This window comes from Chlorocebus sabaeus, chromosome 20, assembly GCF_047675955.1.
Source record: "Chlorocebus sabaeus isolate Y175 chromosome 20, mChlSab1.0.hap1, whole genome shotgun sequence".
In the NCBI taxonomy this organism is placed as follows: domain Eukaryota; kingdom Metazoa; phylum Chordata; class Mammalia; order Primates; family Cercopithecidae; genus Chlorocebus; species Chlorocebus sabaeus.
Window position 1 is genome coordinate 38,218,844 of NC_132923.1, and position 72,089 is coordinate 38,290,932.

Below are 72,089 nucleotides of genomic sequence, written 5' to 3' on the forward strand. Positions count from 1 at the left end.
ATATGACAACAGCAGTAACAACCTTAAAGAGATTCAGTAGTCTATAGGGATGAAATACAGTCAGCCCTCCATATCCATGGGTTCTGCATTCGTGGATTCAACCATCCCTGGATAAAGGCATTCAAAAATAAATTTTAAAAACAGCAATACAATAGTAAAGATAAGAAACACTACAGTGTAACAACTATTTACATGGCATTTACATTGTGTGAGGTATTATAAGTATGTAGAGATGATTTAAAGTATATGAGAGAATGTGTGTAAGTTATATGCAAATACTATGAGATTTCTTTATCAGGGACTTGAGCATTGGCAGATTTCAGTGTCTGGCGGGGGTCCTGGAAACAATTCCCTGCAGATACTGAGGCACAGTGGTAATACTCATAAAAAGTCCTTCCTCTTAAGTCATTGTATTCTTTTGATTGTGTTGTATTTGTTATATCTATTCTTCGGCATGTTTGAGTTCTTCTGCCACTGAATCTGTGAGGTAAAAATATATGATGTACTACAATTTTTATTCATAACAAAATAAGACACATCATGATATAAGCTATGAAACGTTGCTTTTATATTACTAAATTTGCTTTTTTATTTATGTACGTTTCTTATCAAATACAGTTTCTTACGTAAATGTTTCAATTTTCTTTGGGCACTGTTTTATAAACAATCCCCTTATCTTTTTCTTAATGTTTATTTTTATGAAAGAGGCTCTGGTTTTATTTATTTGTTGATATTGTGTGACATTTAAGCCAACTACATTTCTTAAGCCTTCTTTTTTGTAATTCACATTTTCTGGCTTAGTAGCTGTTCTAGATGAATGTTAGAAACCATGTTTTTTTCATTTTCCATTTTCCAGATAAACTCTCTTGGTTGATTACTATGTTTTCTTATTTTTTTTTTTTTTTGCTTTGTATTTTACATTCTTACATTTCCACTACAAATAAAAAGAGAAACAAAGATTACAACTTTGACTTAACTAGAATCTATACTTAATTGAAGTGATGAATTTGTTTTCAGTTCCCCCAAAATCCTCACTGTATCTCCAGTTTCTAGAACAGTGTCTGGCACACAGTAGGCAGCCAAACATATTTTTTAAGGAATTAATTATTTAAAACACTCCCGAGATCAGTTGATCCATGAATCTTCCCAAGGCCAGCCCAGGAATGGTGCCAGTCCAAATGGTTTGCACCAAAGTGAAGCGGGTGGGGATTTTGCTAAGCAGAGCTGAAAGCAGTCTAATGAATCCTATCCCCAAAGGGAAGCTAGAGGTCAAAGCCATTGTAAAATATCATTTTACCTAGAGTGTAGATAGAGTGCCAGTTCTTAGCCTCTGCCTCAATGTTCCATCCTGCTTTTATTAATTGGGCATGTCCCATTAATTTCTAAGGCATGGCAACATCTATGATTTCACTGATCATAATGTGGGTAAAATCAGTCTAAAGAGCAAGACGGTATCATATTTTTGAACCAAACAAGTGACTTTTAAAGTGTAACTGGGAGAGCAAAAAAAATACCAGTGAACGGAATTAGAAGTAAGCCGCTAACCCAGGTCATTACTTTAAGATTGCATAGTAAATTCTCAGTCCAGATGACTTGTATATTTATTTCACTGAAAAGAAAACAATGTATGTATTAATCAAACAGTATAACATCATTCTTAAAAATATATGTATAAGCCTCATGATGAGCATTTGAAATATTTGCCTTTTAAAGTTACATATTCTAAAATAATATCCAATTTACTCAGTACAAGTAAGGATATATATTATCGAAGTATTTGTATTTTATTTGAACTCTTTTATGCAAAATATGCGTGTTTATCAGAAACTAACCTCTAGAATGTCTGACCTAATAGATTTTGGATATATCTCTGTGAGACTGCATTAGTTTGTTATGGTAATACAAGCCAAAGTTTAAATGTGTAACATAGTTAAGAAAGATACCTTTAGTTATTCATTTAGTTAGTTATTTATTTAGAGAAAAAGACCATGTTCTAGTGCTTAAGGAAATTGATTTGCAAACAAGCATCCTACATCTTGCTTTAGTCTCTATTTTTGGCATTTTATGTAGTCTTAGGCAACCACCTTTGCAGTTTGTCCTTAGCGCCTGCATTTGGAGAAGCTTCCTGCCAAGGAGATTCCAGGAGTCAAATCAGGGAAGTTCTGACACAAGATTCTGGTGGGAATCGGCACAACTAATTCTTGCCGTAACACAAAAAGGTTTCTAAAATGTGAAGATGACTTCTACACTACCAGCTGTTCCAAATGTGTCAGATTATTTTCCATCTGCTTATGAGTGGGAGCAATGAGGAAAAAGGCCTCTCCTTTGTGCACAATTTGCAGCATTAAAATGTCTAGTCATAATGTTGACATTTCTGTGATTGTAGTATAGTCGTCTTCCACGTAATGACATTTTGGTCAACAATGGACTGCGTGTATAATGGTGATCCCATAAGATGATAACAGAGCTAAAATTGTCCCTATCGCCTGGGGACGTTGTAGCTGCCATAACATCATAGCCCAATGCATTACTCACCGGTTTGTGGTGATACTGGTGTAAACAAGCCTACCGTGCTGCCAGTTGCATAATAGTCTAGCATATATAACTATGCTTTCCTTTTTCTTTTTTCATGTTTAATGTATCCAACTGATTCATTTAGTTTTTCTTTTCATATTTAATGTAATAGCACATGCAATTATGTACAGTACATAATACTCAATAATAATAATGAATAATTATATTACTGGTTTATGTATTTACTATACTATACTGTTTAGCATTATTTAGAGTATATTCCTCCTAGTTATAAAAATTATTAAACTGTAAAACAGCCTTAAGTGGGTCCTTCAGGAGGTATTCAGAAGAAAGCATTGTTACCATAAGAGAGGACACTCCATGCTTGCTATTGTCCCTGAAGACCTTCCAACGGGACAAGATGCGGAGGTGGAAGATGGTGATATTAATGATTCTGACCCTGTATAGGCCTAGTCTAATGTGTGTGTGTGTGTCTTAATTTTTAACAAAAGATCTTAAAAGGTAAAATACATAAATAAAAAATTTTAAAACAGAAAAATGCTTATAAAATAAGGATATAAAGAAAGAAAATACTTTTGTACAGTTGTACAATGCATTTGTATTTTAAGCTAAAGATTATTACAAAAGAAACAAAAATTTTAAAAACTTAAACAATTTATAAGGTAAAAAGTAATAGTATGATGCTGTTAATTTAGTATTGAAGAAAAAATCTCATGTAAATTTATTGTAGAAAAAAAAACCTCATCTAAATTTATTGTAATTTAAGTGTACAGCATTTGTAAAGTCTACAGTAGTATAAGGTAATGTCCTAGGCCTCCACATTCACTGTGAAGACCACTAGGCCTTCACTCACTCACTGACTCAACAAGAGCAAATTCCAGTCCTGCAAGCTTCGTTCATGTAAAGTGCCCTATAGAGATGGACCACATTTGATCTTTTATGCTGTATTTTTACTCTATCTAGTCTACATTTAGATGTGTTAAATATACTTGCGTTATAATTCCTTGCAGTACACATTATTACATTGTGTTACCATTGCTTGCAGCATTCAGTATAGAAATATGCTGTACAGGCTTGTAGCCTAGGAGCAAGAAGCCCTGACATATAACCTAGTATATACCTAGGCTATACTGTCTCAGCTTGTATAAGTGCACTCTGTGATGTTCCCACAACAATGAAATCACCTAACAATGCATTTCTGAGCACCTGTCATCATTATAAGCTACACATGACTGTATGCAACATTTTTTTTTCCTTTATCACCCAGGCTGGCGTGTAGTAGTGCAAAAATAGCTCACTGCAGCCTTCGTCTCCCAGGCTCAAGTGATCCTACCCGCTCAGCCTTCCCGGTAGCTGGGACTATAGCCGCACACCACCATATCCAGCTAATTTTTGTAATTTTTTAGAGATGAGATTTTGCTGTGTTGCTTGGGCTGGGCTGGTCTTGAACTCCTTTTAATGGCAAAAGACGCAATTACTCTTGTGCCAACCTAATATATGTGTTTTAGAAATAGAATCGATGCTGTTTCACTTAGTTGACAACTCCTGCTTATTCTTTAAAGCCTATCTGTTGCAACAGACCTGTATTCTAAAGCAGAGGTCCTAAGCAGAGATACTTCCTTTTTTTGTGGTATCCCTGTAGTTTCTATATTCCTGGATTATGGCATTCATGCAACTACTTATATAATGGCTTTCCCCACTTCTACTTTCTTTTGCCCTTAGTTGAGATTTGGGATTATGTTATTCAGTGATATTCATCTCCTCATTTTGCCTATCACACAAGAGACACAAGGTAAATTTGTTTTACTTATTGAACATGCCACAATTTTATTTATATCCTCAGAATCAAATTCTGTTTTCTTATATGTAGGCAGATGTTGTAGTCTAAGGGTTAGCAACCTTTTTCTGTAAAAGGCCAAATAGTAAAGGTTAGCAATTGTGAGCCATAGGGTCTCTGTTGTAGTTACTCAGTTCTGCTATTATATTGCAAAAGCAGCCATAAACAATATCTAAATGAATGAACTTGGCTTTTTGCCAATAAAACTTTATTTACAAAAACAGGCAGTGGGCTGACTTTGGTCTATAAGCTATAATTTGTCAATTCTTACTTTAGTCTACTAAAGAGATTCCCTCTCTACTCCTTGCCCTCATTTTTCTTTCTTCCTACAATGTGTTTCCCTAATGCTACCATGAGTTCCTGTCCTCATTCTCTCTTCTTTTGTCATCTGGTAAATTCATTCTTAAATATTAAGACTCCATTCCCTCAGAACCTCCTTTATGAAATATGTCTTGGCCTCCTTAAAAAGCATTGACCATTCTCTCCTTTGGGCTTCCACCATGGCTCTCTGTTACATCTAATGACATTCACTTGTGTAAATTTCTGTCTCTTGTTTTTGACTGTGAATGCCTGGTGGTTAGAATTGGGTAATTAATCTGAGTGTCCCTATTACCTAGCATATGTCTGGCACACAGTAGGTATCCCATAAATGTCTGCCAAATTTTTAGAAATAATTGATTATTACCTGGGATTCAGAGTACTTCGAGATAGGATTATAAAGGATGAATATATAATTTCAAATAGGTGTTACACTTTTTCATTTATATTTGCTAGATTTGCAAAGTCAACAACTAGCCCGTAATGTAACCAATTATGTCATGAAGCAGCCAGCATTTCAATCTCTTCCATTAGGATAGAAATCACATCCTTTCATTGAAAAAATATGCAACTGGGATAAAAGTGAATTCCAAGTCTCAGGGATAGCAATTAGCAAAATCAGTGTCTGGGGCACTGCCTGTATGTAATTGGACTCATGGACTATTGCCTGTAACAATTGCAATAACAATATCTAGCACTTGCCTTGCTCAAGCTGCTTTGTACAAAATAATCCATTAGAGCAGGCTTATAGATCCAACAGCAACATACCACACCCCTAAGTAAACTCTGAGCTGTTGCCTGTGCTGAATTTTATTGCTCTTGATGGGCTGCACTTTTCAATATGCCGCTTCCCACATCTGTGGCCCTATTTCTAAGAACAGAAAGGATATGTGGAGCTTACTTTCCTAGTCAGAAATTTCACTTTTTTCGCATAGTCAGGCCTACAAATCCCAGGACACTTGTGTCTCTGAGAAAGAGTTGAGTGTCTCCTTTTTATTGTTTTTTTCTTAAGTATTGATGAGAAATTATTGTGCAATTCTGGTTGGGCTTTCACTATGGAAATGGAATGGATTTTGAAAGCTCTGCTGAATACTAGCAGGTTAGCACTGTCTAGAAGGATATTTTAGGTCTGATTTAAGTTAACACCTACCCTGAATTCCTCAGAATTGGCATTTATATCTAACTTTCATTGCCACTTGCATTCAGGTGATTCTTAATCTATGTCCCTAGTCTTAATTACTCTCTGAGCACTAGATCCTAAATTTAGACAATACCATACAGAAACCAATTCAGAGCTTATTTAATTTTCTCAGCTCAAAACCAAGCTAAATCTTCAAGGTGCCTCTAGGAAGAAAGCCAACTCTGTCACTCACTAGCCAGAAAACACTTCCTGTGTCCATCTCATTCCTCTGTGAGACTCCCCATTCCTATTCAAATCTCCCCATTATCCTACTAAGAGAGAGAAAATAGAGAATTTGTTAAGAGCAAACTCCGGAGTCTGTTGGATGCCCAGTTAATGCAAATACAGGATGTCCAGTTAAATTTGAATTTTAAATAAAGAATAAATAATTTTTAGTATAAGTATTACCCCAAATTGCAGAGAAATTAAACGTCCTCTCTTATTATTGTATTGCTCCACCAAATTGCAAGGAACATACTTATACTAAGAAATTACTCATTGTTTATTGAAATCCAAATTTAACTGAGTGTCCTGTATTTTTATTAGTTAATTTTCACAATCCTGAATTCTACCACTAATCACCTAAGCTTGCCAAATTTCTTTGCCCTTCTGCTGAATGGCTACAATAAGGGTACCTACCTTCCTAAGGTACTTAACCATGTAACATGTTAAAACAGTGCTTGGCACATAGTGAGTGATTAATAAGTGTTCGCTAATTTTATTATTCTGATAATCTAGAGAAGGGATGGACAAACTTTTTGTAAAGGGCAAGATAGTGAATATTTTACACTTTGCAGGCCATATGTTCTCTTTTGAAACTACTTGACTCTGAGACTGTAGTGTGGAAGCAGCCATAGACAATTTCTAAACAAATGGCCATGATCATGTTGCAATAACAATTTATTTATAAAAATTGGCAGTGGACTGAATTTAACTGGTGGACTAGAATTTGCCACAATCTAGATTAAAACTCTATCCACAATATATATTTTATGACATTTATCCGCTTCTATTAAAATATTATTGCCCCACCCTCTTTCATTACATCTATTCAAAAGAAACTTCTGATGGATCACTATTGCCTAATTATCTAATAATTCTAATACTACCTTATATTTAGATAGAGTGTGTCTCTTTTTTTTTTTTTTTTTTTTTTTTCCTGAGATGGAGTCTCACTCTGTTGCCAGGCTATAGTGCAATGGCATAATCTCAGCTCACTGCAACCTCCAACTCCCCAGTTCAAGCGATTCTTCTGCCTCAGCCTCCTGAGTAGCTGGGATTATAGGCACGCACCGTCACTCCCAGCTAAGTTTCGTATTTTTTTAATAGAGACAGGGTTTCACCATGTTGGCAAGGATGGTCTCGATGCCTTGACCTCATGATCCGCTCACCTCAGCCTCCCAAAGTGCTGGAATCACAAGCATGAGGCATCGCATCTGGCTGAATGTGTCTCATTTTTTAAAGTGCTTCAGATGAATATATCTAGTGAGAGTCTAATGATACCTGTATATGTATGTGCACGTGTACATGTGTATTGTGTATTTCATTCTTCACAGCAGTATCATGGAGTAGGTTAGTATAAACTTTTCCCTTATATTTCTTGATTTTTTTTCTTTTGTAGATTCTATTTTTTTTCTTCTATGCATTATCTTTCACTTTCTCCCACAGTCTCCTGTAAGTCTTCTATATTGCAGTCAACCTGGAAAATTTGCTATTTCCTGAAGATTTTCCTGCCTTTCATCTGTACAGCTTTCTGTATGTTCTTTCTGTATTGTGATATGTTTTCTATCCCTTCTCTCCATGTAATAGTCTGTATATTCATAGAACTAGTAGAAACCTAGAAAGACCATGTTTCTAAAATAGGAAACTAGAGGTTTTCTGTACCCTCCTCATTTTATAACTGTAGGTGAGTGTATGTATATTTACATATGCTTGTATATGTACATATATTCCAGCCAGTTTGCACCTTCCTGTTTATCCCCTTTGAAGTCATATCAGTTCTTTGTCCAGTGTTTGAGAAATAAGATACCAATGTGCCAAGATCCAATTTGGCATCATGTTTCTCGATACTACCCTGATTGCTGTTGTCACTGAGTGACTGTGGCTCAGCACACTAATAGCTTTGCAACAAAGAAGGCTTAAAACCAGAAGAGAAGTCAGTTCTTTAAAGAAAAATTTAAAACAGTTGAGAAATTAGAAGCCCGCTCTTATTATTGTATTGCTCTCCTTTCATCTTTAGCCTTCTGATGTTTTCTTTTCATTTCCTCCTTGATGCTCTGAATGTATTACCAGACATTTTAATGAGATGTGGCTAGGTCTAGCCCTGGCCAATAATTAACTCCTTCTTGTCTGTCAGACTGTAAGCATTTTCTGGCATTTCTAGCCTCCAGGAGTTTAAGTCTGGGACTTCAGTAAGAAAGTGTATATCACCTTCACAATTTCCAGGATAAGCTGCTTCTCAATCAGCAGTGAAGAATTCCACTTAAGAAGGCAACTTCAGATAGATTCCGGGAATGGGGAAACAGAAAAAGCAGGAAGATAGAGGCTCAAATACAAAGGCAATTTTTGACTGGCTTGGAAGAAGTATGATGTGACTTAAAGAGAAGATGAGGCTGAGGAGAAGATTGCCACAACAATCACCACAGAGAGCGAGAGACATATAGTCCCAAAGTCTCAAGTGAGACAGAGATTGAAAACATTAATCTACAATCCTCCTCATCAGAAATTAAATTTCACAAAAGGGAATGTGGAAGAGATAAAGTTTAAAGTTCCAATACAAGAATCCTATTTTTCCTCCAGAAATATAGGTTAAGAATTTGACGAGTTTTGCCAAATGTGTATGCATGTTCTGTATCTCTGCACAACTCAGAAATCATTGATTACGTGACATTTTGAAATGGTTCAATTAGGCAGCTCAAAATGCCTGCAACATGAATTATACAAACATTGCTGAGAGAGTCTCCGTTTTAGTTTTAAAGCTTTGCTGGTTATATTCCTTTTCCTTCTTCAAATCACTGTGCTTTCACATGAAAAGCACATTACTCTTTCTCATAAACATACCTCAATGAAAGCTTCAGAGCATTTTGCCATTACCTACAATTTTTAATACTAGGGTTTCAGAATATTTAAGCAGTGAGGAGCCCAGTTGTCCTCATCAGTTCAAGAGAAAGTTTAGAAGGCAAGAAGTTATCATACAATCTGGTTTCACAGCCTCATCTGCACCCTAAGGATCTTTTCTGTAAGGTGATAGCTAATGAAGATTCCACAGAACACAGCAGATTGCTAGGCAAAAGGACTTGGAGCAATGGAACAAGAAGCCTAACGGTTCCCAAGGGTCACAAATCAGAGGCGTCCCTACAAATCACAAGCACCCCATTGGGAGTACTAGCTCTGGCAACAGGAATGGCTGCATTGACCCTATGGTGATTTGGGCCCTGCTCTTCTGCGCTCTTCTTCCTTCTCAGCCTGTTGTGTGAAACTTCATTGATGTTTGGTTTCGTGGCTTACTTTTCCCCTTCCAATTAGCACTTCCATTTCTTTGCTGAGAAATAACATCTCTTTCCTTTGGACAGATTCCAGTGTGGCTAAAATCAGGCGTCCTGTCCAGCCCTGTCTTAACCTAGAAGGAGGCACATGACCCAACCTAAGCCAATCACTAGTTCTGGCTTAGAATGTGAAGGATGAGTACATGACACATAAATAGAAATGGTAGTGGGGTCCATTCATCCCACATCCCAGCAGCAGGACTTGCAACCTTTCCCACAGTCTCAGATTCACAGACTTTAGAAACACCACCGTGCCTGCAGTACACTCCTGATGGCAGCAGCCACCCGTCTGGAGTGGCTGCTGAAAAGACACTGGCTGCAGCAGGGGAGGAGTGGCCAAAGTTGCGTACTTTGCAAAGTCAGCGGGGTTGGGGAATATATGGGAACCCCACCCCCTACCAAGTTGACAGGATGGGAGCCCCATGCTCCTGGGCACAGCTGCAGCCTCCCAGCCACAGCTCCAGACCTGGGCATCCCTGCGCTCTCAGGGCTCTGGAAGCCTCCCTTCCCCCACAGGTTTGGAAGTACTGCTCCTGCTCCATAGCCTTGTCCCACTCCCAGGGCCTGCTCTGAGGCAGAGCAAAGTCGTGGCTGCGCCCGAATACTGTTGGAACCTGGTCAGGTGTGTATGCGCTTGGGGTAGTGCTAACATGCCAGCCCCCTGCCACCACGGTCCCCTCCAGACTTTGAGCACAAAGACAGGAGGGAGGCCGATGCAAGGCTGAGGTCGGCTCAGCATCGGCCTGTATATGTCCCTGGGCAGGAACAGCCTAGGTGCTGCCAATGGCATGCTGATGACAGCAGGAGACAGACAGGCTCCTGGGTGGAAAGGGGAGCCTCCCCGGTGATGTCCCACCTTCATGCCACAGGTACAGCTTGAAGCCTGGAGGCCAGGCTGCCAGTTCTAGATGGAGTCCGTGGCCTAGAGTAAGAACTTACTGTGCTTTTTCTGGTCCCGCCCACAGCTGCCCAGACCAATCAGCATGCACTTCCTCCCTTCTGAGCACATAAAAAGCCTGGACTCAGCCAGACATGAACAATCATTGGGATTATCTGCCTGCGGAGGAAAGGTACCCACTGTGGATCTCCTGAGGGCTGTTCTACTGCTCATTGAAGCTCCTCTCCATCTTGCTTTGCCTCCAGTTGTTCACATGCCTCATTCTTTCTAGATACGAGACAAGAACTCTGGACCTGCCAGTTGGTTGGACTGAAAAAGCTGTAACACAAACATAGGTGAAATGTGTCTCCCTGCTCCTTGCTACATCATGGGCAATGAGAAGGAAAGAAGTGCTGTGATCCTTCAGGAATCCCAGGCCTAGGGGCTCCTGGAGCCAGGACTGTGATACCCTCTTTGGGGCTCTGTGGTTCCTGACATCTCCAAGCTTCCAGGTCCTGGTTAGAACTAGATAATAAATAACATTATTCACCAGGAAATTTCTTAGAAAATATTGGTTCTTTGCACTGAGCCACATTTTCAAAGTTTCCTGTGGGTATTTCAAGAAAAAAAGAGTCATGGGTTGCTCACTGCACTAAATACATCCCTAAGCACATCCCCATGTTAAAGTTGGACATGTGAGTTATTTCAGTGCCACTCCAAATTCTTTGACATGGAGCATGCAGTTGTAGTATGTCTATATGTGGAAAATAATAATTCAGAAACAATAATCTTAAATGTACAAGAACAAAGTGGTGTATACAAATGATGCTTTCCTTAAAATGGAATTTTGAGAAGTTTCTTCACTATGTCCTTTAACTATTTTTAGAAATGTTTGTAGGCTTCATGAATACCCAAACTCCAGAGGAGGCCTAATCTTTAACCTGCATGAGATGTGATAGCAGACATAAGGAATATAGAAGAAAAAGGTCAGTGAACGTGGACAGACAGGTGATCTCTGTCACCTTCCCTCTGGTCCCAGTTAGAGTAAAGAAATCAGTTACCAGTGCCTCAGCTGACAAAAATGACTACTGTTTCTATGGAAAACAAAAGAAAATTATACAGGTAAAATATTTTCCATAATGTTTTTATCATCATTATAGAAAATCAGAGATTGGGGAATGTATTTTGGACATTAATTACTCTTCACAATCTTCATTTGAAAGTTCTTAAAAATGCATCTCATCTCATGTTTATAGATGGTGGAAACTTAAAAGGAAACAACACTTTATTCTTATTTTGGAGAGTTTAGTTTACACACACTGATATGGTTTGGCTGTGTACCCACCCAAATCTCATATTGAATTGTGGTTCCCATAATCCCCACATGTCGTGGGAGGGACCAGGTGGAGATAATTGAATCATGGGGGTGGTTTCTCCCAACCTTTTCTCATGGGCTAGTTCTCATGAGATCTGATGGTTTTTTAAGGGCCCTTCACCTTCTCTCGGCTCGCATTCTTCTCCCTGCTGCCATGTGCATAAGGATGTGTTGGCTTCCTCTCCCACCATGATTGTAAGTTTCTTGAGGCCTCCCCAACCCTGCAGAAATGTGAATGAATTAAACCTCTTTTCTTTATAAATTACCCAGTCTTGGGTATGTCTTTATTAGCAGCATGAGAATGGACTAATACAGTAAATTGGTACTGGTAGAGTGGGGTGCTGCTAAAAGGACACCCAAAAATGTGCAAGCAACTTTGGAACTGGGTAACTGAGGTTGGAGCAGTTTGGAGGGCTCAGAAGAAGACAGGAAAATGTAGGAAAGTTTGGAACTTCTGAGAGACTTGTAGGGCTCAGAAGACAGGAAGATCTGGAAAAGTTTGGAACTTCCTAGAGACTTCTCGAATGGCTTTGGCTAAAATGATGATAGTGATATGGACAATGAAATCCAGGCTGATGTGGTCTCAGATGGAGATAAGGAACTTGTTGGGAACTGAAGTAAAGGGCACTCTTGCTATGCAATTAGACTGGTGGCATTTTTGCCCCTGCCCTAGAGATCTATTAAACTTTGAACTCAAGAGAGACGATTTACGGTATTTGGCAGAATGAATTTCTAAGTGGCAAAGAGTTCAAGAGGAAACAGAGCAGAAAAGTTTGAAAAATTTGCAGACTTAAGATGCAACAGAAAAGAAAAACGCATTTTCTGGGGAGAAATTCAAGTCTGCTGCAGAAATTTGCATAAGTAACAAAGAGCTGAATGTTAATCACCAAGACAATGGGGAAAATGTCTCCAGAGCATGTCAAAGACCTTCACAGCTAGCCCCTCCCATCATAGACCTAAAGGCCTAGGACGGAAAAATGGTTTCATGGGCTGCGTCCCAGCTGCTTCAGTTCCAACCATGGCTAAAAGGGGACAGCATACAGCTCAGGCCATTACTTCAGAGAGTGCAAGCCCCAAGACTTGGTGGTTTATACGTGGCATTGGGCCTGCAGGTGCACAGAAGTCGAGAATTGAGGTTTAGGAACCTCCACCTAGATTTCAGAGGATGTATGGAAATGCCTGGATGTCCAGATAGAAGGTTGCTGCAGGAGCAGAGCATTCATGGAGAACCTCTGCTAGGGCAGTGTGGAAGGAAAATGTGGGGTTAGAGTCCCCAAACAGAGCTCCACTGCCTAGTGGAGCTGTTAGAAGAGGGTCACCATCTTCCAGACCCCAGAATGGTAGATCCACCAACAGCATACACCATGCACCTAGAAAGCCACAGACACTCAATGCCAGCCTGTAAGGCAGCTGGAAGGGGAGCTGTACCCTGGAAAGCCATAGAGAGCCTACCTCTTGAATCAGTGTGACCTGGATGTGAGAAATGGAATCAAAGGAGCTCACTTTGGAACTTTAAGGTTTAATGACTTCCTTATTGGATTTCAGACCTACATGGGTTCTGTAGACCCTTCATTTAGGCCAACTTCTCCCATTTGGAATAGGTGTATTTACTCAATGCCTGTATCCCCTTTGTATCTAGGAAGTAGCTGACTCGTTTTTGATTTTACAGGCTTATAGGTGGAAGGGACTTGCCTTGTCTTAGATGAGACTTTGGACTTGGACTTTTGGGTTAATGCTGGAATGAATTAAGTCTTTGGGGGACTGTTGGGAAGACATGATTGTGTTTTGAATTGTAAGGATATGAGATTTGTGATGGGGCCAGGGGCAGAATTGTATGGTTTGGCTGTGTCCCCACCCAAATCTCATCTTGAATTGTAGTTCTCATAATCCCCATGTGTCATGGGAGGGACCAGGTAGAGATAATTGAATCATGGGGAGAGTCCCCCATACTGTCCTCATGATAGTGAGTGAGTTCTCACAAGATCTTATGGTTTTATAAGGGGCTTCACCCTTCACTGGATACTCATTCTTCTCCTTCCTGCCATCATGTGAAGAAGGACGTATTTACTTCCCTTTCTGCCATGATTGTAAGTTTCCTGAGGCTTCCCCAGCCTTGCAGAGTTGAGTCAATTAAACCTTTTTCCTTTATAAATTGTCTAGTTTTGGGCAGTTCTTTGTAGCAGCATGAGAATGGACACACACATACATTCTGCACCTAGGTTTTCACAGGCAATAAATATTTCTTCCTAATGCACTCCTTCCTCTTCCCCTATTTTTTGTCCTCCTCCTCCTTCTTCCTTTTCTTCTTCTCCTTTGTCTTTCTGTTACTCTTTGATTCTGTCTTCGTACCTGAATGCTATAAAATTAACAAATAAGTATACGCTTGGGAGTATGATCAAGAGAGCAAGTCAACTGATAAAAGATAAAATCAGAGTTCTTGAAGAGAAATAATAGCTCCCTTGTGTCTTTTGAGGATTATTGTGTATACAGTGAGTTCCACATCTTTTGTATAAATGTTATTCTTTTTTTTTTTTTTTTTTTTTTTTTAGATGGAGTCTCACTCTGTCACCAGGCCAGAGTGCAATGGTGTGATCTTGGCTCACTGAAACCTCCACCTCCTGGGTTCAAGCGATTCTCTTGCCCCAGCCTCCCAAGTAGCTGGGACTACAGGCATGCACCACCACGCCTGGCTAATTTTTGTATTTTGAGTTGAGACGGGGTTTCACCACGTTGGCCAGGATGATTTATCTCTTGACATCGTGATCCACCTGCCTCTGCCTCCCAAAGTGCTGAGATCACATGTGTGAGCCACTGTTCCCAGCCCACATCTTCTATGTTTTTTAAAAACATCTAGAAAATGATCCTAAATAGCCCATGCTGAATATACACATGATAATTGGTTGATGTTTAATTGTCCTACTAATGGACTGGGAGAAAGATTAAGAGACTTATGGATTAAAAAAGAAATTATATAATTTTGAGTTTAAGAAGATTGTGTTATAGCAGAACAACCTTTTTGTTCATTCACTTATCAACAAAAAGCTACTGAACATATTACATTTCTTTTGAAATAATTCATCATAGAGTAAGACAATGAGGAAGAAACATTTATTATCTGTACTAGGGTAAATCCTGAAAACTTACCCTCAGTTGTATTAAAAGGATTCCTATTTTAGAAAGTTACTTTCCAGGACACAATGACGCCAAAAGTAAGAAGCTGTGATGTGTATTATCAGAGATAGTTACTAAAGGTGGACTGGGGACAGTTCACCAAAGGAGCAGCACTGGCCATCTCAATAGAGTCACAAGTAGCCTCCAGTGGAATTACAAAAGTTTCCATTAGAGAGAGAACATGACATATCAGCCAAGTCCAGAGGTTATGAAGTCATTTAGGAAGGTAATTCTGTCAAAGAAAAAATAGATAGTAAAGTGATAAAAACATATTTTATTCAGGATTACTCTAATATGCGAACAGAGATCTCAGTATAAAGCTGTGCTCAATTCCACTGGGCAAGTGGGAATTTATAGCCAGAGGACAGGATAGGGGTCAGTGGATGGAAAATTACTAAAAAGAAACATTAGGGGGTAGTGAGGATTCTGGCTAAACTAACCTAACAGGATTTTTGCAGAAGATAGGTCAGGATGATCAGATATCACCTGCAGGATAGTGGAGGGGGATGAACCTGACTAGATCTCTAGGGTGATAAGATACGGAGGGTAGAGGGTTCTGGCTAAAATGACTTAGCAGGGTTCTTGCTAAAAGTGGATTTTACAAAAAAGTGCACAGATGGACCTACGAGAAGTTTCAATCATGAGCCTGACTAAAGTTTGGTCAAGCAAGGAATCTTTGTCATGTCTCACTAGTATTTTCCTGCTCCCACTCCATATCCATGTTGGAGGAGAGAACAGCTAGTGAGAGGGGTTGAGATGAGAGAACCAGTGAGAAGGTCAGGAGCCTACCTTAGTCTGTCCCAGCTTGGGGAAAGGGTGATTACAATTAAAATGTTGATTAATGTATCAGGCTAAACACTTTGTGATTATTAACTTGAGACTGTACTTAAAGAGACAATAGGGCTTTTAAAACCATTTTTATTTTATTTTATTTTATTTTATTTTATTTTATTTTAAGTTCTTGGATACATGTGCAGTATGTACAGGCTTGTTACATAGGTAAATGTGTGCCATGGTGGTTTGCTGCACCTATCAACCCATCACCTAAGTATTAAGCCCCACATGCATTAGCTTATCTTGATGCTGTTCCTTCCCACCACCCCCAACTACAGACATACCCCAGTGTGTAGTTCCCCTTCCTGTGTCCATGTGTTCTCAGACAATAGGGCATTTTACTACCTGGATATTACTGGAAAACTTATAAGATTGCTCAAGTTTCTATCTTGGGAGAACAACCCACACTGAGGACATTTAAAGGATTACTGATAGATAAAATGAAAGATGCTTTTCTGATTACTCCCTACAAATCCTGCATGTTCCATATGTAGGCCATGAGCAAATTGTTTCATCCTAATGGATGAGATTTTCCTTTTCCTTGATTTATTCTTCCTACCCTTTCAGTTGCACCCGTACTATGGAAACCATGACCATGCTTTTCTCCACAATGAAAACACCACTTCATCTTGCAGCTTGTAGCCTTAATTATTAAGCCACACTGTATTACAATCAGAAGGATCTCATAAAACCTGGTCCATGTGCTATCAGCAGTCAGCTCACTCAGCCTTTTCTCTGCAGCATATGAACTGGCTTAGAAATATTTCTTGAGTGAGAACTTTTTTTTATTGCTTTAAAGACAACAGGGGTTTACTGTTATGTAACTATGGAGGCCAGAAGCCTAAACTCAGTATTACTGGGAAGAAATCAAAGTGTCCATAGGGCCACACCCCCTCTGAAGACATTGGGGGAGAATTTTTTCCTTGTCTCTTCCAGCTTCTGGTGGCTGCTGACATTCCTTTGAGTAAGAGCTTTGAGCAAGTTTCTAGGAAATGTTGTCTATGAAAGAACTTTGCTTCACCATCTTCTGTATGTTTATATTCAGCTCCATGGGTTAGAATTATAAAGGAGGAGGAGGAGGAGGAGGAGGAGGAGGAAGAGGGGAAGGAGGAAGAGGAATAAGAAAGAAGAAAGAAGAAAGAGGCGGTGGCTCACGTGGTGGCCAGCACTTTCGGAGGCCGAGGCGGGCGGATCACGAGGTCAGGAGTTGGAGACCATCCTGCCTAACACGGTGAAATCCCGTCTCTACTAAAATACAAAAACAAAATCAGCTGGCGAGGTGGCGGGCGCCTGTAGTCCCAGCTACTCGGGAGGTTGAGGCAGGAGAATGGCGTGAACTCAGGAGGTGAAGCTTCCAGTGAGCCGAGATCGTGCCACTGCAGTACAGTCTGGGTGACAGAGCAAGACTCCGTCTCAAAAAAAAAAAAAAAAAAAAAAAAAAAAGAAGAATGAGAAGGGGAAGGGGAAGAAGAAAGAGAAAGAAAAAAGAAAGTAAGAAAGTAAAAGAAAGAAAGAGAAAGAAAGAAGAAAAGGAAAGAAAAAGAAAGAAAAAGAAAGAGAGAGAGAAAGAAAGAAAGAAAGAAAGAAAGAAAGAAAGAAAGAAAGAAAGAAAGAAAGAAAGAAAGAAAGAAAGAAAGAAAGAAAGAAAGAAAGAAAGAAAGAAAGAAAGAAAGAAAGAAAGGAAAGAAAGAAAGAAAGAAAGAAAGAAAGAAAGAAAGAAAAGGAAGGAAGGAAGGAAGGAAGGAAGGAAGGAAGGAAGGAAGGAAGGAAGGAAGAGGAGGAGGGAAAGGAGGAGAAGGAGAGGAGGAAGAGGAGGAGGAGGAAGAGGAGAAGCAGCAGCAGCATGATTTGTCTCTAATAAACAATTTTAGAAGAATTATAATGTATACATCTGGGACTGGCTATGAGTCAGGCTACTCTAATGTGGTCAAAATGACTGATTTAAACTAAGTAAAGTTTATTTCTTTCACTTAGCAGTCTGTGTGTTAACAGTCTAGTTCTCACTGACAGTTCACTCCATGAAGTTGGGACCAAGGTTCCTTCATTCTGGTTCTATGATCTTTCACACAGGGTTCTATGATCTTTCACACCTTCTTATCTAAGAGGGCTTATCCAGCACAGGCATCACGTTAAAATTCCAGCGATGGGGAAAGGACAAGGAAAGGGGCAGTATAGGAATTCACACTCTTATTTTAAAGTATAGGAATCTATAGTTCTAAATACCTTTTTTTTGTTGTTCACATTCCATTGGCCACAACTAATTTAAAAGGAGCCTGGGAAATGATATCAGTTAAAGTCCTATTAACACAGAGGAAGGGGAGAATAGATAATGGGGAAAACTACTGGCAATCTTTCACATGTATGCAAAGACTTTTAAAAAGAACTCTAGTAATAATCACTCTATTGTGCTACTGAACACTAGATCTTATTCATTCTCTCTGACTGTATTTCAGTACCCATTGAACATCCCTACTTAACACCCCCACCCTCAGATTTCCTTCCCAGCCTCTAGTAAAAATATATTTTAAAATAACTAAAAGAATGGAATCAGAATGCTCCTAACACAAATAAATAATGCAGTCTTGGGGTGATGGATACCCCAATTATCCTATTATACATCTGCATCAAAACATCACATGTTCTCCATAAATATATACTACTCTTATACACCCATAATGTTTTTGTAAAATAAATAACTCCAGTATAAAATTTCATTTCAAGTAACATACATGCTTTAGGATAGTTCTTCCAGATAGTAAAGTCTGGGGCAAGTATTCAAGTGCTGATATTGGGTTTGGAAGGTACTGACTGAAAGTGTTGAGGATGAAGAAAAAAATGGGAAAGTGAAGCAAGGAAAATGCCATAGCAATGTGATTTGATGCATCACTATGGCCATCGTTTGTCAAGGAGCTGTGAAGACCACAGCAGTCACTCAACATGTATTATTTCTTCATCATGCAAGACTTCTTCACAGAGCTGACAGGGAAAAACTGCACCCAAGAGCAGTTCTCAAATGGGAGAAAGGAAGGAGATATTATCCGCCCGTTTCCTGCCCAATTCTTGTTTTCCAATAGCCAAGGCTTAACCCTCAGGGTTCTAGGTCTTATGAACATCTGAGTCAGTGTTTTTATTCTAGTCTGAAGGGTGAGCGCCAACTCTGTTCCAGTGAAACAATTTTTTAAAAGATAGAGACAGCTGAAGGACTCTAAGAAAGTGTAAAACACTGTATCTAATATAATACAGTAAGGCAAGAAATCTAATACTTAGTTCCCATTCCTGATGTCTCTTTTTATGTGGAAGGATTTCCATTAGAGTCATAGTTTTTGCCTTTCTCCCAACTTTCTCATTTACTCACCTCCACGGAAAGAGGAATGATTTATGTGACTGGGAAAGTTGGATGAGGAAACTCGGCACATGTGGCTCAGCCACTTCCCCGTGTTGTGATCTGTCTGTTTGCAGAAAGCATGTTCTCTGGCTGGCTTGGTGCCACGCAGTAAGCTTGCTGATGAGGCCCTGCCCCTGCAGATGCAGAGAGGCCTGCAGTTGTCTAGTGGGCATGTCAGCTTCATTCTGAGGCTGGCCATTAGGAGCTGTGTCATTCATTGCCTTGAACTTTAGCTATATTCTCCTGTATCTGTTTTATCAGTAATAATGATGATCATTTTATTTCCACCTGCCTTTTCTCTCTGTCTACCTCAGAATTCTGTCGGATAGAAGGGAGTTACCTATCAGCTCACTAAAACGTCAACCAAAAAAAAGAGAACACAATCATTGTCTCTATAGAGTGACTCTCTGCTGCTATTTAAAAAGGGAGGAAATTATAGGTGGTCACCTTATTTTTGTTTTTATCATAACTATAGTTTATTAAGAGGAACAGTGGTAAGCACTTTATGAACAATATTTCATTTATTTCTATAACAGACTTGAGAGATTTGCAGATAAGCAAGCTGAGCCTTATTTCTAAAGATTAACTCATTAATTCATTTAACATGAATTTATTGAATACCTACCATGTGTAATTATTAAATGAAAAAGTAGGGAGGACCTACCCTCATGTAATACAGAGTTTAGAGATACTCATTAATCAATTATTCATATGAAGAAGTGTAAACTTGCAACTGTAATTACTGGCATACAAGAAAGATAGCTTGCGATATGTACAATAAGAAAGAAATGACTAAAGTGGGTTCTCAAGCATGAGTGAGAATTAACTAAATTAGGTATGTGAACATTGTGGTTGTTTAGGGGTGTAGGAGTGGCAAGAGAAGCTAGAACTCCAGACAGAGGTAACAGCATGTACAAAGGCTCTGTGATATAAAGAAGTATGGTGAGGACAAAAGATAATATAAAATGACCAATATGGCTGGAGTAAAGAGTGAGAGCAAGACTTGAGTAGAGGCAATGCTAGATATGTATAGGGGTTAGACTGTGTTTTAGGCTCATTAAAGGCATTTTTACTTTATTTTAAAAGGAATCAAAAGCCATTGTGAGGTTTTAAGTGTGTTGTGGTGCAATGATATTTCCTTTGATTGCAATTTGGAGACTGGATCAGAGGCAAGTCAGAATGCTTTTTATCAGTGAAGGAACTGTTGCCAGCATCCAGGTGAGATGAACTGATGCATATACTGGAAAGATGTGTGTAAATTTTATTTATTATTATTATTATTGGGACAGAGTCTCACTCTGTCATCCAGACTGCAGTGCAGTGGTCTGATCTCAACTCAACGCAACCTCCACCTCCCAGGCTCAAGCAATTCTCCTGCCTCAGCCTCCCAAGTAGCTGGGATTAAAGGCACGCACCACTGCTGCCCAGTTAATTTTTGTATTTTTAGTGGAGACAGGGTTTTACTATGTTGGCCAGACTGGTCTCAAACTCCTGACTTCAGGTGATCTAACCACCTCTGCCTCTCAAAGTGCTGGGATTACAGGCCCATGCCACCATGCATGGCTAATTTTTATATTTTTAGTAGAGACGGGATTTCACCATGTTGGCCAGGCTGGTCTTGAACTCCTGACCTCAAAAGATCTGCCTGCCTTGGCCTCCCAAAGCACTGGGATTATGCGTATAAATTTTTAAATTGTGTAGGGGATAGACTGGATTACATATGAGGCATGAGGGGAACAAGGTGTCAAGAATGGCACTTATATACCAGGATAGGGTGACTTTCTAAGAGGATAGAAGCTGGTGTACCAATTTACAAGTCCAGACTCTTTCCATTATAAAATAACCATAAACACATCTGCTTGAGAACAGAGTTTACTTAGAGAGAGATAATCCAGCACACTGCTTGACTAGGTTTGCAACAAGTTGTTTCCCCCTTTATGTTTGCAATAAACGTCTACCTTTAAAAATCATAACCAGAGCATTTCCTTTAAGCATTTTCCAAAATATATATTCCTGAGATAGAAAACAATACAAAATTGTCCTGATGTACACTCAGACACTTGGTCAAAAGTATACAAGTTCTAAGTTTCAGATATATTCTTTCCTATGGTAAATAAATATTTCAATGTTAGCCAGGTATATTTTGTGAACCTGGTGGACAGAACTACTTAATATGATTGTACTTTTGGATATCTGGTAGGGTTTTTCTCATTGACCAAATTTCTGGGAGCTTATTAGTGGTTGTGAAAGGTAAGAAACAAAGGAAAGGTGTAGTCAGCCAAAGGCTGGTTTTTATTTAGCGGGTCCTATTTTTGCCTCTTCTTTTCACACACTGCAGATCCCTAAGACAGATATAACTATACCAAAATACCTATTGTGTTTTGCAGCTGTGTGATGGATGCTTTGCTAGTTATGGATTCACAAATACCATGTCTTAGCTTAGCTAACAAGGCCTTTTTTTTTTCCTTAAATGAAGCAGAATAGTTAAGTGAAAGCCCCTTAATTTGAGCATGAGCGCTCCATTCCAATTAAGCTGAAGAATCAAAGAAAAGAGAGCTGATTTCATTTTTTTTTTTTTTCTAAAGTGAAAAGTAGGCAGCACACTAAAAGATGAAAATGGTACAGTGGCATCTGCAAATCACACATTTTTATTCAGAACTTAGGTTCAATGTGAAAAACCCCAAACTACGGTATGAAAAAATAAAACTTACACACAATTTGTTATTGTATTAATAAGTAGATGAGACAGACATTAGCCAATGCATTTTTATTTACCTTAAAATTGCAAATGCCAAAAGCAATCAATAGCACCATTTCATTATTGCCATGCTGTGCATGGCAACATAATATCTGTGTATGATTACCGTCACTTTTATTAACATTTCCTCTGACCCCATTGATATAAAAGGCACCATTTCTAGAAACCATTTTACTATTTGAGGAATGCAAGTCTACAGTCAGCTGTTGCACACTGCCGCCTATATTGCTGACTTTGTCCTATTAATTACTGTTGGGTCGAATTAACCGAAGATGTTAGTCAAGATAGGCTGGGATAGGCTGGAGAAATATATTTACTTTGAGGTCTCAGACATTTTACACAGTAAGCTATATGTACAGCTCTGGTTGGGGGTGGATGGTCAGGCGGGCACTAGGTGACCCAGACTGACGTTATTACAACTGTCTGATGCTGCCATTCCAACACATGGCTTCTAGGACCTGCTTCTAAGCACCTCAAACCTGCTTCCATGTCCACTTCCACTCCCAGCCAGAATTCATCATCCAACTTCAACCTAATTACAAAGGATGCTGGGAAAAGTAGGGGAGCACATGGAATATTTAGTAAGCACTACTGTATTTGTTACACTACATTAGTCAGCTCTGTACAATATAAGATTGACCAGATGGCAAACTTTGATTGAAATTCTTCTAAAAAAAGAATTTGAGCATGATTTCATGAGAGGAGTGTTACAAAGATTCATCATTAAAAAGAGATTCTGTCTAGTCTGGAGAGACGGCACAATGAGCATGGTTATTACAGAAGATTCATGTAAAGGGGAAGAAGAAAATGAAGCAGTTAAGGGAAGAAAGAAGAATAACAATCTAAGATTCCACACCCATGGAAACAAGCTAAATAAACTAATTAGCTAAGATGACCTTGGAAGAATAAAAATAAAACATGAAAACTAAATATAACATCTTGAGAGCTTTAGTGTTCTCATGAGGAATTTTGACTTCACATGATGAACCTCTGAATAATTTTGAATACAGGTATAATATATATGCAGGGGACCTAAGGCAATTCCAACTATGGTGTTTTAAACTGAACTAAATCAAGATTAGTATCAAAGAGATGCAATGGTCTGGAAATTTGTTAAGGACTTGAGAATAGAGAAGAAGGTGCATATTAAAACGATGAAATATAATTTCAGGAACTCAATCAATGTGTGTATAATTCAAAAAGCAGAAATGAACTGTGATAACCCTTAGAGTTGTTTATCATAATGTTTAAGAGTTTGACAGGAAATGGGGGGAGAGTTATAAATGCGCAAAACAACGGAGAGAGAAGGGTACGAGGAAACGCATCTGCTTCTGGTCTTGAACTCCTGGGCTCAAGCGATCCTCCCACCTCAGTCACAAGTAACTGGAAGAACAGGCATGTGCAATCATGCCCAGCAAATTTTTGTCATTTTTGTAGAGAAAGGTCTCACTCTGTTGCCCAGGCAGGTCTCAAACTCCTGGGCTCAAGCAATCCTCCTGCCTCAGCCTTTCAAAGTCTGGGATTACAGGTGTGAGTTACCACGCCCAATCTGATTCTGGTCTTTTGAAACTTGAAAACATGCATCTATATACAAAGAGGTGCAAAATATTTTTCTCTTTCCATTTTACTTTTGATCATATTAATAATGGAAAAGCAATAATTTAAATTGGTCACAAAGCTCTATAATAAATACTTAATATATATAATCTTATATTTATAACATATTATGATCCAGTTCATTATGGCAAATTATGGCTTACAGATGGTAAGTAACTTACCAGGATCAATTAGCTGATAAACTAGACTTGAGTCCAGATTTATGCAAAATCAAGTTGCCAATGAAACTTTGCCTCTCAAACTCTCTATTTTTCTATTTTCATTTCTCCAATTTTTTTTTACTAATTATTTTACATCTATATATGCCATACTTCACAGTTACAGAAACACCCTCCCCCCAAAATTGGGACATATTTTACAAATGAAACTAGGGAGATAACAAGACAATCAAAGGGAGTAAAATGTTCAGGTCCTCATTTTTCCTAATTCAGATCCTACTGGCATTTAGTAGAGAAATGAAACAAACAATGAATGTAGCATACAAAGACTTCCATATTAACTTTAGATATCAAATTGTGTTTCCACAATTACTAAACAACTCATTTATAAACAAAAAGAACTACTTATCCATTTTCTGCAGTTGGCTAGGGCTACATAATCTGCATGTTATCAATTCTGGACAATAAAAAATAATAGATCATCTTGGTTTTCTAATTGTGGAGAAATTGCAGTACTTACTCTTTTTTTCTAGTCTTGGTTACACTTTTATATTTTCAGGCATTTGACTTGGATTTTAAGTTTTCATCTCATAAATTAAGTTCTATGGAACAATATTTCATTTTATTTTCTTTTTTATTATTATGCTACACAATATTACCCAGAGTATTTCAACTGCTTACTCAATTTCTCCTTGGATTCTCTTGGATATTACTTTAAAATTACTACAATTGACTTACAGACTTAGTTGAAACCCTTTCCCCACACTCCCCAAACTCCAACTCTTACTTTTCCCTCCTTATTTCATGAAATTCAAAATCAGTAATAACCTTGGCAAAGATTATGGCATATACAATGAACAAAATAAAATGAAGACAGCAGAAACACTGTTGTCAGTGCACTTCCTAATGCCTGATACTACAGTAAGATGTTTGGAAACCCCAAAGAGCAGCAGTGATTTTACAAGCAGGTTACAATTTTTATTGACCTCCATCTTGAGTCCAATATCTTTGTTCTAAAGAGTGGAACTAGCACTTATAAAAGAAAATTTCTTCGTGTTAGGAATCCCAGCTGCCTTGTTTTCCCCAACTAAGTTATGTGTAAAACATAAAGAGAATTCTTAGATCTGCTGGGACAGAGGGTTGCTAGGGTGACTGTTAAAGAAAGTGAGCGTGAGACTATGAGAGATCAATAAGAAAAGGAAGGCACTAGGGGCTAAAGTTAGAAATATTAAATCTTTGGACAAGAGCTTTTTTCTCTAAAGCTTAGAGATCTAATTGGTTTTCTTGGTTTTATCTTTCAGCAATGGTTACCTAACATACAGACACCCCTTTTCAGATCGTACACCTGTTATCTCTCTTCTTTCTTCACACTTCTTCAAGACAGACATGAGATAAGTAAAAATTCATAACCAAGAAAGAGGTGCTGCTTTTGGCAGTCATATTCCATAGCTCATATTATCTCATTATTGGTCCCCAAATTTCTCTCTGCTTATTTTTCTCCATTACCCCTGCAAGAAGATAAATGACCCATAACCTTCAAGCTGAAACCACCTCCCACTATACAGAGACATCCCTACCTACATAAATAATAATGAACTGCAACTGAAAACATCATAGCAATGTAGTAAAAGTGTATTTCTCACTCTACACAGTGGTCTCACATAGGAAGAAGGAAGAAGAGGAATGGAAATAAGGAGAAGGCATGCATGCCGCATGCCTTTTAAAACCTGTGACCTAGAAGTGACACACCCAAAATCCATTGATAACTCATTATTTGGCCATACCCAAATACAAGGGTGGGGAGAGGATTGGAGATTATAATTCCTGATTGGGTAGCAGCATTATGGCAACAAATGTACAGTAAAGAGTCTATAATGAAGATTCTATACCATGAACAGAAAAACAGAAATGTTGATGGATAATTGGCTATTTACAACACTATTTAAATGTTAACATCAATATAATATGATAAATGTGCAATGAAATATCTGATGTTACGCTACTGTTTGGCTGATTTATTTCCCTTGATTGATTAAACCAATGGTTTATTGATTGTGTGCTTATGATGTGGCCAGACACTATTCTAGGTGTTGGTTATATAGTAGTGAATAAAATAGACAAAAATTGCATCCCTTATGAAACCTACATCTTAAGAACAGTAAGTCAGAAACTAAGAAAAATCTATACTAAATTCTATAATATAATTAAAGAGACTAGTGCCACAAAGCACAGTAAAACTGAGGAAAGGGATAGGAAATGTGAGAAGTGAGATTTCAAGGATGGTCACGGAGGATTATTGAGAAGGTGATATTTGGATAGACCTGAATGTGCTTAGGGAGAGAGCCACTCAAGAGCATTTCAAGTAGATGTAGAAGTTCAGCTGACATGTACATGGAGCAGAAATTTTTGTGGCTAGAGTAAATAAGGAGAGCATTAGGAGATGAATTCATGAAAGTAATGAAGGAAGGGTAGATCACACAGTCTTGCACCCTATAGAAAGGCTTTGTATTTCACTCTAGAGTAAGAAAGTTATTTAAGACTTTGATCTGAAAAGTGGCATGTTCTGCTTTTAAATTTTAACACACTCACTCTAGCTACAGAGTTGAAAATAGACTAAAACAAATGCAAGAGTAGAAGCCCATAGAATAGTTAGGAGGCCATTAAATAATTCAGGTAGGCAATACTGGTAACTTAGATCGAGCTGCTAGCTAGAGGTTGGTGAGACACCCTCACATTCTGGATACATTTTAAAGTAGAGCCAGAACGATTTGCTGAGAAACTGGATGTGGGCATGAAGGAAATATAAGGGTCAAAATGACTGTAAGATTTTTTGGTCTAAACAACAGGGAAGTTGCTGTTGCCATTAAGAAATGGAGGAAGACTTTCAATCAGGTTTGAGGAGGGATATAAAGAGTTCTATTTTGAACAAGTTGAGTGGAGATGCTTATTACTCTTCAAAGTGGAAATGTAGGCTAAGAAATTGGACATAGAAATCTAAAGTTGGCCGGTTGCAGTGGCTGTAATCTCAGCACTTTGGGAGGCCAAGGCGGGTGGATCACGAGGTCAGGAGATCAAGACCATCCTGGCTAACACTGTAAAACCCCGTCTCTACTAAAAATACAAAAATTAGCTGGGCTTGGTGGTTTGCGCCTGTAGTCCCAGCTACTTGGGAGGCTGAGGCAGGAGAATCACTTGAACCGGAGAGGCAGAGGTTGCAGTGAGCCGAGATCGCGCCACTGCATTCCAGCCTGGTGACAGAGCGAGACTCTGTCTCAAAAAAGAAAAAAAAGCAGAGAAATCTAAAGTTTTGGAGACAAGAACTACAGATGTGAATTTGGGAGTTTACAACCTATACGAGACATTTCAATCCATGAGACTGGATGGGATCACCAAAAGGGTGACTGTTAAAGGAGGATGTCCCAGGGATAAGCAGTGGAGCATACAGATGTTAACAGATTGGGGGACAGTTAAAGAGACGTTTGTCTTACTTCATTCTTCATATCTGGAAAAGTAGACTAAAGGATGACTGAAGTTCCCAGCATCACAGTCAATAGGCCTATCCTGAAGATAACTCAGAACAATCATAGTTAAGAAAAATAAATGGATTGTACGCATTGTTTTAGTAAACCTGCAAGTGCTAGAATGCATATAATTGATTATACATATATATTTCCTTAGACTTCATTTCACATACAGAATTCGGAGTTCTGACAAATTATCATTTTCAATGAACTTAAATGTTAATTCATTCTTAAAACAGGAAATAGGGGGTTTCCCAACATTAGCTTTCCATCATAAAATAGGCAAATTTCCACAAGTTCAGGGCTAAATCACAGCCATTTTGCTGGGATGCCATAATCTGGATTAAGAAGGTATTTAAATGACAGTAAGTTTTCCAAGTAGAGATACCAGCAAAAAATAACTATAAATTTCCAGTCTAAAAACTTCAAGTTTAAGAGTTCTATTAACTATTCAGCTTACCAAATTCTATCTTCTCTTCCTAAATAACAAATTCTCTCTGGTTTCCATTCTACCTCTAATTAATGGAATTTCAAGCCAGCCATACCCATATGGAAAACACTGTGGAAATTAACTTAAAAACGAGGATACTAATAATCACTAAACAAAATTTTCAAAAGAGACTAGGAAGAGTACACAACAATCATAGTATTATTATAGCTAATACTTAAATAATTGTTTCTATGTATTAGGGACTTTCCATAGCACTTGATAACTATTTAATATAATATCATAATAATCCTACACAGCAGGTATGATTATAATATTTATTTTACTGATGAAGAAACTCAGGCACAGAGAGGTGTAGGAACCTGCCTAAAGTCTCACAGCTAATTAAAAAAAAATCAGGATTTGGACCCAGGCGTTTTTGCTCCCAAATCTCTGCTTTTATCCACCATGCTATAATTACATCATCATCAAATTTTTTCATTATTTTATTTACTGCTCGACATTATGTTGTTCTTTGACCTATTTATTTCTATCTGTTGATTAAACCAAAGATTTCCTTAGAAGAATTTTGGCATTTTTGTCATTCGCTGTCACAACAAATAGGCTCACTCACCATCATTGGTTAATTTCACTCACTCATTCAATTAAAAAATACTAAATATCCAATTTATGTCAGAAATTAAATTAGGTTCTAGGTTTTGTTGGTCAAAAGAGTGAAAAGGAGTATTGGGTATGTAAATTTGATTAGAATTTAATTTGATAAATGATACAGATCTGCACTGGATCCTATGGGAGCAAGAGGAAGAGGATCAGGAACAAATTATTCTAATTCCAAACTTACAACGGGGTTAGTAGCCACTCATCTGATGAAGAAGGAAACAAGACGGACAGGCAGGTGTAACTGTGTGAGCAAAGATATGGAGACACAAATAAGTACATGAAGGAAAAATCTCAAGTAGTTCAACTTTTATCCATGTTTCAAAATTATTGAGGATCCAGTAGGTGCCAAGAATGCCCTAAATGCTGAGAATTCAAAGAATAAGACATAGTCAGCATCCTCAAGAAAGGGTAAGTCTGAAAAGAGCAAATTCTTTTGGCATAAATTGCTTAAGACCTTTATGATCATTCCTGTTTAATTCTGGCTTCTCATGAGTAGCAAAAATCAGTAGATCCTAATACTTGGGGACTGTAGTCTTTGTATAGCGGATATTTCCATTTCCACATAATGGTCTTCCCTCACAAGAAGAAGGAACTTAACTTACAGGGCCCTATGTCCCTGGCTGTGAAGCTCTGACTTTATATTAATGGTAAGGGAGTCTTTGAAGGCCTTAAATCTGAGACTGACGTGAGATGGAAATGTCCCATGCATTATGCATTTTAATGTGCTGCTTCTCCAGCTATAATGTCCCTTTTAAAAAGAGTTTAAATCCTGAAAAATGGATAACAGAATCATAAAACAGTAAACCTCATATAGCAATTTACTATAAAGCAGAAGCTTCGATATAAAATGATGAAAGATAAAGTAGGCATATAAGTTACCCTTAACATCTGTGCCGAATAAATTTAAAATACTCGAATTTCAGATGCCGAGAATAACAATTGTGTTTGCTAGCCAGAGTCTGCTTTGGTTCATTTGAGAAAAGCATGTCAGTCATTCTTAATGGTCTCTGCAAAACCCTAACCATGTCTTTGCCAAGACTCTCGTATAATAGTTACATGATAAGCCCCACTGTGCTTCACAGTAAATCAGGGAGTTCCACAGCTAAGTTACACGATGAGCCTTGCTATATTGAACAGTAAATCGTGGAATTCCTCAATAAAGTTACACACTAAAACTCCCTAGCTTATTTATTTATTTTTTCTTTATAGTATTATCTCCCAGTGGTGGATAAAGGTCAGCAACGTGCCTTCTGCTGAGCTACTTTCCTTTATCCCTTCTGCATACACATTTCCAGAGAATGCTTCAAGCCCCTCCCATCACAGCTAGAAAATGGTGAATACAAAACTTGACAGAAACCCCAAAAGATCTCAGAACTGGAATCTACATCGATAGATAGATGAGGATGGGAATGTAGGATGCAGAAAGGGTATGTATGTGAGGTGAGAACTCCATGACAGAGAAGGAGCAAATCTATGAAACCCTAATATACCATTTGTTCATGACGAATCAATGGAACATAGGTAGTAGTGATATCAATAAAATTTCTCTAATGGTAATTTAATGAATATAAACTATTACCTTACCAAGATGAAGTTGTGTTTCCCTAAAGGCATTATGAATATTATTGAATGCACACCTGCAGATACCCAGTACTTTATCCAGCTATGACAGGGTACTAATGGAGCCTGGGAGTAAAGAGTAATCATAGTCTGTCCTCTCCCCGCTGCTCCTCCCCAGGAAACAGAGTCATATGTAGAAATAACAAACTATGCTACTCGGTAACAGGAAACAAGAGGTGGTCTTCATGATTCACTAGTCATGAATCTATAGACTAGGAAGACCTTTTATCACAAAAGTCTGTGTACACCTCAAGACAGAGTTCCTTCTATTCAAGTTTAGTTATACATAACTGACATGCACAAATATAGCAGCCTAAAATAAATACAGCATACTGAGATATGAAAATGGCTAACTAGTGTATGCTCAAACCTCAGTCTCAAATACAAGCACCGATTTTAAAAATTAGACATGACATCTAACTTATCAGAAAAGATTTGCAAGCAGAGTAGTACATTGGCTGCTTATATTACTAAAACTTTATTACTGTAGAAAGTAGCCCACAGTACACTTATAAGGACACTATTATCATAAATAATTAAACTCAAACAATAGTGAAAATAAATAACCAGAGTACATTTTGTACTTTAATAGTCTTCTCTTGACTGTGGTTGTTTGAGGACCATTGGGTGTGTGTGTGTGTGTGTGTGTGTGTGCGGGAGGTGGTTAATTCTTATTTACTTAAGTGCTAATTCCCTTAAATTGGCAACCCACAATTTTTTCTCCCAGTTGTTAATTAAATTTAATAAGGACATATTGTATGGGCACTGATCTTATGCAAAATACTATACTATTAGTACAGCTGTACAAGAAAGAAATTTAGTAAGAATTGCAAGTTTCAAAATTTCAATTTTAAGCACATTTTACCTAGTACAAATGTATGTATTTTTTTCTATTATTTATCAACATGCCTCAAAAATTCAGTCAGTTTAAGTGTGGGTCTTAAGGCTTATTTCCAAGCTTCAAAAAGCTTATACTGTGTTTTCCTTCCAAAAAAAAATGCTTTATTCCAATGATCCATAAACAGAAAGCATTGTGATTAAGAGACATGCATTAGCATAAAAATTCAGCATTAATTATATGTTTCTGTGATTCTCTAGAGGGATGGATGCATGGATGGATGGTTAGATAAGTAGATGGATAGCTAAATACTTACAATTTTTTAAAAAACACAAAAATACATAAAAGGAAATATGTGCCATTTGCTGGACATTTAATGAGTCCTGAGCTACTTGTATTTAATACACATTTTTTTTAATCCTTGTGACCACACTTTGATTACATTTTTGCACATGGTAAAACTGAGGTTCAGGAAATTAATTTTCCTAAGCTCATGTAGTTAATAAGAATCAGAGCAAGGATTTAAACTTAGATTTACCTGGTTACCAAGTCTGTGTCTTTCCCCTACACTGTACTTTCTTACACTTTCAAATGTGAGAGTGGTTCTATGGTCTCCCTCTGAACATATCAAATTGCACAGAGATTGTCCAGGGCTTCCCATTGCCTGTCTGGTGAAGAGATGAGTAGGAAGAAAGGTTCATTCACTTTCCTTTATATAATAGGCTGGTTTCTTCAAATTACATCAAAAAAGAGGGTAGAGTCAGGGAGCAGTTACTTGGTGCTACTATGTAATAGTCACTCCAAATAAAAAGCTTGTAGTGGGTAAGAAACACACACACACACACACACACACACACAGAAGCACAAAAGCAATACATTGTATAAACTTTTTCTAATTTTCTTAAATTTAGAAAATACTTTCCAATTAATATATTTTCCGAGAATGATATTTAGAGTTTTCAGATGATCTGTATTCAGATTCAGATTTTCTTAACCATGTGACTGGGATGAGAATAAATGAGAAAAGGTGAAATGTGTGGAAATTGTTTCTTCAGAAATTCAAATTTTTATGTGTTGAGTTGTTTACTCATCCACTTTCAAAGCAGATTTTTATTTTCATGCACCACTAGTTCAAAAATAGCCTTCATCAGGACACTCCTGGGATTGGCCTAGAATGCAATGGGTTTTTTTGGTTGGTTGGTTGGTTGGTTGGTTGGTTGGTTGGTTGTTTTTTTGCAAGGCTCTTAGCTGTCTCTGGAACTTGGAAAGGAAGGCTAGTAGATGTCTTTTTATCTTAAATCTAATTACTCTTCTCATTGAAACCTCATAAGCTTAGTGAAAGTCTCGCCGCCTCTGATGATGTCTGACTACCAGGGAGTCACTACACCACTCGCAAGTCTTGGCAATGCAATGAAAATCCTGTTTAGCAGGAGGGGTAACATGAGGTGAAGGGAGGATATGACCCTGTCCTGCAACATTAGGAATTAGGTCTTGGGGTAGCATTGAGTGGTCTGTGCTTCAAAATGAGCAATGTCTTAAAGGGTAGATTGTTTCATTGAGTAGAATGAAGAATTTTCTCTGACCAGTGCCAAATGGAATGCTTCCTGTATTGAAGAAAGTGGACTTGACGCTATCTGGGGAAGGAAGAGCACTCATGCAAGATCCTGAGCTGTGGTCACAGGAGGCAGAAAGGGAAACCAGTGAGTGTCCCTGTCAGGTGAAGAGAGTTACTCTTTGACAAGGTCAATGCAGGCAAGCACCTTTTGGGCAGTGCTCAATGTGACAATGCTGAATGCCTAGGGACAATTAGGTTTCCTGGTAAGTATGCATTCTCCAAAATGCTTTTAGAAGCATATTAGCCAAAATTTTTTTAAATTAAATTTTATTATTATTATTATTATTATTATCATTATTATTATTATTATTATTATTTTTGAGATGGAGTTTCACTCTTGTCACCCAGTCTGGAGTGCCACTCTTGTCACCCAGTCTGGAGTTCAATGGCATGATCTTGGCTCACTGCAACCTCTATACCCCGGGTTCAAGCGATTCTCCTGCCTCAGCCTCCCGAGTAGCTGGGAATACAGGCGCCTGCCACCATGCCCAGCTAATGTTTTTATTTTTAGTAGAAATGGGGTTTCAGCATGTTGGTCAGGCTGCTCTTGAACTCCAGACCTCAGGTGATCCGCCCGCCTCAGCCTCCCAAAGTGCTGTGATAACGGACATGAGCCACCACACCCAGCCCAGAAAGTTTTAATGCTAAAATTTCCCTCCAAGTCAAACTAAGTCTTTGTACATATTACCATACTATTTTACCAGAAATATTAACTATTTTATGCCTCTTTCCTGCCTGAAGAATATCTAATATCATCTGTTTACTTAATGAGATAAAGCACATACACTTCAGCCTGGCAGTCAAAGCATTGTACTTTCTGGACTTGATTAACACATCTTCTTTTAAACCCTACATTGTGCTGTTCAAATTCTTTCACTATAATTATTTTAATCTATTCACTCTCACTTAAAAATACCCAATTTGCTCATCTCCATGCCTTTTGCTTATGCTATTTTTCTCTTCTAATCTGTTCTTCTTCCTCCCCTTTGCTTCATTCAAGGCTGCAAAGACTCCATAAAGCCTGTTTGAACTCACTACCCCTGCAGTGACTTCTCCCACTCCTGAGCTCCTATAGTATTTAATGTTTGGGAACCTCATTTGGTTGACACTTGCTGCCTTCTATTGTTTATCTTTATGTAAATGGTTATATCCTTTTCTAAGATTTGTGTAAGCACTTTTCTACTCATGACTATTGTTGATTCTCTTTTTTTAAATTAATTACACTCTCCTCCTCTAGTACCTTAGCATTCAGTAGATACATCTTTAAGGTTTGAAAATTTAGGCTGAAAAATAAATGCTAAGAAAGGATGTTAATGCAAACATATTTAATAACTACTAAGTTCATTTTTCACATTTTATCATGTAATTTTTCAAAACAGCTCTGGAAGGTAAACGATCTCAGTTTTACAAGGCAGGAAAGTAAAGCTCAGAGAGATGTTCAAACATGCTAAAGTCAGACCATCCAGTTGATTATTTCATGAGAAATAGCTCTTATCTACTTCTAGATCCCCAAAATACATTTCCTTGCACATAAATAATTTATTTGCAATCAGTTTGCAATGATTGATTTTTTAAAAAAACTAATGAATGTATGTTGGAGTGATGTTTGCTTCTAAATTCCAAGCGTTGTAATTATGATATCAAAAATTTTAGGGATTTGGTAAGTTCTGATATATTTGTCATGTAGAAGTAACTTAAAACTGGTTTGCATCTCTTGAAACTTAAAAAGTAATAACTCTAAACAGCTGCGAAATAGTAGGAGAATTTTCTGTCCTAAAAGGGGATATAAAACAAATATATATAGAATAGAGATTTAGGTCGCTGTTTTCCAAAATTCAATCCAAAGAACTTCCACAGGATATCATTAGATGTTCTATTTTTTCTTTTTCTGTCCTTCCTTCTTTCTTTGTTGTGTGCATGTGTGTGCGTGGTTGAGGTGTTCTCTGATCAAAAGTGTTTGAGAAATACTGACTTAAACAAAGATTCTTTACACGACTTTAAATATGTGAAGATATATCATGACTCTCTGGGGTGAAGACAATATGGAACATTTCCCAACAGAATTTAACCATAGAACTCTTTCTCACAACACCTCATAATACTGGAAGTCCACAAAACAAGCTTTGAGAAACATTCTTAAGGTTATGACTATATATGAAATATTTCTTACCAGTTCCTAAAGGAGGTATGGATGTATGTGGTAATTCCTAAAATTAAGAATGCTGTCAAGAATGTATCCTCTTAATATGTCCTTTAATATGCTGGAGGGGTTGGATAATGTGACTATGGGTCTAAAGTACAATCATGTTTCTACTCATAGCTTAGAGCTTATAATTGTGTGTTTCATCACCAAGTTTTCATCCATTGATTTGGGATTCCAATTGTGAGTGAGACAGCTCAGATGTATGTTTACTGTGTGCAGTGCATATTTATTGTGCTTTTCTAATCATAGCCCCTTCTCCATTCTTCTGGTAACAGTGCTAGCTTTCTGTGGGCAACTGCCTTTCCTCATGCCTGTATGGTTCCAGTGGGCCTGCCAAACATGCGTCCAAGGGGCTGGGCGAGTGACACAGGTCTGGTAAATCACAATGTACATTCCCCTTGCCAGCGATAGGTCTAGCAGAGGGGAGGGCATGTGCTCCAAGCTGGCCAATCAGAGTTCTTCCCAAAGCTCTTAGGATTTGTATTTGGAGGAGAAGAGGTCCTCCAGCTTCTGTATTTTGGAAGGATGCATCCCTGGAGTTACCAGTGGTCAATCACATTCTCCACAAATCAACAAATAAAGCAAGCCAGCTTGCTTACTATGAGAGTGAATAAAGCTGTTTTGAGACAGATAGAAATGAGAGAGAAGGATAGATAGTAAGAAAAGCAGACGGGGGTGGTGGGGCTAGATTTTCTGAATCCCTGTTTTTGGTCATGTCTGAAGAATGTGTCAACTTGGACTTCCCAGTCACAGGAGCCAACACATTATTTTTTTCTGCTTAACTAGCTTGAGTTTCTGGAGCTAATAATAGTTATCCCAATGTCAGGGTGGCTTTAGCTAGTGTGCTAAGGAAAGCATATTGTCTTACTGGTTTGGTACGTGTCTGGGTGCTGAGGGTCAGTGTGAGTGAAAAGTTTGATTGCAAGTTGTTTAATTTATCAAGTACTGCTGTTGAGACAAGACCTGGAGAAAATACATAATCTAATGCCCTGATGGTGCAGGTGAAGAAGCTGAGGCATATAACGCTGAAGTGACTTGTCTAAATATATGACATCACTTTAGTAGTAACACAACCAGGACCCAACTCAAGTCTATCTTCTTTTCCATTAAAACATATTTGCCATTTTTCCCCATTTAGTAGGATTTAATTTTCTGTATTGGGAGGCAGCTTATGCCAGTGGAGAGAACACTGAAATCAGAGTGGGAGATCTGCATTTAAATCCCAGATCTGCCATGTCCTTAAGCAAGTTACTTACCTCACCAAACCTGATCTCCAAGCTCCCCTGCACAGAGAATGAGGCTAGTAGTTTATAACCTGCATACTTAAATGGATGATTTCTGTTAAAGCATTTTGCAAATTCTTCAACATTATTCAAGAGATATTCTAAAAAGATTATTCTCTATCATCATAAATTTGCTTTATTTTCCTATTTTGTAAAATTAAAGTTTTATAACTCATTTCAGGGGCAGTTCCCCCTTTATCCATTTAGGGTAATGACCTTATGTTTTGCGGTAGCTGTTTCGTCTTATTCTCAAACTGGTAAATGCTAGCTTCCCTAATATCCATAAAGCATGTTTAATTCTAGATGCGTATTTCTGGATGGCAGTATAGACATATGCTACAACTAATAAGGCCTATCCAATTTTTCTGATTCATATTCCTTATGGCAGGGTCATTTGACAGATTGCTCTTTCCTCAGCAAGTCCAGCACACTGATTGACACTTGACTTTTTTAAATTTAAAAAATCATTTTATTGAATATTTTTCTACTATAAAATCAACATGATAATTCTCCCTATAAGATTATCAGAGAGAGGATGGGTGCTAGTTGCCAATCTAAATGCCCTCAAAAAACTTGTGTCCATATATCTCAAATGACATAATTACATAAAAACTTTCAGATATGTTTATGTAGAGAGGAAGTAAATTTTATTATCCTTTCCAAAACTGGTTCCCTTTTTTATTCTTCCCCATCCCACTAACATCAGAATTGACCGTGTAACTTGCTTTGACCATTGGAATGTGAGCAAAAATGACATATACTACTTCTAAGAAAAGTTTTAAGAATCATTGAGTGCTTCTGTCCTCTTTCTTTTTCCCTCTCCCATGATACTAACAATATCCCAGATTGGGGATGATACACTAGCCCTAGTCTCGGAATGAAGAACCAAAGAAAACACTCAATACATATGTGACATAAATCAGAAATGCACTTTCATTTATGCAAACCCCTACACTTATAGGTCTTTTGTTACTGCAGCATAACTTGACCTAAACTGGTTGACTCTGTAATGATATGTTGAGTAGAATGACCTACCATGCATCAGTAATGGTATTTCCTTTTTAATACAGATGGAGACAACTGAGATATAAGAAAGAAAAGTAGAAGAGAAAAGTAGAGAAACATGAACTAAGGAAACTGCATGTTATCAGTAATTTACTGTGGCTTCTTTTTTTTTTCATTACATAATTGATTTTTAAAAAGATAAATTCAAAGATTTTCAATGATGTTCCTATATATTCAACAATTTCTGGTCATGGAATCTAAACTCTGCTGATTGATAACCCTGATACCAATCCATAGATGTTCTTTAAAGTGAAAGCAAATCATAATCACACAGTAGCACTATTGACTTGTATTGTATTTTACTAGAAAGAATTAACCAAAATTGCCCTTTGAATTCCCCCACCATAAATTTCTTCACTGTATCATTTTTTTCTTTCTTTATTCAAGTACATTTATACAATATCACTTGGTCATCAAAAATTTCCTCCAAAGTTTTACTCAACAAAGAGCATGCACTTTGTAATTGACAATAGATTTTAAATCCAATTTGAATATTTATCATTTTCACATATAAACCCAAGCAATGCATATTTGATCACATTATCATCTGCTGTTTTTTTTTTTAAAAAATAAAGAATAAACATGCTTGCCCTCTCCTCTTAGAAGAAAATTGACTTAAAATACAAAGTTTGCTTCAAATGCTATTTAAATTGTGTATCTCCAAGACAATCATCAAACCAAAATAATGAGGAATATGTGAAACAATTTGCAATATAACCTGACTTACTTCTTAATCTCTCTGTCCAGTGGCATAATATCAGCTCGCCAACAACTATGCTTATGATATGGTTAGGCTTTGTGTCTCCACCCAAGTGTCATCTTGAATTGTAATTCCTATAATCTCCATAATCCCCACATGTCAAGGGAGAGACCAGGTGGAGGTAACTGAATCAAGGGGGTGGTTTCCCCATGTTGCTTTCATGATTGTGAGTGCGATCTCATGAGATCTGATGTTTTTTTAGGGGTTCTGCCCACTTCATTCTGCACTTCTTCTTCCTGCTGCCTTGTGGAGAAGGTGCCTTCTTCCTTTCACCTTCTGCCATGATTATGTTTCCTGAGGCCTCCCTACCCGTGCCGAACTGTCAGTCAATTAAACCTCTTTCCTTTATAAATTACCCAATCTCCGGCAGTCCTTTATAGCAGTATGAGAATGGAATAATACAGCCTGGTTTGTACAATTTAGGTACATTCCATTCTAATTTGCTTATAGATTTTATCAAGGTAAAAATCATAGAATAAAAAAAAGGAATAAAAAGCACCAACTTTCTGAGCTTCTTTGTTGTATTTGCATCTTAAGAAATTTTGTCTTTAGTTGCGAATTAAAAATGAGTTGTCAAGTTCCCTTAATAATTAATGTTGAAATGAACAACTGTTGCAAGTACAACACATTCCATTTAATGTTAAACAGCATTATATTTACTGTAATTCCACCTTTCATCCTAATGTCAACCTTTAAATCTTTAATGCTTTAATCACACTTCTTTTGCTGATATCCCTCGTGAGTTCCTCAAACCAATGCCCACTCTTTTGTGATAAGGTGGGCATTTTATGCTGCAAGGGTTAGTCAGCAGCAATTGTTAATTATTAAGGAAAACAAAATGCAGCTGCTGGAAAATTGTGTTTGTTCCCAGCAGGGCATGTTACCTTTAATCTCTACTGACATTGAGGCAAGTGAAGTCATAAAAGGGAGATAATGCATTTCAAGAACATGGCCCCACAGAAAATTAAAGAATTTCCTATAAAATTAATGAGCCTAATTACCAGATAATGTCTGTATTTGCCTTTCAGTAAGTTATCCGCCTTTCTGATAGAGAGCTGGAAAGAGAGGAAGCAGTGGGTGGGGCCCCAAGGAGCAGTCTTGCTGCTGGTTAGGTGGAGCCAGGAGAAACAGAAAGAAAATCTAACCATGTACCTTAGGGCTTCTATTTCTCCTGGAAATGGAGAAGAAGATGAAAGGCTAACATTTTTGTTAAGAACATTCTATGTACACGCTCTCACTTTAAAATGAAAGCTAAATATTGAGCACCCACCGACACAAACATGGGAACAATAGACACTGCAGACTACCAAAGTAGTCAGCAGGGTGGGTCAGAAAACTACCTACTGTGTACCATGCTCAGTATCTGAGTGCATTATATCCATGTAACAAACCTGCACGTGTACCCCGTATCTAAATAAATGTTGAAAAAAAGATCTCAATAGACAGGTGGAGTACTTTTTAAAAAATACAAAACAGAGATCATACTAAAATATTTTATGTCCTTTGTCTCTTAATTACATAGTTTGGTCATTTTTTCTTAATTGGCTAGAATCTGAAATCAGCCTTCACTAATTTGGTTCTTTAGAAAATTAAATCTGTAGCTGGACAGGGTGGGACACACACCTATAGTTTTAGCTACTCAGGAGGCTGAGGTGGGGGTATGGCTTGAGTCCAGGAGGACAAGGCTTCAGTGAGCTATGATCATGCCACTGCCCTCCAGCCTGGGCAAGAGAGAAAGACCCTATCTCTAAAAAAAATTAAAATAAAGTAAATTAAAATAAAAAGCATGTGTTGTGTGCAAGGCAATAAACAAGTCCTCGGGTCATTATTTTAACTATCTCAGCCTTAATTCCCTCACTTTAAACTGGGGCTATTTAAAGGATTAACTTGACATATTTTATTTTAAACTCTTCATACAATGCATGAAATAAAAAAAAAAATCACTCATTAAATATTACCAAATAGTCATTTAATTGCTACTGTTCTCCTGAGAATTATATACCATTATCTCCACTATCGTTATCTCCCAGTTCAAACAGCTAGTATGGAGGGGGCACAAAAATGAACCTGGGTCTCTCTGGTTACAAAAATTGAACTGAGATTGTAGCTTAGGTGTATCTTAGATGTGTTTCTCTCTGCTCCAAAACAGGCAGATAATAGTGATTGAAGATTTACCCCCTTTCTTCAATAGATACATTTTGTTTCTAACTTAGTATTTATGTAAATTCAAGTGGGAAAAATGGCTGTATGGAAATTTTAAGAAGGAAAGGCCTCAGCGAAGAGCCCCTCAAAGAAACCTAAATTTTCACATTTTTAAAGTCCTACTTTGCATTGCTTGAATGCAGTATCATTCAGGAGTCAAAAGCCACAATTATCATCCTAACAATGAATCTAAAGTAGTAAGAATAGATACAGGCAATTACACAAAGCCTAAACACGTTTAAAAAGGTTTTGGGGGCGGTTAACTGAGCTTATATAGCTTCTGGGGCAGAGGGAATTTTATTTGGCCAGATGTTTTGGGACCCCAGAATTTACAGGGACCCCCAGAATAGTGCCAAGGTAAAAAAAAATAAAAGGAATCCTAACCATCATTGGCCCATGAACCACTTCGAACATCTTTTGAATCCTATGCATATTCTGCTGAGAAAAGGAAATGCATGTATGTACTTATGTTAAGAATCCCATATAGATTTTGCTTTTGACATAGTGATTTTTAAGAGTTTAAAGTCTAAGTTAAACTCTTTGAAATCTAAATCCAAAACAGTTGTAAGCCAGAACAAGTCTTTTTGTACTATACTCAGCCCAGGAGGCTTCCCTGAGGATTAAGCTTGGCCCTGATGTGCTCAGCTTGCTGCTGAGTGATCACTGGGTGGTCAGGGATGCCCAGAGCACAGTGTACACTGAGAACTGGTGAATCGGTACTGACTATTCTGGAACATCTGGCCCAGCCTAATGGTGAGGTCCCCTCAGAAGCTGTATCTTTTCAACCCTCCAGATATGCTAGTCAAATGGATTTACTACTACTACTACTAATATGTGTTACATATAATGTATTTCATAATGAATATTTTATATGATTAAGTATATATGAAGACACTTTTAAAAATTATAAGGTATTATATGCAAGTGACAGTTCAGGAAAAAGATGAAAAAAGAAAGAGAGAAACGAACATTTTCCATTATTTCATATAGTTCCTACAGCAGCCCTCAATAATAACTCTATTTTACACTTAAGGAAATACATATAAATGTTAAAGAAAAATGTTCTCACTAAACAGCCTAAAGTTGTTTAATACACTTCTCTATGATGCCAAGATTAAATAAATCACTAAGGTATGAAACTTGGGCAGAATATTCTTTAATGAAGATACTCCTTACTGACTTTAGATTGATGTTGTCCCAATCAAGGAGAAACTGCATTCAGCAGCTGCACTTCCTCAGTTGTAGGAGAATACTCATAATGCTCAGAACCTATGCAACATGACAGGATAAATCTTAGTTGTTAAAACCATGATCAGATTCAGACACAACTGGATTGGAATCCTATTCCCACCATTTACTGAGTCTATGACCTAGGGCAATTTACTTAATGTCTCAGAGTCCTATTTGCTTCATCGATTGAAGGAATTTGTCAGAGGCTGCTGTGTAGACGAAGTGACAGATGCAAGTTAAGTACTCAGCATAGGTCTGGCACATTGTAAGCCATCTCAGAATGTTATCATTTGTCCTGTATTTATTACATAAACACTAGGAGTTCCTTTACCATTTATGGGAAGTTGAAATTCCAGGAGAGTCAAAATACTCCTTTATACAGTTGTTGTATCCTTCTGGAGTTTTATCCCTTTCTCTTAGGTGTTATCCCCTTTGCTCCACTTCCACTCATACCATGCCTTTCTCCTTGCTCTCACTAATCAGGCTTTCTGCTCAGCACGGGGGAAACAGAGATGAAGAAGACAAAATGCCTGCCCCGATGACTGCAAAGTTTAGTTTGTCAGAGCAGAAGACGTCAGTGACTAACTGACACAAAAGTGCTATGGGGGCCCAGAGAAGGAACAAAGAAAAGATAATTACCTTAGCTGGGGTGGATGAGGGACAGTTTGACATAGGAAGTAAAGCACAGTGTGTACCTATGGTTGCAGGTGAGGCTAGTGAGACACCTGGAGGGCAAAGGATGGAGGCATAATAAACCTCAAGAATCTAGACTTTGCCCTGAAAGAAATGAGGCCTTAAGGATGTGCGGAGGGAGAGGATGTGAGGGAAAGGGAAGACAACTCTCAAGAGGGAGGCTAGAGTCACAGAGGAGAGGGGTGCCAGGCTTGATCTAGAGGTTCACATGGAAGAGCAGATTTAGGGAAAGAAAATGACTTCAGTTTGGAGCACACTGGTTTGGAGGTTTGTAAGGATGTTGAATGGCTATTTATTTTTTCCACCAAAAAATGAAATTTGAGATGTGAACCTGTTTATTAGCTTCCCAGGGCTGCCATAATAAAGGACCTCAAACCAGGTGGCTGAAAACAAGTTTATTTTCTCACAATTTTAGAGGCTAGAAGCCCCATATCAATGTGTCGGCAGGGCCATACTCTGTTTGGCTCTAGAGAAGAATCCTGCCTTGCCTTTTCCTAATTTTTCGTAGTTGTCATAAATCTGAAGGTGTTCCTAGGCTGGTAGATGGGTCACTCCATTCTCCGCCTCTAACTTCACCTGACTTTCTCCTCCCCTGTATCTTTATGTCTAAATTTCCCTCTTCTTTTTAAGACACTCGTCATTGCATTAAAGCCCACCCTAATCCAGTGTGACTTTATCTTAACTTTATGACATCTGCAAAGACTCTATTTGCAAATAAGATCACATTCACAGCTTCCAGCGAATATGAATTTTGGGGGAACACTATTCCACCCAGCACAACCCCTAACAAGGGTAAAAGAGAGGTGGCATCCCCTTTATGAGTGTGCTATCAGTAGTTGATGGGCTTTAGGGAAGCCTGACATTGATCCAAGGAAAGCATGCACACCACGTGGGAAAGACCATCAGTTGGTGAAGGCCACCAGAAGCACAGAGAACAGAATGAGCAAGAGTCTGCTCAGTAGTTTAAACAAAGAATCTCATCCTCCTGTGTCCACCCTCCCTGCCCAGACCTGGTAGTGCTTAGGAAAAGAGGTGTCCCAGGGATCTACATAAACCCCTGGAATAGAAAAAGGTGAAGTGAGAGAGCTGGTCAAAGCCACTCTCCCCACTTAAAAACAATGAAGAAGAGAGTTTGAGTTAAATATGGAATTAAGGTTATAAATTAGACTGGACTACATTTTAATATTTGACAGTGGCTGAAAAGCTCTGGAATCTTCCTGGATGTCATGAGATCGAACATAGTAAGGTTGAATATTACTAAGGCAGTTATTGGAAAACAAAATTCAAATCTATACCTTAATATACGGAGAGAGGGCCCCTTGATCATCTGATGACAGGCATTTGTGAGATGTCTAATTAGGCTGAGATGTCACAATGAAGGTGTAGCCAAAGGTGTTAACAGAACTCATGAGAGTAGAGGAAGACACCGCAATAAGTTGATCTAGTCCAGCATGTCTGTTAGGCAGGACAACGCCTAAATGTAGTCACAGAGAGAATTTCACACCAAATGAAAATAAGAAAAGTTCTCATGTTCTGGAAGCCAAAGCAAGCCCCAGAGGACTTGTACTACACTGACTTCCTTCTCTAGTTCTGCCTCTTCCTTGTCTTTTTACCATCTGCAAAGGAATTGAAGTTTTATACAATAATATTCTTTTTTTCCTCAAAGCATTTTCTTTCTCCAATCAGGTCACGATAGTTTCTGGCACAGACCATTCATCCTTTTTAAAATACCCAGTGCCACTTTTCAAATAGCTAACCACACCCCGCTGTCAGTCAACCACATTCCCTGAAGATGCCCGCTATATGCAGAACAGGATATTAAAAGCCAAACAAGCAAACTGAAAAATGAAAAAGGAGTATTGGAGCTGATCAACATGAGGAAACTTTATTAGCCACAGTTTCAATCCCCTCTGATCTGAATAGGCATTCCAAACATACTGTGTGAACTGGGGTTCACCATAAGATACATTTTTTAAAGTCTGCTTTTCCAGTATTATCATACCAGCTGGAGTTACTTATTTCATTCCAGCTCAGTAGGAATCTACAGGCTGCATAAAAATACATTAAGGAATATTTATAAGACGGCAAACAGGACCAAATGTATGGGAAAGAATAATATTGTGCATTGCTCATTACAAACATGATTATTTTGTGTATGTAACGGATGTGTTGTTAAAGCACAGTGGGTTGTTTGAAGTTTACAAGTTTGTTATGGATTGATTTATTCATGAAATGCTTTGTTTCTATGACAACTTTATTGGTTTGCCTGTGGTCTAAATACATATAGGCATGGCAGGAATTCCACGGTACAAAACAAATTACACAGTCCCCCCTGAATCACTTGCTGCCTTTAGGGAGTGTAGCAAAAGGATTTCCAACCAGGGCAGACATCACCATTCCCAGAGCCAGCATTAGAGAGATCATATAATAAAGGAGAAAAAGGCTTTTTAAAAAGAACAACTTAAAAGTCTCCAACGGCCTCCAAGTCTGTCATATGAGGAAAGATTGAAATGAGCAACGAAATGCCCAACATAAGATAAGAGAAATACAATCTACCCACAATGCATGAGGGTTTTATTTAAGAAAAACACTGATCAAAGACCCATATTTCCTGCTATAAATAATACCCCTTGAAGAATACCATTAATATTCACAACAGTTGTGTAACTACAAAAGAAATTGAGAATTGTTGTTTAGAGAAAATAATAATGGATTTTGGAAGATAAAAGGAAAAGGTGGAAGAGAAAAAAAGACAGAAAAAAAGAGATACTTACTGCGGACCAAAGATTGGTATTCAGTGAAACTTAAGTCAGGGAAATCATGCCTAAGGGGACTTAGACCTTGTGAAAGCTAGAAAAAAGAAAGTGGAATCCAAATTATATTCCTCATATTACCCCTGAAATGCATCCCATGTATGCATGGGAAGAAACATTAAATGAGAAAGATTATTTAGAATAAAATTATTGCTCTTCATAAATTTAAAGAATCTCATGCTCCATCATGAAAGTAGCCTTAAACATAGGGACACGGTGATCATTTCAGTGAAAAATACATATGAAGGAAGATATATTTTCCCCAAATCTCTTTATATATTTTTGTAAAAGCTCCTTCAATTTTTCTACTCTTCTTTATATTTTCATTAACTTTTGTTGTATGTTGATAAATGTCAGAGATTGATTATGTGGTTTATGATGACATACGAAACTTATAATTTCCATTCTCTTTCAATTCCCACTATAGGGCTGGATTAGACAGCCATGTGTCCACCATGGTACTCAGCCATCATACCATGGCATATTAAGTCAGAGGTGAACATCTGACCTAGGAAAATCAATCCATTTCCTTGCCAGCAACTAATTCGTTTCTTTCAATAAATTGCATATTTAGAAAATAGTAAGGGAGGGGAGTACAGAATGAAAGGTCACATCAAGTGAGGTTTGGAGCAGCCATTGTCAGCCATGACGCACCAATGTCCTTCTCTAGAGAGAAGTAGAAACAATGAAGCAGAGGCACCCAAAGAAGATAGATTGCATCGGCCACTAAAGAGGTGAGGTGAAATGGAGCAGGTAGATGCCTCAGTCCCTGGGGAGCTCTAGTTCCCAAGAGAAGTGGTTATAACTTATTTCTCTGAGGATATCATACCTTAACAACACATTGTTTATTTGAGCTAACTTGAGGAAATTTCCACTGCAACTAAAGAGCCTTTATTAAACTGTATAATCAGAGCTTGTCATTTCTAACCATGGTTAATTCATATTTTCAATTGAAATTTGCTACTTAAGGAAAGTTAGATCAACTAGTGACATGGTGTAGGTACAGAGTCCTGGTAACTCACTGAAAAAAAAACCAAAAAAACAAAAAAAAACAAAAACTGAAGCATACCCTAGACATAATCAGTCCCTTGCTTAGATAAAACTAACCAAATTTCTTGGTGGTCCAGTTGGTCTAAACACCAATCATCAGTAACATTTCAGGCCAATATTGGTGGCAAGCATCTCTGCAGCAGCAAAGCAATGTTGTATATATCTTGTATACTACACAAGACATAATTGTCTTTATTTGCTCCATTTGATAGTGTCCAGTTCGATAAATTTGGAATATGGAACACCCTAGAAACCATCTCTTCCTAAAAAAAAAAAAATTAAAATTAAAACAAGTGCACTGTTGTATAGTTTACAAAAACTGCCCTTGTGTTAGTGAATCAAGACTATATTCACATACAATAGTTGAATGTTTCATATTTTGACTTTAGGCTTCAGGGTGTTTAACGTGATACTGTGAAGAACTTGCACTGCACCATCCTACGAGGCTGCCACTGCCATGCAGTATTAGGAAATGGCCCCTTACATACGGTCATGTTTCTCTTGAATTCAAACCTCTCCCAAATTTGAAAAGAAATCAGTAAACATGTTAACAACTATATCCCACCAAAATCAGTTTCACAATTTGACTCAGAAACACAGAAAAAGAATGAGTAGACTTTCAAGTGCACTGAATACTAAGTTTTTCTTGGGAAAATTTAGGTGCTATGGTTACTCAGTTATTCATATATCCTTTTAATAAAGGTTGTTTGAGGTCCTTTGATGTACAATACTGGGTCCCTCCTTGGAGATTACTGACCATCGGATAAGCCAGATGGTTCGTAAGTAAATAAAGCAATAGGATACTGACAGATGATGACAAATGCTGTGTGGGAAACCAACATGGGGCTGAGAAAGGTACAAATAGAGAGAAGGAGGAGAGAAATAACTTTAGATAGAATAGTTAGGAAGTGATTTTTAAGTATAGCCCCAAAGGGCAAGAAGAATTTAGCCATGGGGTAAGAAAGTGGAAAGGGGCAGAAACTGTCTAAAATACAAGGGAACAGTAAAAGGAGGTCTTGAGGCAAGAAGGAGCTTGGTATGTTTAAAAACTAATAGCGATAGTAAAATTCACAGCTAACACTGTTCTAAGTGCTTTACTTCTGTTTGGTAATTTAACTGAGAGAGAACCAGTGTGACTGGCGCATGGAAAGTTTTTAGTATTTATTGAATGAATAGATTTTTAAAATAACTGCCTGCATCCTTTAAAATGTTAATTACTTATCCATGTGATGCAAAAAGTAAGACGGGAAAGGGCACTGATGTGAATATTGCAAAAGATACTGAGGACACTGATTTGCACACCTGCGATTTAAGTAAATACTGCAGTTCTAAGTCACAAGTATATTTTCAAGGTGCAGCTCCTGGAATATATATTTTTTACTCCATGGTTACCAAAAGGAAATCGGTCCTGATGAAAGGCCACTGCATCGCACAACTCCTGCTTTGTGTGACTTCATGGGCACCATTCACATCATACTCTTTGTGAATGGTGCTGTCTAGAATTTTGTACTGTGGCAGCCCTGCTGACTAAGCCATAGTTCCACAGAGGTCACCAGGCCTCTGACTTACCATGATCATGCTTACCTCCAAAGGTAAAAAGAAAAGCGAAGAAAACTTGGATCTTCTTGGAAGAGGCACTCCAAGAATCCTTCTGGGGAACACATACCATGTGAACATTTTATCTAACACTTTGGTGCCTGCACCGTTTTGCTAATTTGACATGGGAAGCACTAATAAGATAAAAAGCTCAGGCGTCCTTATCCCATTAGTGCTTCCTCGATAGTTTCTCTGACCCACATTCTGACCTGATCTCTCCCTTATTCCCCATGGTTGGTATTGTACTGATTCAAGCCTTCATCCTTTTGAAAAGATGCTGGGGAATTGTCTGGATTTAACTAAAATTTCCAGCTTAAATTACTGTGTGATTTTTAGCTGATCAGAACCCATTTAGCATAGGCGGCAGTGGCCCAGTCAGGGAATAGGCGACAGAGTGCACAGAGGATGCAACCAGAAGGAGCCAGTTAATAGGCAATTAAGGCTTCATTGCCTTCCCACCACCACAAAGCTCCTTATCTGGGCTCACAAACACGAGCAAGAAAGCCAGCCAGTTGAAATTGCTGTTTATTTTGTTTGGCTATATCAGAGTTTTCTTTTTGTTTTGTTTTTGGTGGTGGTGGTGGTTTTCTTTCCAGATTCATCTGCATTTAGTCAGAACTCATATTTTTCAACCTCCTTGCTTTAATCCTGACCAAACGGTTTTAGAATGTCTTTGTATTAGAAACATGTAGATTTCTCATTATTAGAAACATGCCAGTTTATTTTAGAGAAAAATAATTAAGGGATATGGTTGTATTCATCCCTATCACTCTAAGTGAAACATATAATCCCTCTTTGCTCTTCCCCCTGCCAGGGTACATATCCAGGCTTCAGTTATTTCCTGTTTTAATTACCACAACCGCCTACTTCTTGGCCTTTGTTTCCTATATTTTCTCCTCCTAGTTCTGTTTAGATGATTACTGCCAAGTCAATTTCCCTTTCCTGCTAGGGACCATGTTGACGTAGTCCTTGGATTCGACACAAGCTTCTCTAATATTTATGCTTCAACCTCGGACTCTGTCACCTTCAAAGTTCCTTTCCTTTATTAGCACCTTGTTTCCTGCCTCTCCACCCAGCTCAGGTTCTCAGTCTTTTCTCTCTTCCTGCTCACAGTTTGATGAGTTTGATGACTGTATGTAGGCAGAAGGCCTATCCATCTTTATTCTGTTGGTCAAAGAGGGCACCGTACTAGCAAATAGGAGATCTGGTGACTGTCTAGCCATCATCTGGCATGAGTGTTCATTTCACAAAGGAGTAAACTGGGGCACAAGAGGTGCAGGTTGCTGGTCCACAGTCATGCTGCAGGTTGGTGGCAGAGGCCAAGTGAAATCCTGATTCTTCCCACGGCTCTTGCTCTTCACCAGTGGTTCCCAGTGTTTCCAAGCATGAGGGTCCTTTCTTGATGTTAAAACTTTTGCAAAGAGATTTCTGGTTAAAAATGGTAGCTAGAGGACATCTGTTTATCCCATTTCCCTAGCAAAATTCCTGTAAAAACTCTAAAGATATGAATTCATATTATCTCCAGGAAAGAAAGAAGCCATGAGTGCATCAGTGGATAAGAAAATTTTACCAAATTCTGGAAAACAGTGGTTTAAAAAATGACTGCTGATGCATCAAGGACAAAAAAAAATCATAGACTCAAACCGAGTTCTTTATTTTTTGTATTAGTAGCCCTATCAATAAGAATATTTTAAATACCCCCTTTCTCGTATATATACACATATGAACATATATGTGTGTGTGTGTGTGTGTATGTGTATATATATATATAAAATGTGTCTTTTTAAATTACTTGGCTTTCTAAGCAATAAAATACATTGTTTTATCACTTAGACTGGAGTGCAGTGGCACAGTCATAGCTCACTGTAACTGCTAATTCCTGAGCTCAAGCAATATTCTTGCCTCAGTCTCCTAAGTAGCTGGAACTACAGGCATGTGCCACTAAGCCTGGCTAATTTTTAAATTTTTTTCTAGAGACAGTGTCTCACTATGTTGCCCAAGCTAGTCTCAAACTCCTGGCCCCAAGCCATACTCCTGCCTCAGCCTCACAAAGCTCTGGGAATATAAGCATGAGTCACCATGCCCAGTCCCTTGTTTTGACAAAAAATAAAAAGTACATTAAAAGAAAAGGCAACATTTTAAAATTGAGCAATCTTGTGTAACGGAAATTGCATTTTTACTTTTGAGTGACTAAATGCTCAAAAAAGTAGTTTAAATTCAGGAATGTTTTTAAACAAGTTTCTAATTTATCAATCAATTAGTATCTGCATACATATGAAACATAGTACATATACATGAAGCATCATTTTTTCAATATATAAGTACTGTTTGATATCTATCTCGATGATCAGACCCCTTGAAGTTATGGTGTTTGGGGAACTACCACTACAGACTATTCATTCCATTTGCTAGGGAGTTTAATGACTAACTGCTTGAATCCAGTTAAGATTAGAAAATAATGGAACAGTAAGATTCTTCTTGTCAAAACATAATACCTGAGCAAAAGAAGACATTATTTCTTTGTGGGACCCAGTTCCAATAGAAGATTTACTTACACTACAGCAGATTTGAGCATTTGAAGAAGAAGGAAGAAGGAAAGGAGTCATGAGGCAGAAAGTTTATTTACCTATGGAAAGAGAAGTAGAGTTGAATAACAAATCAATGCATTTGAACATTGCAAAAGGCTCCTTAAAATCATACTTAGGCAATTGGGCTCAACTGGTACCAACTCAGGCCTGATTCCTTTTCCTAAATAATTCAAATAATTGATTTTTTACTTTTTTATGTCTGTTTTCATAATTTTAGTTATTTAGGTAATTTCAGAATAACATTGCCTTCAGTCTCCATTTGCTTTCCAGAAACAGTGGCAGATCTGTTCCACTAATGAGTATATCATCGGCAGCATTCCCATTTTCTCCGGACACTTTCAGTCAATCCCAACCTTTTTCTACATCCTGTGTGTAAGGGACATTTATTCAGAACCTCCAGCAGCAGTTCTGGCTTAATTCAAAGAAAATGACTGAAATTGCTTTATTCTATATTCAAGCCAAAATTAAGACTTCTTTTTCAAAAACAGAAAATCCCTCTAATACAGAAAAATTTGTATTCCTTTCCTCTGGAGCAACTCAGAGTTACTATTATCTTAGCTTCTTTAAAAGCACATTTCTCTCTCTCTTTCACTTTCTCTTTCCCTTTATTTTCTCTTTTTGTTTGTCTCTGTCGCTCTCTCCTCTCTTACTGTCTTAATTTTGTGTCCCTCAAAATTTCAAGATGAGGTATGAGGTACTATGATCCTGTTGGAACTTCGAATAACATTTTTGTGACAGTCGTGATTATACTTATCTTAACCAATAGCCTCGTAATGAGCAGATAGATTTCTATGTAAATATAATTCATAAATAAAAAAACAGGTACACTCAACTTCTCTTTATTAGACTTAAAGAATAAGTTGCTTATAGTCAGAACAATAGACAAAGAAAAATTATTTTAAAGAACAACTCAGTGAGTTAAATTAAAGAAGCATAGACTTTTTAGAAAAAGTTATGATTTCAGCAAAACTTTTATCCTTGTGCATGACAATTGTCAACAAAAATGAAGATAATAAGTAGTACAGAACACAAACCATTGTGAACATAGCAATAACTACTATACTATTAATAATCATGCGACTTTTCTGCAAAATGTTGGAAACACATTACTTTTGTTTATGATCAGTCAAGTCAGTAACAGACAAGACTGTTACAGGGATTTGGCCTGATACAATTGTGAGGGCTAAACACTTTCCGTAAGGCTGCTGTCTTTGTGTCTGCTGCTTGGGCATGAAGTCTAGAGGGCAGACAGTGAGAAAGAGAACATGATGTAATAGAAGGATATTGAGAAAAAGCCGGAACCCACAGGCATGAACTGGAACTCCTCAGAACAGAGCGAAACCACATTTTTTGGCTTTGGTGGTATAGGTGACATGCAGAAGCAAAGGCCCTTCATCATAATGCTGTTGACTTGGTCCAAAAGTTGGAGAAGCTGAAGGAAAGTTTAGAGGAAAGTTGAACAGTTGCAGGTTCAGCTGCTGCCTCAGGCCAAGGTGATGAATCAGCAGATTAGCGACAACAGGTCTGAGCCACAAAATAGCTGAGGCTTCCTTCCTGCCTTCCAAATCTTGCGAAAATTTCTCCGTGGCCCACTCTCACCAGAAATGTAATTCAGCCTCACCAAAGTGGCACATTATAAAGCCACCACAGTTTGTATATGGGTCATTCTTGGAATTACCCTTTTCTTTACCCCTACTTTCAATCAAACGCATTTCTATCAAGTCTACCTCCAAAGCATGTTTTGAATTCATCTTTTCTTTTCCATCTCTATGTCTACTTTCTAGCAAAAGCCTCCATTTTCTCTCATCTGGATTCTGCATTGTTTAATCGTTCTGTCTTCATTCACTTTTGCAGATCTCCAACCATTCTCATAAAAGCAATCATGCCTCTGCCTTCTTTAAGGTCTATCAAATCTAATTTCCTATAAAATTAAATCCAATTTTCATGACAACACAATGCTCAACACGATCTCACCCCAGCCTCATCTCAGGACACTCCCTCCCTAGTCAAACTGGTTTCCTCTTGCTTCATTCCTGAAACCCTCTGCTTCAGGCCTTAGCACATATAGTTTGCTCTATCTGGAATCATATTTCCTCAGATTTCTATTATGCTGACTGCTTTTAATCCTTTGGAAATGCCACATTCTCAGAAAAGTATTCTCTGAACACACAATTAAAATGAGTGTCGCCCTCTAATTCTCCAAGTGTTTTTTCTCAAAGCACCATGTTTTTTCATTCATAACATTATGATAATTTGGAAATAAATAATTATTTGTATCCATTTTCAAGATATCTGCTCCTGGCCGGGCGTGGTGGCTCACACGTGTAATCCCAGCACTTTGGGAGGCCGAGGCCGGCGGATCAGGAGGTCAGGAGATCGAAACCATCCTGGCTAATATGGTGAAACCCCGTCTCTACTAAAAATACAAAAAAATTAACTGGGCATGGTGGCTTACACTTGTAATCCCAGCTACTTGGGAGACTGAGGCAGGAGAATGGTGTGAACCCGGGAAGCAGAGCTTGCAGTGAGCTGAGATCGTGCCACTGCACTCCAGCCTGGGCGACAGAGTGAGACTCCATCTCAAAAATAAATAAATAAATAAATAATAAAATAAAATATCTGTTCCTGCCTTCCCCCACTAGATTATACATTTTTATAAGGCCAGGGATAATAACTTTTCTGTCTACCACTACATACCTAAAGACTAACTCAGTACTTGGCCTCAACTAGTCAATAATGTATGTGTAATGCATGATTGAATGTGGCATTTCTGGATTGCATGAATTTATACTAAATAATCAGCTTAATTTCACAAGCAAGATAAAACAGAGAAGAGATATATTTACAGTTGTAATAGGAACAGCAGGGATTATTTCAGAGACTTATGGCATATCCAGTAAATTATTATGTTATATTAAACTGATGATTTTTTAAAAAAAAATATCATGTGGAAACAGAGAAACTACTTAGGATATAATGTTAAATTAAAAACCAGTGTAAAATATATTTAGCAGATTATAACCAATTTGTAAAAAGATAGATGGGAAAGCAAGGGAAAGGAAATTCATTGATAGGTTAGTATTGCTTTACTGAGATCGCAAGATTATGATCGTCTCTTGCCCCTGTTTTTTAAATTTTCTGTGGCAAGGGAAAAATAGAAATGCCTAACTTTTTTCATATTGAAAGACTATTTTTTTCAAGCAGTTGTTGGTTCACAGTAAAACTGAAAGGAAGGCTCAGAGAGCTTCCACGTACCCTTTGCTCCCACATATGCATAGCCTACTCTATTGTCAACATCTCCCATACATTTGCTATAATCGATAAAATTATACTGACACATCAGAATCACCCAAGTCGAAAGTCTGTATTAGCATTTGCTTTTGGTGTCCATTCTATGGCTTTGAGCAATTGTATAATAACATGTATCCATCAATACAGTATCATACAGATGCTATATTTTCACTGCCCTGAAAATCCTCTGTACTCTGCTGATTCACACCCTCCTCCCCACCCCCCGTTGCCTCCCTCCTGGCAACCACTGATCTTTTTACTATATTCATAGTTTTCCCTTTTCCACAATGTCACATAGTTGGATTATACAGTATGAAACTATTTTTGGTTGGCTTCTTTCACTAATAATATGCATTTAAGGTTCTTCCATGTCTTTTCACTGTCTAATAGATATTATTTCTTTCTAGCACTGAGTAATGTTCCATTGTCTGGATGTACCACAGTTAATTTATCCCTTTATATACTGAAGGACATCGTGCTTGCTTCCAAGTTTTGGCAATTATGAACACAGCTCTTAGAAACATTAAAGTGCAGGTTTTGTGTGGACATTAGTTTTAAACTTTTTGGGTAAATACCAAACAGCTGATCATACTATAAGAGTAACTTTAGTTCTATAAGAAACAACCAAATTCTCACTATTTTGCATTTCCACCAGTAATGAATGAGAGTTCCTGTTGCTCTACATCACCAGCATTTGGTGTTGTCAGTGTTCCAAATTTTGGGGATTCTAAGAGGTATTTAATAGTATCTCACTATTGTCTTAATTTGCATTTCCCTAATGACATATGATGTGGAACATGTTTTCATATGGTTATTTGCCATCTGTATACCTTCTTTAGTGAGGTATCTGTTAAAGTCTTTGGCTTACTTTCACATTGGGTTGTTTTTTATTGTTGAGTTTTATGAAATCTTTGTGTATTTTGAATAACAGTCCTTTATTAGAAGCACCTTATGCAATTACAGTGACATACAACATAATGATGCTTCAGTCAATGACAGACTGCATGTAAAACAGTCATCCCATAAAGTTATAATGGAGTGGAAAAACTTCTATCATCCAGTGACATTATGGCCATCAATAGTGCAATGCATTGTATCAGAGTGCAATGCATTAGATCAGAGTGCAATGCATTACTCATGTGCTGGTGAAACAAACCTACTTCTATTCTAGTCATAAAAAAGTATATATAGCACATACCACTTCTCTCACTGACTTATAATTTTACTGTACATTTTATGTTTAGGTATGTTTAGACACATAAATACTTACCATTGTATTACAGTTGCCTACACTGCAGTAACTTCTGTACAGGTTTGTAGCAGGGGCAATAAGCTATAATATATAGCCTAGGTATGTGGTAAGCTATATCATTTAGGTTCATGTAAGTACACTCTATGATGTGAGCACAACAACGTAATCACCTAATGACACATTTCTCAGAATGTATCCCCATTGTCAAGTGATACCTTGACTGTATTTTCTTCCAACCTGTGGCTTGACTTCTCATTCTCTTGACGTTTTTCACAGAACGGAAACTTTCAATTTGAATGAAATCCATCTTATTAATTTTTTCTTTCATGGATTATACCTTTGGCATTGTTTCTAAAAAGTCATCACCATACCCATGTTCATCTAGATTTTCTCCTATGTTGTCTTCTAGGTGTGTTATTTAGGTCTGTAATCGATTTTGATTTAATTTTTGTGAAAGATGTAAGGTCTGTGTCTAGATTCTCTTTTTTTCTTTTTCTATTTCTTTCTTTGTTTCTTTTTTCATTTTTTGTTTGTTTTTGGTTTTGCATCCAGCAGTATTTGTGGAAAAGACTATCTTTGTTCCATTGTATTACCTTTGCTTCTTTGTCAAAGATAAGGTGACATTATTTATGATGGTCTACTTCTGATCTCCATATTCTGTTTCATTGATCTATTTTCATTTGTTTATTTTTTCATCATTACCACACTGACTTGATTACTGTAGTTTTATAGTAAGTTTTGAGATTGATCATGTTGTTCTACCAATGTTGTTGTTCTCCTTCAATATCCTGCTGGCTATTCTGGGTCTTTTACCTCTCCAAATAAACTTTAGAAGCAGTTTATAAATATTTCCAAAATAAGTTCCTGAAATTTTTATTAGGATGGCATTGAATCTATAAGTCAAGTTGGGAAAAACTGACATTTTGAATATTGAATCTTCCTTTCCTTGAACATGGATTATCTCCCAATTCATGTAGTTCTTTGATTTCATTCATAAGAGCTTTACAGTTTTCCTCACATAGATCTTGTACATATTTTTGTTAGATTTATATGTAAGTATTTCAGTTTTGGGGATGCTAGTGTAAATAGTATTGTGTTTTTAATTTCAAATTTCACTTGTTCATTACTGGTGTATAAAAAAATCAATTAAAGTTTTATATTAACCTTGAATCCTGCAATCCTATCATTGTTTTTTAGTTCAAGGAGTTTTTTTGTCCAGTCTTTTGCATTTCCTACATAGATTATAATGTCAAAGACGAAAAGAGTTTTATTTCTTTCTTCCCAGTTCACATATCTTTTATTTCCTTTTCTTGTTTTAGTGCCTCATCTAGGACATCTAGTATGACATTGAAAAGGAGTAATGGGAGGGGATATCGTTGCCTTATTACTAATCTTATTGGGAAAGCTTCTCATTTCTTACCATTAAGTATGAGGTTATCTGTAGGTTGTTTTCTTTTAATCAACCTAAGGAAGCTTCCCTCTGTATTAGTCAGGGTTCTCTAGAGGGACAGAACTAATGGAATGGATATATATATATACACTCACATACATATATATATATGCTCTCACACACACATACATATATATATGAAAGCTTATTAAATATTAACTCACAATGTCCCACAATAGACCATCTGCCAGCTGAGGAGCAAGGAGAGCCAGTCCAGTTTCCAAAATTGAAGAACTTGGAGTCCTGTGTTCGAGGGCAGGAAGCATCCAGCATGGGAGAAAGATGTAGGTTGGGAGGCTAGGCCAGTCTCTCTTTTCACATTTTTCTGTTTGCTTATATTCTAGTCACACTGGCAGCTGATTAGATTGTGCCCACTGATTAAGGGTGGGTGGGCCTTTCCCAGCCCCCTGACTCAAATGTTAATCTCCTTTGGCAACACCCTCACAGACACACCCAGGATCAATACTTTGTATGCTTCACTCCAATCAAGTTGACACTCAGTATCAAACATCACACCCTCTAACCCTAGTTTACTGAGAGTATTTATCATGAATGGGTGTTCAATTTTGTCAAATGCTTTTTCTGCATCTACTGATATGATTGTGTGCTTTTTCATTTTTAGCCTGTTGATGTAATGCCTGACATTTTATGTCCTTGATTTACAGAGTAGTTTCACAAATATTATTTTAAGTGATACTCAGCAGTTCTCCATGGTGCCCAATGCTGTACACAAAATCTCCACTTTATAATCAAGAAGCTGAAAATTACCAAAAAAATGAAATTGTTAGTTACCCAAAGTCTTGCAATGGTGGTGGTAGGGCTGGTTAGTATATGAGCCAGGCCAGACTTTACAATTTTAGTTCCAAAGCCCTTTCTACATTATCCTATTGCCTTTTAGACAATGCTACATATTAGGACAGGAAAACATTGAAGGCTAAAGCCTAGTATGGGAATGGCAATTACGGTGCCACTTCCCACCTCCACGCCAGATGAGAAACTGCTAAATCTATCGTGGGAATTTTTCTGAGCCCAGAGGTAACTTCAGAATCCTCCCTAACACAAAACTCCAGCAGTCACTACTGATGCAATACATGTTGACTATCACAAATTCAAGCCTGCCTAAAAGAGAGAAGAACAAAAGCAGTGCAACTGGATAGAGAGCTATGGCTGCGGCCAACTATGATCAAATTTATTGTCTACGAAAACAAGTAACTCTGGTGACTGAGAGATTTATTAAATAATCCTTTGGGCTTTACATAGATACTGGGTGTAATAATCAAATAGCATCCAAATACCAAAATATAATTGTCAAGATATACTAGAGAGTGGTAAAGATACGGAAACATGTTAAATATTATCAGTCATGTATATTAAAAGAGACGTAGGGGTTGAAAACCAGTGCTATGAAAAATAAGTGTTAAAAATATGGCAAAGTTCGGGAAATGGAGGGTTCATTGTGATAATCTAGAGAGCTCTCATGTGGATATATTAAAACTTAAGACAGACCTTAAAAGGGAAGCATTATTGAGATAGGAAATAGACATTTCAAGTGAAGGAACTGGCAGGTGCTATGGTATAAAGTGTGGACAAAACACTGTAAAGGTAGAATAAACAAGGGATTCTTAGAATAAAGGGTAGAATTGTAACTCTTTCTATCATAGAATTTAAGACTGAGGAGGAGTTACATGTACTCTCATCATTATTATTGGTCCAGCCTTTCATATTATAAATAAGTCAGAATATCAGAGAAGCTACATTATTTGACAATGATTACATAACCAGTTAGAGACTGAACACATAATATAATCCACTTCTCTTAATTCCCACTATAATGCTTCTTCCACTCTCCTGCATGACTTTCACATTCATTGGACATGAATGGTGGAAGAAGAGGTAGCAAAAGTAGGAGTCAGATCTCTTAAGCAGATAAAGCATTTGCTTTTTGTTCTTTAAGTAATGGAGAACCTCTAAATATTTTAGAGACCTATAGTGATATCATGGAAATTGTATGTTAAAAAGATTGATCCGAAAGCAGTGTACCAGGTGTTACGGTTCAGGAAGCGTGCACCGGAGGTTTTGCAGTTGTCCAGGTCTGAAACGGTAAGGGTCTTCACTAAAGTGACAGTTGTTAAACATGGGAAAAAGAGTGGGTGGAATATAAGCAATACATCTACAGGACTTGGTAACTGGTTTGAAGAAAGGAGAATTTGAATTCAAATTACAGTATATACATACACATATGTGTGTGTGTATATATATACACACATATATGTGTGTATATATATACATGTATATGTGTGTGTATATATATGTATATAATCTTATGATAAGTGGGCAAAAGGACTATTAGAGTACGAATAGAGAGGAAAATGATGATTTTGTTTTTGACATGTTTTGTTTGGGTTAAATCTGTGACACTCAAATGCAAACATCCTCAGACAGTAAGAAGTGTTGTCTATGTTAAAAGAATAACAAAAACGAAGATAGATTTGAAATGAAATGAGAGCTCTGAACCAAAACCTAGAAAAACAATAGTAGTAAACCACAGACAGTGCCTTGGGACAAAAGTGCATTGAAAGAGCATGGGGACTTCTAAGTAAAAAAAGGACAAGTGCTATAAACATTTGGGGGCTCAATAAAAATTGATTTATTTTTCAGCATGTTACTAGGATAGAGAAAACTGTATTATCTTGAGGTAAAACTACAACACTAGAAGGATCTGCTCTTCATAAAGACATTTTACAATTCCAAATGTCTCTTCCATCTGTCACTAAAGTGGGTGGAACATACTGTACTGTCTTAGAAATTTGAGGGCATTTTTATAAAAAGTACTTGGGCAAATGGCAATTTCTACCACAATAGAAGCATATGTAGAATTGTATAGTATTCTGCAAGGCTCAAAGAATTTTCCTTCACTGTAAGTTCACTAGATCAGTAGTCTCACAATCTGAAGGAGATAAAGGAGTTTCTGAGTCATATTTATGTTAAGGACATAAACCCTTTATTGCATTCAGATGAATGGGAAAGGAGTTGGCAGCAGTACCCAGGGAAGACCAGGCATGGCTGTTTCTAGGGTGAAAGTTTTGGAACTGAGGAGGAAAAACTAATGTACAGATTTGCCTCTCTTGGAGAGGGTTGTGATATAGAGGAAGTTGCAACCTCAGCACACTGGTGCGGGGCAGGCTGGGCCTTGATCCTAGCAGACACTTTCAGTCTCTCTCTTGACTTTCCCGAGTGATAGTGTAGTTGGCCTTCTGTTTCTTTCCTTAAATTGAGGGTTTCTATTCCAAGCCATTGAATGTACCTTAAAATTTGAGTGCAGTGTAGATCAACATATATGAGGAGAAAATAGAACAGGGAAACACTGTATTTCTGGTCTTCTTTTTGATTCACTTTGGTCATTTATAATAAATTTTTGTTACAACCAGGTACGGTGACTCACGCCTATAATCCCAGCACTTTGGGAGGCTGAGGTGGGCGGACCACTTGAGGCCAGGAGTTCAAGACCAGCCTGGCCAACATGGCAAAACCCCGTCTCTACTAAAAATACAAAAATTAGCCGGGTATGGTGGTGCTTGTCTGTAGTCTCAGCTACTAAAGGAGCTGAGACGGGAGAATCACTTGAATATGGGAGGTGGAGGTTGTAGTGAGCCAATGCACTCCAGCCTGGGAGACAGAGTGAGACCCTTTCTCAAAATAAATAAATAAATAATAAATAAATAAATAAATAATAAAACAAAATAAAAACAAATTTGTGTTACTTCTGCTGCTTTCATTTTACTTCTTTTGAATTTCAAAAGCATTTTGTATGGAGCATTTTTTAAAAAACTGAAAATTTGACCCACTTTTAAATAAAGTTCTCATTTTATTTTTCCCTGGAAACTAAAATTAGATGTTTGGATTTTTTTTTTTTTTTTAATAAATACAAACATTCAGTAGTGCGGTTTGTACATGAGCAACAACTTCTGTTTGTTATTTGGCACTTTTCCCCCCTCTGATGAGTCACATTTGTATAGCTGAATTTAGAAACACTTTACTAGAAACATTGCCAATCTTAATATTATACTTTTAACATTTTTTTAAAACCACTGATTTAAAATAGTAGAAAAAAATCATGACAAGTAAAAGTGACACAGGTGAAATAGCTGGAATCACCTTACTTTTCTCTTTGACAGCAAAATGACAGTTGGATCATAGAGAAGCCTCATTCACACTTGATAAGCTCTAGATCTTAAAGGATATTCTAAATGCCTTTCCACTTATTTCTGATGGAATGGTAACTATATAATAGGTGTTCCATAAATATTTGTAGAATAAAAGGAGAAGAGAATCAATATTTCTTAAATTTTTAAAAATAGAGATATACAGATTGAGTTTTCCTTTTAAATACATGAAACTCAAAAAATTTAAATGAAAGCTTTGTCAGGTGTAAACCTTACAATGAAAATTTTTGCCTGATGCCAAGTCCAATGTGCTGCCAAATTCACTTATCTATGTTAGCAACTGTATTTTTTAAAGGAAAAAAACACCTTATTTAATATATCTTTTTATTCATCCATTTGTTCTTAAAATAAGATCCTGCGGATTGATGAGTGAGTGGCAGCTCTGCATTAAACTAGAATTCGGAGACTTCCACTCATGTCTCATTATGTATCCGAAGCACCACAACCTGCCATGGAACCACACAGCCACAGTTGGCCGTGGCACAGGCTCATCGCACACTCTGAAATGATAGCAGGTGGCTGTTAGCTGAAACCAACGGCTAAAATTATCTTTACAATTGTGCCTTGACCCGGTGCCTACAAATATAAGAAGCAATAATTGTGTATATGAGTTATAAAAAGGTATCTCTGGGGCTTAATTTTTTATTTTCAGTGGCTGTGGTTTATGTATATATAATCATGAGTGTGTGTAAGCTTTGTTTTGACAGATAGATTATTATAGATTGATAGATAGAAGATAGGTAGGTAGGTAGGTAGATAGGTAGATATTTAAAGTTAGCAAAAGAGCTTACACATTATTTCCCTTCAGGATATACCAGTCAATTTGGCTTCTAAAGCTAGGTTAATGTCCGCATTTGGTGTTTTTCCAATTTGTAACAACAGCAATAGAATGACCTTTCAGATTCTCACATAGAGAGAGTCACACAAATCAGGAACCTTAAGTCCAGAAACATTTTGTGCTGCCTATAAAGTATAGACCTAGTGTTTCAGCAACTGTGGAGCTGTCATCAGCAAGAGAGGAAGGCCTAGAAGGAAAAAGAATGAATATTCATACAACAAATGCCGCCCAGAGAAGCTGGGAAAATAACTGATAAACCAATATATTTGGCTGAGGTATTACACATGATTGAAAGAAAAAGACATTAAAATATGGATGGGTGGAAGGCATTTCAGGAGGAACTAGTCACCAGATGGTAAGTAATTATAAAGCTCTCGTTCTTTGTATCTGTAACTTAGAAAAATGGTCATAGTGAAAGGATCTCTGAGAAGGATACTTTTTTTTTTTAAGTGATCCTCAAATAAAGAGTAAGTTCATGTTGATTTCGAACAAAAGATTAAGCAGCATATTTCGAATTCTTTTTATCCAAGGTGCCAAATTCTTTAAAAATTAGGAAATAGAAAAAGCTGTATATATTTAAAATTCACTCTCATTGTTTATGGAGTGAAACAGCACAAAACAAAAGAGATGTAAACCACAAATTTACCTAGGGATGCCAGAAGCTTGTTTCCCACAGAGAGTTTTGGCCCAAGGCATTTTAAATTAACTGACTGGGTCAAGGGAAAAGTACTTTATAGCCTGCACTAGCTAAAACTGATCATAAACATGTTGGTGATGGCATAATAAACTTACACTCAAAGCCACTAGGCCAAGAAACTAGATTCTGAAAGTTACATTATACTTTGGCACAGAGTTCATAAGCAAGTAACACACTATGGACTTTATTCCCCAGAGAGTTTGAATCAACTTGGGGTCCATACGAATTTGTGAAGCGCATGCATTATGGGCTTCAAGGTTCATATGGTGCCAGTTTAGAGGAATTAAGTCATAGACAAAGATGGCAAATTTACTTCTGAAAATGATAGTGGTGAATCGTATTACAAAATGATTTATTTAATATGAAATTTATAGTTCAAGCTACTGTGTATGCAACAACCTAAATTCAGAGGAAATAATGTGCTCCTACCTCCCAACTCTGTCAGTTTCTCTGGAAAAGCCACTTGCATTTCTAGAAGAGTGCCATATGTTTATACACAGAAAGAGATAAGGGCCTTTAGTGGTATGCACATTTTTCATGGGCAGTCTGGAGGGAAGGAAAGAGTTCGGGATCTTGTAACTGCCGCGCCTGCTCTTTCCCTACACAGGTTGGTCAAAAGTCTGGCCTGGAGTCTAGCACCTGAAAGTTCTGCTCTGCTCAGTTCATGTACTCTGGAAACTCTGCCCAATAGTATGTAGGGACCACCTTCCAGTAACAATGGTTATTATGATCAGGAAATTCCCCGACTTGCCTCCATACCTTGTGTGCCCAGGGTTGCACAGAGCCCTGGTGGCCCTAGATTATGTGGCTGTGGTCATGAAAGTAATATCCCTCACACTTCTACAGTCTATCTAATATCTTCTTATAGACCTCTATCCTCTGATAATCAAACCAATCTATACTAGAAGAGAAGCCTAGCCCTAGGTCATTTTCTTGAATTTGGTATTTGTTTCTGGTGTCCTTGTGGCTATTCAAACCTCAATGTGATGCTGAAATCTGCCATTCACCAGAAATCCAATGATTGTGTTCTACCCTCCCTTCTCAGATTGGGCTCCTTTGGAGAATACCTCTAGCCTAAAATTTACAAAAATTTGCTATTGGCCTTGCCCTGATGACTTGGACTGTTGAGCTCTAGAAAATATCTATCTGTTCAGAATCTTTTTTAAGTTCCTACTGAGACAAGTATCCCCTTTCTCTATTCATTCACTTGGAACTCCCAAAACATTTTGGAGTCAAAGTCAGCCCAGCCATATCAAACTGAAAGTCAGTAAAACCAGGTTAATGCTGACTTGCTACCAACTGTGCAACCTATAGCAAGTTTCATAAAATTCTGGAGCTTTAATTCAATTTCCTCATTCACATAAGCACTAAGTTTCCAATGAGGTTCCCCCTGATTTCCAAAGTCCTTTGATTTTGTGGCTACATATCAAAGGTTAAGAATAGCTGTAAGAACTAAACTCTTAGTAAAAGGCTTGTTTAGGTAGATGTTCCTTAGAGGTGAACAAAAACACCAAAGGAAGTTTCCTTTGAATGTATACAGCCAAATAAATCTAAGCATGACCTGAATTTTTTTAGAAACATGATTACAGGCATCACTGTCCTTTGTATTTGAAGAGAGTGCTACTGATAGTGATTGCTACGTCTGTGGATAGGAAACTAGAAACAGCTAAATGTGCTAGAAAACCCTTTTCAAACACACTGAAAGGGTAATCTTATTTGCAGAGCTTATCACTGAAGGTAACTTTTGCTATATTATGAACCACCTTTCCCTTCTATTACTGACCATGAAGTAAATCTGTCTGAAGCTAATATTTGCAACTGCCCGAAGCACTACAAGATTGGAAATATTTTCTCAATGTGCTTCAAAGGGAATTTTAAAAATATTTTTAATAGAAGCGTTACATTCATCTTATTATTAGTGGCATTATCACTATTAGTATTCAACTGTCTCACTTATAGTCATCAATAATTTTAAGTCTAACTAAGCCAGAGGCTTAAGCCTAAGTAAATAAGACAATTGCATGAAATATGCCAGCTTCACTGATAACACAGAACCCAGCACTCTGTAAAGTTTTGGGAGTTATTTAGAAGGTTATCAAAATTGAGGTGTTTAGTTCACAGCTGTCATAGAATTAGCAACAATTCTTCCATTTTTATAGACCCCAAAACACTGAAATCACCTTAACTTTTTCTTTCTTTCATTTCAAAAAGGAAGATATACGCATCAGTTAAGCCTCACTAACATATTTAATCTTCACATCAACTGTCATTCAGCAATGAGGTAACTGAGTCTCAGATAGGTTAAGGCATTTGCTCCAAATCACACAGCTAAGAATACCAGAAATTTTTAAAAAAGGAGATTTAATTTCTTAAAAATCTAAAACCTGTTTTTTATAAGTTATCATGAAATAAAATTCTAGATATTTGACAAACTGGGGAATTATTTGTAGGCAAATGGTTAATCTTTTTACATTTTTTATTTTTAATGTCTGTGGGTACAGAGTAGGTATATATATTTATGGGGTACATGAGAGGTTTTGTTATAGGCACGCAATGCAGAATAATCACACCATGGAGAGTGGGTATCCATCTCTTCAAGTATTTATCCTTTGTTGTGCAAACAATCCAATTACACTCTTTTAGTTATTTAAAATGTACAATTAAGTTATTATTGACTATACTCACCCGGTTGTGCTTCAAATATTAGATCTTACTCATTCTTTCTATCTAATTTTCGTATCAATTAACCATCTCCACCTTCCCAACCTACCCTTCCACTACCCTTCCCAGCCTCTGATAACCATCCTTTTACTCTCTATGTCCATAAGCTCAACTGTTTTGATTTTTAGATCCCCCAAATAAGTGAGAACATGCAATGTTTATCTTTCTGTGCCTGGCTTATTTCATTTAGCATAATGCTTTCCAGTTTCATCCATGTTGTAAATGACAGGATCTCATTCTATTTATGGCTAGATAGTACTCCATTATGTATATGTACCACATTTTCTTTACCCATTCATCTGTTGATGGACACTTAGGTTGCTTCCAAATCTTAACTATTGTGAATAGTGCTGCAACAAACATGGGAGTGTAGATATCTCTTCCATGTACTGATATCCTTTCTTTTGGGCATAAACCCAGCAGTGGGACTGCTAGATCATATCATATCTCTACTTTTAGTTTTTTTGAGGAACTTCCTCCAAACTGTTCTCCATAGTGGTTGTACTAATTTACATTCCCACAGTGTACGAGGGTTCCCTTTTCTCCACATCCTCATCAGCATTTGTTATTGTTTGTTTTCTGAATATAAGTGCCAGAGTTTTTATTTTAATGGAAGCCTACCTAAATGCAAAATCTCAATTTACAACCCGCCTGTGATTTTTTTCATTTTGCTTATTCAATTATAGATCACTCTTTAATTACAGAAATGGAACTATACCAGATTATGAGAAAATGAAGATCAGCAGTACAGAATCCTTGCCCTTCAAGAGAACACAGTCTACGTGGGGAGACATTTGGCAAAACACTTTACACCACTGTGTGGTAGGTTCTATGAAAGAGAACAGCACAACAAGCCAGGGAAGCACCATGGGAGGAGGGATAAAGGATGCACCTAGCTATGTCTTCAAAGGTTGAGAAAATATTAGCCAGAAGTAGCAATAGAAAAGAGCGTGGAAGCATGGAGACCATACGGACAGTGGTGCTTGTAACCAGTTCTGTATTGGAAGAACAGAGTACACACTGAGAAAATGACTTGGAGAACTAGGATAGGGTCTAGAGTACATATACAATGTATAAGTTTCAATGTTATTTTGAAAGCAATTATGAGATGCTAATGGATTTTTGTTAGTCATGACAGTATGGAGAGTAGTTTTCAGGAAAGAAAATTAAAATAAGGTCTGTTACAAGCACGTATAAGTCAGTCAGTTAAATAATTAAATCCTGAATTCACTAAGAGGCAATGAACGTATAAGGCCATAAGATTAGGAGAGTGGACACATTTGATGGAGATTAAAATATTACAATGCGCCAGGTACAGTGGTTCATGCCTGTAATCCCAATACTTTGTGAGGCTGAGGCAGGCAGATCATGAGGTCAGGAGATCGAGACCATCCTGGCCAATATGGTGAAACCCCATCTCTACTAAAAATACAAAAATTAGCTGAGTGTGGTGGCTTGTGCCTGTAGTCCCAGCTACTAGGGAGGCTGAGGCAGGAGAATCGCTTGAACCCAGGAGGCAGAGGTTGCAGTGAGCAGAGATTACACTACTGCGTGGCAGCCTGGTTACAGAGCGAGACTCCGTCTAAAAAAAGAAAAAATTACAATGCACAGGATCTCGATAATGAGTGAATATGAATGAAAGAAGAGGGGAGATAAGAAAGATATTTTCATATTTCTAGTTAGACGAGGTAGAGAACCTAGGTAGAAAATCAGATTTGGAGGTGGGGGTAGCATGTTCTATTATGAGCAAGTTAATTTTGAGGTAATCATGGGATCCTAAATAGAGGCATAGGCATAGAAAACAAATTTATTTAAAGTACTTGAATGTGACAGTCTAGTGCAAATTTAGTTCTGAGAATCATCGATACAAGGTGTAGATGGTGAAATGGTTTGGCTCCGTGTCCCCACCCAAATCTCATTTTGAATTGTAATCCCCATGTGTGAGAGAGGGACAAGATGTGAGGTGATTGGATCATGAGGGCGGTTTTCTCCATGCTGTTCTCGTGTTAGTGAGTGAGTTCTCACAAGGTCTGATGGTTTTATAAAGCAGTTTTCTCTGCTCTTGTGCTCTCTCTCTCTCCTGCTGCCATGTGAAAAAAGATCTTTGCTTTCCCTTCACCTTCCGCCATGATTGTAAGTTTCCTGTGGCCTCTCCAGCCATGCAGAACTGAGTCAATTAAACCTTTTTCCTTTATAAATTGCCCAGTCTCAGATATTTCTTTAGAGCAGTGTGAAAATGGACTAATACAGAAGGATTAGGCAAGAATTTATTAGTGAGAAAATGGTCTAATATATAATCCTAGGAATAGTAACTTATGCTTTTTTTTTTTTTTTTTTTTTTTTTTTGAGAAAAGGAAGCTGTTAAGAGAGAACTAGAAGTAACTGTAAGAACAGACCCACCTCTAACATTTACAGGGCCCAGGACAAAAGCACAAAATGGATCTATAAAAGATTCCACCCTTTTCTCTTCTCATCCCTGACTCCATCCTGCTATTTGTACATGTTATGTAGATAGTGGACAATCCAGTCTGTAAATCCAAGTTCCATTACAGTCCCTTCCTTTGCAAATGCCACTCTTTGCCACTGTTTAGGTCAAGCGAATATGCATTTTGGTAGCATAGTTGCCCGAGTAGAACATATTTAAAGAAGAGGGCAGTTTAGTCCTAGAAGCAAGCTCAGAGCCATTTGGTGACACAAGTAGTTGGAGCACATTCTGAGGGTAGGGGGAAAGCTCCAGATAGGTGTGTCTCTTTGACCCTGAGACTCTTCACCTGTTGAGAAGGACACACCAAAAGGGGGACCCAAAGAGGAGCCTCTAGTGCATGAAGACAAGGGAAAAGTGCCCCAAATGGCCTGACCTAAGGGTAGTATTGGGTGGGATATAGAAATTTTTTTAACAGCCATGGAAAGAGAAGGTCCCAAGATATTAAAAGGCAACAGAAATGGCAAGTAAAAGACAAGTTTAAAAGTGTTCATTATTAGTGAAATTAATATTTGATAATAAGGAATTTTTTTTGGTGTGATAATTGTATTGTTTGTTTATTTATCTTTTTTTCTTATGCCTATAGCACTGGGCATGTTTCTCTGTAGATTACAGCTACCCCTAGAAATATGACACCAATATCACTCTTCTGAATTAGACAATGTCTGCTGGTTGAATTTTTAATGTTCATGACATGACCACAAAATCCAGCATCTGTGACAATCAAATGTAACAAGTAGTAGGATTTAATTTTTGAAAAGAAAAAAGAAGTAGGAAATATACACATACACACATACACGTACAACAGAACTTTCAAGGACAAAATCTGTCACAGTGAGATAGATGGCAGATTATTTTCTAGGATTTGTGTCTTTACCCTAAGTGATGTACCTTTACTGATGTCAAGAAGAAAGACAAGTAAAGAAAAAAGACCCTAACAGTTTATGGGGTTGATAACCTGACTTACGTTCCTTCTGAAGTGCCTAGCATAGTGCATTATGCATAGTAGATACCCAACAAATATTTGTAAATGATATTTGAACCCACTGGAAATAACAGAAGTGCTTCCCATTCAGAAGGATGCACTACTTCTAAGTATAACATAATAGGAAGCCATTCTAGAGTGACCAATAATTTTGGTTTGCCTTGGTCTTTACCAGTCATCACAATGGAAATCCCACATCCTAGGAAACCCTTTAGCCCTAAGTAAATGAGGACAATTGGTCATTCTGTGTTTGACCTACATATTAGGTGTACCTCAGAAATGTTTTTTCAGGGACACTATTCTTTTAGGAAAGATGCCAGATTCACCAGATGAATTCATCTTTTCTCTTTCCCAAGACGCAAAACGAAAGAAGAATACATATTTTTTAATACATTATATCACAAAGAAAATCAGCAGTCAGGCAAGCTATTTCAAAAAAAAGTTTTAGAAAACAGAAAATAAGTAGAGAAATAACTACTGCTTCAACAGGGCAAAGCAGACTACAGGGTAACGCGAGCTAAGGGGACATGAGCTTTGAACCCCTGAAAGCTTCAGGACTTTGAGGCACCAGGTAAAGCAAACTGGGATTGAGGTTCGGGTTTAGAACGGGGAAAGCATAGAAAGCCTATATACTGGAGAGTCAGATAGCAAGCTTCCTTCTTCACACCGGATAGCTCTCTGATGAATAGTAAGCATCCCTCCCTGCCCACCAACACACACACAAAATGGAGGAGGCAAATCTCCCACATAAATTGAAACAAAATGTTCAGAATTTAGGGACACTAGATGTGGTAAACAGTAAGGGTAAAATTTCAGATTGACGGAAGGGTCAAATGAAAATCTGCATATCAACAGGAAACACCACAGTATCACTCCCTCCACCACTTCCAAAAAGACAGCAGTCTACCAATCAAGAATCAGACTAGACAAGGATACCTCCTGACATCAAGGACTCTGTATCTACCGCTCATATGCCCTTTCTTAGAAAGCTGTTAGAGTAGTGTATTTTATCCACCTTTATTGGATAAAAGTGAAAAGAAACTAGGATGACAACTGTGTGGCATGCCTAAAAATTAACCTGTAATTAACACAGATACAAATAAAAATAGTTTTAGAAAGATTTTAAAATCTATAATTAATACAGAGCTGAGTAAAATGAAAGATTTTTAAAGGGAAAAGTGGGATTAACATATTTTGGTATTTTTGAGCATTTGGAAAAATAGTGATAAATGTATGATAGCATATATAAAGTAATTTTAAATGTTCAAATATATATAGTATAGTGCACATGTGAAAAAATAAGACATTTCATAATTGCAGGAAAAAATGTAAAAGAAATGAAATAGATTCTTAAGACATTACTTTTCTCTGCAGTAATATTTACTTACATTAATAGTATAAATTATTGTTTTACCTAAAAATTATTAGAGTACAAAACTCCAGAGGAGAGTGGGTGATGCGGGAATGTGCAAGAGAGGTAAATTACCATTCATCATAACAAGAAAAGTCTAGACCCATCTGAAAATAATGACTTAGTTATGGTGAGCACAAAGCCCTTTCTAAACTTCATAGATATGAATTTTAAAAAGCCCAAATAACTGAAGGAAGCTAAGCAGTCAACTTTACGGTGTTGGGTAATTTCTGAGCCCGTACAGAATTTCAGGCAGAGTGAGCCTGGTAGTCATGCCCTGGAAGAAGAGAATTTGATATGGAGTCCAGGCAGCTGGGCAGGTTTGAGGTGAAGGTAGAGCTGTACAGAGAGGTGAAATCTTTGAGGGTTGTGTCAAGTATATTAAATAATTTTATTTTAATACTAAGAGAATTGAGTGAACATCCATTAAATCAGCAGTACACGGAATGTGATCTGAAGACTCCTGAAGGTCCTCGTAGCTCTTTCAGGGGATCCCAAAGGTCAAAACTATTTTCCTAAGTAATACTAAAAAGTTCCTTATCTTTTATACACTTTCTCTCACAGTGTGTGTTCACAGTGGAGCATTCCAGAGCTATGTAAACTATGATGTTATTTCTCAGATGACTATCTGCATATCTGTATTTACTAAGGTCATAATCTTAATGTATAGATATTTGCATTTTCAAAGATTAACTCAGTTTTTTTATCAGTACTTTCACTGTATTCTTACTAATTATTTTTGTTATATCTGCTATAATTTTTGTAACCCCGTTATCTTTCAACAAACTATTATTTTGAAACCCTGAAGTTTTCTTTGCACTCATGCAGGAACGCACAAAGAGCTAAAATTACTTTCATGTCTGGTTTTGCATTAATATTTTTTAGTTTTGCAAACTTTCAAAATTATTTTTTTCAAAAATGTTGCTGTCTTATAGTGAAATAATATTCTGTTCTAAAATTTAAAAAATTTATTTATAATAAATTTTTGTTATATGTTAGGATAGATCACTGACTTTTAAAGGGAGATTTAAAGACTTGCTTTCTTAACCCATAGCTGTACTAGTGAGGTCTAAAGATGCTAAGAAGATGAAACTGACGTATCAGAGAGTTCTCTGACTCACAGAAGAGAGGAATGTACTGCAAAGAAATGGAGCAAAACTGTAAATAAGAAATGAAACTATGACAAAAACTATCTTTTTCTCAGCATTACTGATGTGTTTTATGCAACAGAACTTTTGGAATAATATTTGGTGCTAGTAAAGTTGTGGCATCATTTTAAATAGAATCAATCAGAGTTTAAAGGAAAAGGAATTGAATATTTCATATGTAGGTAAGATAAGCTCTTTAAAAGCCAAAAATTGCTCACTACTTTTCAGACCAGAAATGAAAAATCCACTAAAACACCTTACAGATTAAGTTATATTTTGTTTTGGATGGAGACACAATCATTGAAAGACTAACAAAGCTCTGTAGAGTTGACACTGCTGAAGATCTCTGGAAGAAAGTTGGTAAGAGAGGGCTGGGCGTGGTGGCTCACGCCTATAATTCCAACACTTTGGGAGGCCTAGGCAGGTGGATCACTTGAGGTCAGGAGTTCAAGACCAGCCTGACCAATATAGTGAAATCCCATCTCTACTAAAAATACAAAAATTATCCCAGCATAGTGGAAGTTGCCTGTAATCCCTGCTACTCGGGAGGCTGAGGCAGGAGAATTGCTTGAACCCAGGAGGCGGAGGTTGCAATGAGCCAAGATAGAGCTACTGCACTCCAGTCTGGGCAACAGAGGGAGAATCTGTCTCAAAAAAAAAAAGAAAAAAAAAAAAAAAGAAAGTCAGTGAAATAAATCGTGGTACTGTCACATTCCAACAGTACAGTAGTTTGTTGAAGACTTAGGTACAAAGATGAGGACTGAGTTTATTTCTCCTCTGAGAATTGTACTTTTGCCTTATGAGTGAACCAACTCTCAGATTTGTTGGGTTATTGTTTTGCTTGTAGGCATCTAATATCAGCACCAACTAATCATTGAAGAAAATGTATTGCATTTTAATTTATACCATTTGTGAAGTGGTACTGAAATGTTCAGAGTTGAATACATTTTTCTAACCTCATGGTTTATTCTAGAAAAAGCCATATCACTACTTACACTGTTGTGCAGAAGCAACGGAAGGAAGCACATTAGCATGAACAAATTGAGGCTGCTGCTCTGAACTATACTAGTAGTGACTGCATTCTCCCAGGCACTTCCAAGGAGAGTGGGGAGCCACAGTCACTTAAGAATTCCCTGGTGCGTGGTGGCAGGCGCCTGTAGTCCCAGCTACACGGGAAGCTGAGGCAGGAGAATGGCCTGAACTCGGGAGGCGGAGCTTGCAGTGAGCCGAGATCTCGCCAGTGCACTCCAGCCTGGGCGACAGAGCAAGACTCCGTCTTAAAAAGGAAAAAAAAAAAAAAAAAAGAATACCCTGGTGAAGAAGCAAAAAACATCACTCCCATTAAATATCAACCTTTAAGCTGTGTTTTTTTTTTTTTTAAGGAAAGTATGATTGTTGCCTTGAGGACAAGCATTTGTGCAATTTTTTGAGTTGTAAACTGATCTAGCTGATCTTTCTACAAAACTCAATTTTTACTTGAAAGAAAGATTTATGGTCACACTATGGTTATTTAGAATTGGTATGTGACAGATATTTTACAAGAATGCACTGAGTCCATCATTTCAAGAAAAATACTAATTGTTATAAATGCTAAAATTAGCAGTTTCAAGTGAATGTTGGAAAATGTATATCTACTACCATGAGCTTGACAACTTCCTAATTTGTAAAGACTTTTCATATGTGTGGTAGTAATATTAACAAACATGATATTTTGATGCTGTGTAATGAAATGTGTCAACATTTGGGAGATCTAAGTCACTCAGTAAGCTAGTCTTTTCCAAATGAATGCATGATATAAAATCACTCATAAGTAAAG